General features: G+C 35.0%; 2 pseudogenes; both read right to left on the reverse strand.

The window, feature by feature from the left end:
* Positions 1 to 8,500: 8,500 nt before the first annotated feature.
* LOC144366472 (calcium-binding protein 39-like) lies at positions 8,501 to 48,885 on the reverse strand (annotated as a pseudogene).
* A 6,317-nt stretch (positions 48,886 to 55,202) lies between these two features.
* LOC144366473 (high mobility group protein B1 pseudogene) lies at positions 55,203 to 55,873 on the reverse strand (annotated as a pseudogene).
* Positions 55,874 to 72,089: the final 16,216 nt, after the last annotated feature.

Genomic DNA, 72,089 nt, shown 5'->3' on the forward strand with positions numbered 1-72,089 from the left:
TTTCTCATTTGAATGGTTTTCCTAATTATTGCTACAACAAGTGATTTTTAATTATACCATCTACATTTTGGTTATTGTGTTAAGAGACTTTTGATTCTATTTGATTCTAGAATGTGGTTTCTGGCCTCTTTTATTTCTTTTTGGGATTTACTTCTAATGCTACTCTGGGTATTTTCTTCTTTGACTTTTCTTGGCCATTTGCAGGGGCAGAGTCACATTCCTGGACCCCTTTGTTGCTGGGCAACTTTCTTAGAAGGGAAAAGAAATTGGGTTTGAGTTTCTGCAAGTTCATGGGTAGAAGGGAAGGAGACACTGGCTTTCTTGGCCTCACCCCCACTGTCACCTTACTGGAACACCCATTGATGCTACAGTATGTAGACTAACAGGGAATGGATTGACCTGTGACTTTATTACAGTGCTCTAGAGGACTGGACTTCCCAATAGCCTTCTAGAGTAGAGGATGGGACCTGAATAAATCTCTGTTGAACTACCCTTTCTTTGGATATAGAGAGCAGGTTTTCTTGTTTTGGTTTCTTTGGTTTTGTTGGTTCATGGGCATTTTTTTTATTTGTCTATGCTTATTGGTTCCAAGTTGCAGTTCTCTCCAGTGCTTTATAGGAGAGAAAGGGAGAGACAGAGAGAGAGAGAGAGAGAGAGAGAGAGAGAGAGAGAGAGAGAGAGAGAGAGAGATTACCTCGTTGTTATGCCTCAATTTATGAGGTATCAAGGAAGTCCTGTTCTTCTTTCAAGCTTTGATCATCCTTCTATCACTGTTGGATGATCTTCAGCATGTTTAGTTGTACTTTGAAGAAATGGAGAAAGATGATTCTGTGGCATCTTGTTTCAGAACTGGAAGTCAGTATTTAGAAATTGCATTCAAAGAAAAACCATTCCCAGAAGCTAATGAAATGACTAGCTTAAGATTACATTCCAAGCCACTTACTCCCCGAGTTAAGACTCTTTGATTTAGAATCTTCTACCATTTTGTTCTACATATTTATTTTAAAACATTTAATAGACTGTATTTCATCATTAAATCATAACATGATTAATTATATAGATATATAATTATAGATAGCTGGGATAGCTCTACTAACAAAAGTTTGTCTCTCTTAAGGCCTCTTGTACTCTGTAGTAGTTACAGAGGTCATCAAAGAGGTGAGCAGGAATGTGAGTAGGTGCAAGTGACTTGTATGTTTGCTAACATTTGATACCTTCATCCAAAATAAAATAGAAAAAAAACAGTATAAATAGAAGAGTTACCATGGTAGACTGATTTGCCTTCATATGATAAAACACATCCAGAACATAAGACTCTTTTTTAAAAAAATATTGTTTTAGATGTTGATGGGCATTTATTTTATTCATTTATTTATATGAGGTGCTGAGAATTGAACCCAGGGCTTTACACATGCTAGGCAAGTACTCTACCACTGAGCCACAACTCCATAATAATCTTTTTTTTTTTCATGAGTCACAACTTTTATTTATTACCACCTGCTATCCTTTGCAGGACCTCACTTCTTCATGAAAAATAGATTCAATTTTACTATTTTTTGGAATTCAAAAAATCTACCCTTGTATATAGATTTCAAATATTTGTAAGAACATAACCTTGCTAGGACATTGCCCCAAATTTCATAGAAATGTTTTGCAGGTGGTTTGCGGCATTTATTACTAGAAGAAGAAATTTTCTTCTTTTTATCTTTTAAGATAATTTTAAAGTCATGTGTTTTATAATTAATAGAATTCTGGACTTTTGCTTTTACTTAGCAAAATAAAATTTGTAATTACTAATGCCACAGACTTGTGTGTAGTTGACTTGTGTGTAGTTGCATAGCTCCCTGACAAAACAGTGTGTAATTATTCATTTTAAAAATGTTTAAAACTTAAGCAGTCACCACCATACAGAGGTACCAGTGCAGAACTAAGAAATATTTATTTTCATGTCTCAAGAATGACTTTATTTCATATATGTATAGCTGCTTGCTTTTATTACAAAAAAATTATCTTTACTTTTTATTAACTTAAATTTTACTTAATTAAAAAAAATTATCTTTACTTTTTATTAACATTCATATTTTAACTCTTCTTTATTATTTTGTGAAGGTCTATTTTGAAGAGACTGTTTCATAACAGTAATATTACCAGTTTCTTTTAATGTGCTTTTTACACTTATAAGCAATTGGAAACATAAGTAAGGTATGTAATCAAACATACATTTAAATTTTAAAAATGGACACTGTATGTCTCTTAACTTTTTAGTGACCATTTATTTACATTTCCAAGAAGAAAGCCAAGACTTATAGTAAAAGGGCTTAACTAAATTATTCTTCCAGCTTTGAAATCCACCCTGAAATAACATTAAGTAGCTTTATTGGTTCAGGTAATGAGGCATTAAGCAACCTGAATTCATGTAAAATGAAATCTAAGGTTTGAAATGGAGGCATTTCAAACTAGAGATTAAGATGAAATGCAATTTTTAAATTTCCCTTCTTTTTTTTTGAGAGAGAGAGAGAGAGAGAGAGAGAGAGAGAGAAAATATTTTAATATTTATTTTTTAGTTTTCGGTAGACACAACATCTTTATTTTATTTTTATGTGGTGCTGAGGATCGAACCCAGTGTCCCGAGTATGCCAGGCGAGCACACTACCGCTTGAGCCACATCCACAGCCCCCTTTCTTTTAAAAAATGTAGTAATTGTTTTAATGCATAATTGACACAGAATTAACTGCACATATTTCACTTGTCTGGTCTGATATATTTGCACACCCAGACATCCATGAAACCATCACCATCATAATTAAATATATCTTTGTCTGTATCACATACATATGTTCATCCCTTAAATCTCTTAATCAGGATCATGAATATATTAACCCCCAAAATTTCATTATGCCCTTTAATAATACTATATATTCACTTATCTGACACTCATCCACAACAAGTGTTTTCTTTATGTCATAAATTTTTCTAGGATTTTTGTATGGATTCATATATAAATAGTCTTTCTTGTCTAGCTTCTTTCATTTAGCATAATTGAGTTCATTCATATTGCTGTGTGTTTCAAGGGATGATTTTTTAAATTTTGAGTAGAGTTCCATTATACTGCACTAACACAGCTTTTTATTCATTCACCTATTATAGACTTATAGATTGTTTGCAATTTGGAGATATTATTAATTAAGCTATTGTAAACATTCTATTATATACCTTTGTAGGACTATAGGATTTAATTTCTTTTAGGTACATATTTAAGACTGGAATATTTAGATTATTTGGTAGGCATAGGTTTAACTTTAAAAAAATGCAAACTGATTTTCTAAAGTGGTGTTAAGAGAGCTCTATTTCTTCCACATTCTCACCAACACTTGGTATAGTCATACATTTTAATTTTAGCTATATTGTAATAGATGTTGGTTACATTTCAACGTAGTTTTATTTTGCATTTCCCTAATGACTATTTATACAGAATTTTTCATGTCCTAATTTTCATCTGTATCTTTTATGATGAAGTTTTTTTTAGATATTTTGTTCATTTTTTAAAAATTTTATTTATTTGTTTATTTGTTTATTTTGCTGTTTGCTTTTGAGAATTTTATCTTTCAGTGCTGAGAGTTGATATCAGGACCTTGCACTTTTTTTTTTTAAGAGAGAGTGAGAGAGGAGAGAGAGAGAATTTTTAATATTTATTTTTTAGTTCTCGGCAGACACAACATCTTTGTTGGTATGTGGTGCTGAGGATCGAACCCGGGTCGCATGGACGCCAGACGAGCGCGCTACCGCTTGAGCCACATCCCCAGCCCGACCTTGCACTTTTTATGAGAATTATTTGTATAATCTGGATACAAATCCTTTATCAGATATATTATTTGCAAACACTCTTGCAGTCTTTTCATTCTCTGAGACTTTCTTCTAAGGAGTAGAAAATTTTAAAATAACTATGGGAAATGAAACTAAATAATGAATATCAATGACTAATTTTTAGTTTATCAGTCTCAAATGAGTTACCTCTTGAATAACTTCCAGAATTTTGGAGCTTTACTCACTTACAAAATGTTTATTCAAATGATACTGGAAGTTCTAATCAAGGTAATCAGGCAAGAGAAAGAAGCAAAGAGTTTCCAAATTGGAAAAGAGGAAGTCAATTTTTCATTGTTTGTAGATGATATAATCTTACATGTAAAAAAAAAAAACCCGAAGACTCCCCAAGAAACTATTTATACTAATAAGTGAATTCAGCAATGTTGCAGTATACAAAATCCACATATGAAAATCAGTAGCATTGTTATAAACCAATAGTAAATCATTAATAGTAAAGTCAAGAAAGCTATCCCATGTATCAAAAAAAGACATAAAATATCAATAAATGTAATAGAAAGTATAAGATTGTTATAATAAAATTATAAAACATTGGTGAAAGAAATTGAAGATAAAAAAATTGAAATGCATCCTATGTTCATAGATTGGAAGAATTGGCATTGTTAAGATGTCCATAAGACCTACAATGATCTATAGATTCAATGCAATCCTTATCAAGATACTAGTGACATTCTTCACAGAACTGGAAACAATCCTAAAATTTGCACAGAACCATAAAAAGAAAACCTTGAAAAACCAAAGTAAAGCTGAGCAAAAAACAGAACGCATTTTAGTACATGACTTGAAATACACTGTAGCGCTGTAGTAATCAAAGCAGCATAGTGTTGCCATTAAAACAAACACAGAAACCAATGGGATAGAAGAGACCCTAGAACTAAAACTACACATCTGTAGTCAACTAATTTTTGTCAGAGGCGTTAAGAACATGAATTGGAAAAAGAAGATTATTTTCAACAAATGGTGCAGGGAAAGTTGGGTATCCACATGTAGAAGAATGAAACTAGATCCCTATCTCACAGCAGGTAGAAAAAAAGTCAACTGAAAATACATTACATACTTAAATGTAACCCTAAAAACACAAATTAAAAAAGCAAAACTAGACTAATAGGATTATATCATACTAAAATGCTTCTGTACAACAAAGAAATAATCCTCAGTGAAGAGACAACCTATACAATGAGCAAAAACATTGGCAAACTATACATCTGACAAGGCGCTAATAATCAGATTGTGTAAGGAAATAAGACAATAACATTTTTTTTAATTCTCTTCATAAAGTTAACCTAAATAGACATTTTTCAAAGCAAGATGTACAAATGGCTAACAGGTATATAAAAATTGGTCAATTTTACTGACCACCAAGGAAGTGCAAGTTAAAACAACACTGAGACATCACTTCACTTCAGTAAGAATGTTTATTATCAAAAAGACAAAAAATAAATGAGGACAGAGAAAGGGGAACCATTGTACATTATTGGTGGAAACATAAATTAGCATAACTATTATGAAGAAAGTATAGAAGTTCCTTAAAAATTAAAAATAGAACTACTGTAAACTCTAGCAGTCCCACTCATGGGTATACATCCAAATAAATGGAAATCAGCATGTTGAAGAGACAACTGCACTCCTAAATTTATTATAGCATTATTCACAATGTCTAAGATACCAAATAAACTTAGATATCCATCAATGAATGAATTTTAAAAGTTTATGATCTGTATGAGTACTATTTGGCCATAAAAAGTATTAAATCCTGTCATTTGCAACAACTTTAATAGACCTGGAATATATTGTTAAAGTGAGTTAGGTCAGGCAAAGATCTCACTCACACATGGAATCTCACTACACATGGAATCTAAAAAAGTTAGTCTTATTGTAGTAGAGAATAACATGGTGGGTACCAGAAGCTAAGGAGGGTAGGAGGAGAAGAGGAAGAGTTTGATTAATGGAGAGTTACAGTTAGGTAGGAGAAATAAACTCTGGTGTTCTATTATACAGTAGAGTGAATATACTTCACAATAATTCGCTGCATACTTCAGAATAGCTAGAATAGGGATTTAGAATGTACTCACCATAAAGAAATGACAAAACTTTAAGGATATTAATATACTAATCACCCTGATTTGATAATTACATAGTGTATACTATAATGGTACATAGTGTATACCATAATGGAAACCTAACTATATACTCCATAAATGTGCACAATTATGTATCAATCAAAAAATAATAAAGACAAAAGTCACAGAAGACTCACTTTATAGATATTTGACTTGAAAATCAGGGTAATATCAAAGATATTAGAAAGACGTTAGCAAGGCAATTAACAAAAAAGTGTCAATTGCCTTTTTGAAATAATTGAAAAATGTATTTTTTTGAAAAATATAAATTTGATGATAATACCACAAAGTATATTAACAGCTGCCTAAACAGCTGCATGAACAGCTGTATTCTAAACCACTGTAAAACACAAAGAGGCAGATGTTGTGCATTACAGGAAAGGAAATGTATTTGAATCATGAAGCCTGGTGATAAGAAGATTGAATTCCAGCTCACATTCTTCTCATAAAGCAAACTCACATTCTTCCCACTGAGTCTGGGGTGGTACTACACCCACCTGCAGGAAGCTCATCCACAGAAGCACATTTCTGCTCTCAGTGTTGTTCATTTTGGAGATGGCACCATTTTTAAATATGCACCAAACTCTGTGAGGTGACCTCATTGATTAGTCTCAGTTTGATCCCTATGAGCAAAATTTATGAACGTATAGGAGGCAGAGTTTTCTATAACCCAAGAGAAGTATGTATCTGTACATGCCAGAGTGGTACCAAAGTAAGGATAACCTTAGCCAGGCCTAGATTACTAAGGGTCCATCAAGTACGAAAAGGGCAGAAAAGTAGACCAAAATTTGACGAGGTCTAAAGGTTGGGACAAAGAATGACTCAGCAGCATCCTACAGAGACTAATGGCTAAAAACCAGATGGGAATAAGGATACCACAGCAGTGCCATCTGTATCAAAGGAGCCACTGAGAAGCAGATGCCCTCCCCTCCCACTACTTGGCACTCTGTAAGCAACAAGCAACTGAATAGGAACCCAGGCCAGGGAGTTGGTGAACCCTGAACTGACAGATTCAATTTCTTTTAGCTATCAAGATGGGAGAAAAAAATTAAAATTAAGAAATATAGGAAGTGAAACACTTCATAGATTTGCACCTGTTGTGCAAATGCAGACTGAAATTAAATAACTACCTCAAAGTTGGGATGAATTAAACTGCATTTACATAATCATTGTACTTAATATTGTTAAAGGGGAAAAAAGACAATTCAGGGGAAATGGCTTAAGGTTGTCTTGATTTAGCATTTCAGCTGCTATTGGAACACATAGAAATTTCTAAGAAATGCCCTCATCAACATTACTTCTTGAACTTTTTCTGTTGGCTCTCCCATATTGATTTTTATGCACCTGTAGTACACCTTTAAAAGTATCTATGCCATAGCACAACTGTTTTATGTTAGTGGTTTTTATTGCATATGAATGGAAAATTAGGAGAAATGTATATAATGCAAAAATCTAAAGAAAATTAGTCTTCCAATCAAAATTTTAATATCACACTTTCTACTGTTACCAAGATTGTACAACTAAATCTTCATCTTTTAGTTAGGAATGTCATTCCAAGAACTGACATATGCTACTGATTAAATCCTAAATCATCTAGAAAGAAGGAAAGAAAGAAGGAAAGACTCCAAAGTCTGGTAAGTCTCACTCTTGCTTTTCTTTAGCCTACCTATGATTAAGTCAGTTTTGTATCTGGCCTCTGTACCTAGCTCAGGAAGTGAATGGAGTGTTTATGTTTCCTGCTTTAAATGGCTGAGAAACCCAAAATTAATCTGTCTACTCACTGCTGTATTAGAATTATGTAATTTGGTTTTCTTTCTCTATATAAGATTTTCTGTCTTATTATGGAATCATTCTAAAAGCTACTTAAATTTTAATGGAATAATAATAATAATGTACTTAAAATAATCTTTAAGCATCAGAAACTGTATGAATGCAGATGATCAAAACACTAGTATAGAAAGGCAAAATTAAAGTTCTATAAATTAGAATAATTTATTTTATAAAGTAAAATACAATGTATTTTTAGAAGATCTGCTATCTTTTAATATAACACTGTTAATTATATAAATATTGAAAATTCAGCAGATAAAATACATCAAGAAAGTTAAAATTCCACCTGTGAGACATAAACCTAACATTTTGATGAGTTTTTTCCCATCCCATTTCCATTTTAGAGGAAAAAGAGTACACGAAAACATGCATATTTTAAAAACAGCTTATATACTTTGAGAATTTTTTTCCTTAATAATAAATTCTGAACATCTTTCAATGTCATGAAATATTCAACCACAGGATTTCTAAAGGCTACACAAGAGTCCATTGTAAAATCTTAACACAAACTGATTTACCCATCTCTTGTTGGGATTAACTATTACATTTTTTGAGCTCTAAAAATCATCTTTAATAAATAATCAATATAGTAAAATATTTATGACTATCTACAATTAATTTTTAAGAATAAATTCCTGGCACACTGGCTACTCCCCACTTGAAATAGATCAACAATTGTGGAGCCACTGGAAGACGAGCAGAATTCCCAAATCAGAGAAGCAGTGATCAGTAGAAGCACAGGCATAGTGGCTTTTGTTGTTGCTGCTGTTGTTTAAAAGTTTTGCCGGGGAAGTTGTATTCTGCACAATGGCAGGAGCATGAGTGTTCTGTGGGAGAGGGGAAATCCTCTGGGGGAAAAGAAAGGAGGAATTCTAAAGGTCTTAAGATCTTCCAACTTCACCATCATTCTTGGGAGCAGAAAGGAGATTTAAATACAGTACAGAAGCCAGTGTAACTGGCTGATGCACTACCAGCTGGAGAGGGTGAGCACTGGAACCAGAATCCATCTTTAAAAGGGTGCCTTTTGTGCATGGGGAGCAGGGATCTCCATTTTCTTTCTGTCTTATAACTTTTTTTTTAATATCCTGTTTTCAACATCCAAAAGATACTACAGACTCCAGTCTCCATCTCTTCTTCTTCTTCCCCTTCTCTGCCCCTTCCCCTCACACTCCTCCTCCTCCTCCTCCTCCCCTACTCCTCCTCATCCTCCTCCTTCTTCTTCCCTTTCCCTTTCCCCTTCTGTCTAAATGGATTAGTGGGTCCCAGCTCAAAAGTCAGCCCCACTAGGGCTGTAATAGGCTAAAAGTCTAAAGGCCCTACCCTAAAATCTGGTGCTTTAGTGCCACACAATTCCCCAGGGCAGCACCCCACAGTCTGGCACAATTTGTCAGGTCCTCTCCTGAGTTGAGTGGTAAAAATTCCTGAAGGACTCTCAAAGTCATATTGCCCATCAGGAGAGGGGTGGAAAGAGTAAGAATTGCTATCAAGTGGGGGGCATGCATCTGCCATACAGTGATACATAATGCAGGATTTTCAGAACTGCCTATCATGGACATCGATTGAAGCAGTGGAGTTTAATAGTCCCACCCAAACAAGACACCTGCCACCACCTGCCAGAGATTAAGTATCAGAGACTCTCAGACCCATTCTGATACTGAAATGCAGTGCAGAGCAGCCAGCCACAGCTGTGAAGAATTAGCATGTGGGCAAACAGGGTCATACCAGCAGACTACTTGTCCTGGGAAATGGGCAAGTGAGCACACCCGCTACACCTTCTGGGATTTACTGTGTCTTTCAAAAAGAGTCTCCCATAGAAGGGTAGGGCACCCTCCTCAGTTGAGGAGATTCAGCTGGGCAGGTGTCTCAGACCTAGCAGAACTGCCCTCAAGAAGGGAGGAGGGTTTTATTTGAAGTTAGCCCCTGGGATGAGCTCTTTCAGTCAGAACACAAAGATGCTTTTCCACAGGAAACCGCAGACAACAAAGTTGAAGACACTTGGGAGGTTCCATCAAACCATCCTCAGAACTTTTAGAACACCATAAAAACTCTGCAACCAATAAGCTCACTTTTGAGGAAGACAATGAGAGGCCAGAATGAAGTAGAAGGACTTGAGTGTAGGGAAGCCTTTGAAACAACAGTCTGATCTAGAAAGTTCTAATAATAGACATACTGTGGAGTGGCCCAGTGCAGTTGCTGCCAAACCCAGTTATACTGTGGATGCTTTAATATCTACTACAAAGCCCAATATCATATTAATCCAAAACAGGAAATCTCACTAAGAACTCCCTCCTTCTTAGAGATGTCAGCAAAGATTAATTTTTGACCTTTTAATGTTAGAATTTTCTATTTCACTGGTATAACTTTATGTACTGATTTGACAGCTTTCCCCAATCTATTGAAAATTGCATCCCCTAAACCATCTTTATGCATTTTTTATCAGTAATGTTATTATGTGTTAACTGGAGATATTTATGCTATGTTCTTCTCATTTATTCATTGCCCTTCGTATCTCTCTCCTTGCTATTATCTCTTCTATCTACTCTCTTTCCCAACTCCCTATTTTTTCCTCCATATTTGCCTTATGATTTTATGATAATTGACTGTGTTTGTTTCATTTTGATGGTTGTGAAGCTGCGGATTGAACCCACAGGTACTCAGCTACCGAACCACATCCTTAGCCCCTTCTGCTTTTAGTGTTGGGACAGGATCCTCCTAGCTAGCCAGAAAGATCCTCTGAATTGCTGGGGTTCCAAATCAGTGCCTTTACGCCTGGATTTTTAAAAAATATTTTAAATTCATGAAAGAATTTAATCAGACCTATGCATTCTGTTTCTCTTCAACCCTGTCTTTTACTCTCACCCTCTTTTTTCTCACACATTGCTTTTCCATCTTTTGCCTCTATTCCTGCTTCAGACTTATTTTTTATTTTGCAGGTTATTTTTTAAATATGTATGTGTGTATGAGTATACATGTTTTTAGTTTGTGGGTGTGTGTAGATGGGTTCTGCTTTTTTGGTTCAGTTTTTCTTTTACTGATATATTTAGTTCCTTAGATTTTTTTTTTAAATTTTGTCTTTCATTTAGGTTTATTCTTTGTATTTTTTATTTATATATGGCTGCTTTGTTCTTTTCTTTTTCATCTTAAAGTTTATTTTTATAATCATAATTATTGTTATTGCAAAACCAAAAACAGTTTTAGTTAAGTTCACTGCTACTTGCCTTATAGCTAACCTGGATAGCTTGTTTCTTATCTGCTCTCAAAGGATGAAGATTTTCCACTATAGCAGAAGGAACTTGCCACACCCACTGATACCAAAATATATTAAGTAATGACAAGATTATAAGCATTAAAAATGGGTTTCTAAAGTAGAAGACTTAAAGTTTCTACTTTAAATATGTTAAGTTATGGGTTTTTTTTTCCACAAACTAGCTACACTTTTTTTCCTGACAGTCTTTCTGGTCTTATTTTTGAAGATAAAACACACCAGAAACAAACAGTGAAATAGTTTCTAGGGGTTGTGGGGTGGGGGTAATGGGGAGTTGTTTAACAGGTGAAGAGATAGAGTTTTCATTTTGTAAGATGAAAATATTCTGGAGATTGGATGCTCAACAATATAAATACACTGTACCCTTTCTAAAATTTTCAGTAAAATATGGTTAAAATGGTAAATGTAATGTGTTTTGTACCATAATTATGTTTTTTAAGTTAAAAAAATTAAGTTAGATGAAATATATTTCCCACATAATGACAAAATAGATAACAGATGATACAATTAAAGGTGATTATAATTATGCTATCAAAATACAAATATATACATGTGACCAACGGTATTTTCAAAATGCTAATATAATTTACCCTGTAGAAATTCAAAAATTACACTAATAAAATAATAAAATGTCCTTCTTATTCCAAGATGTAATTTTCCGTTTCCTTTCACCACCCACTTCCTCTCCCTGAAGGTAGCTTCTGTTGCTGTCTCCTACATACCTTTCCAGAGTTATTTTGTGTGTGTGCACCTCAAGAGGAAGCTTAGATCCTTTAATCTGCTTCTAATATATATGACAACATGCTTTACAGAGTGATACATTTTCCTTTTGTCACTTAATTATATGTGTTAGAGTACATTCCACATGAGCTTGTAACAAGTACTTTGTTTTTTCCACAATGTGCAGACTGGCCTCATAGACTGCATTTTATTTATTGATGCCTCTTGTGATCCACATTATATATGGTTGGCTACAATCAGGTATAAAGAATATAACTTTTTGTTTTTTAAAGTTAAATTGCCTCAGGTGGGCACGGCGGCCCACCCCTGTCATCCCAGCTACTCAGGAGGCTGAGGCTAGAGGAGCACAAGAGTGGGCCCAGCCTCAGTCACTTAGCAAGACCCTGCCTCAAAATAGAAGAAGAATGAGAAGGAGGAGGAGGAGGAGGAGGAGGAGGAGGAGGAGGAGGAGGAGGAGGAGGAGGAGGAAGGGAAGGAGGAGAAGAAGGAAAGAAAGAAGAAAGAAGGGAGGAGGAGGAGAGGTGGAAGAAGAAGAGGAGGAGGAGGAGGAGAAAGAGGAGGAGGAGGAGGAGGAGAGCTGGGAATGTAGCTCAGTGGTAGAGAATTCCTGGGTTCCATCCCCCCCTACCTCAAAAAAATAGTTTCTTTAGAGACCAACTGAATTTAAATGACCTAGATGATAATTCAGAAAATCCTCAAGTACCTTAAAAATATCAAAGGCATCTAAAGCAATATCAAATGTTGATAAATCCACATACTTGAAGAAATCTCTGAATTGGTTAGAAAAAATAGGATGGTTTTGACAAGTGCTTCATGTTGAATACATTCTCTCAGCATAATCCCACAATGTAAGGCAATCCATGGGGCTTCAGGTCCCTTGAGGAACGTATACAGAATATGAGGAAGTGCACTAATATACCCCACAGCAGGATTCTGAGTGTCTATCTGTCTTCTCAGGATGTTGTTCAATATTTAGGTCACATTTTTTTTTCCCTCCAAGTCTATCATCTGTAGGTCAGCTATCATCACCAGCAGCCCCCTGCTGTAGAGTTCAGCTGAGCCACTGCTTCTCTTGGGATTCCTTCTTATTTGTACCACACAGAATTCCTTTCATTGCTTTCAAGATTTTGACACTTCTTCTGGAGCCTTTTCAGTCTATTGTCTTGCTTTTCCAAAATGGAAATATTGTTTTTTCAGAATTTTCACAATTTCTGCTGGATTTTTGCGTGATTTACTAAAGAAAGACTTTTTCCCCCCACATATAATATCCTCTTCTTCCAATATGGAATGTGAAGGAAACAGCTGCACCACCACCACCACTCTAATGGTCTCTAGACCACAGTAACTCCATTCTGCTTTGTTCTCTATGTTATTGTCTTTTTTCGTTTTGTTTTACTTGGATTATTTTGTTTTTTACTTCCTAATTGGGGATTGCCATTTCTATCTTCTTTAGCATAACACATTAATTTGATTTATATATTACATCCTTTTGTCTTACCATGTTCTATATTTCCATCTTCTGTTTTTCGTCTATTCACTTTTTCATTATCTATCTCTCTTCCTTCCAACTCCCTATTATTTTTCTCTTTCTCCTTTCTTTCTTCTTTTATCCAGCCTCTTCTTTCTCTTTGATTTTCATAACGTATATTGTAGCATTCTTTGACGCATTGAAGTACTATTCCCCTGTTCCACTAGGATGTATTAGAGTTGAAGAAAATGTTTTACTCAGTTTGAAGACTTAGTAGTATATAATTTGGACTTCAGTATTTGCAGTTATAGGTAATCACTAGTTCCCTTTAAAGAGGTAATTTATCAATTACCAAAACACAATAACTGGATCCTTTGACACACTTATACTCTCCTTGCTTGGATCACATAGTAAAGAGAAAGCAGTCTACTAAAGAGTACTCCAGCTAACAGTGGGGAAAATATCCACTTTATCAGATTGGCAAATCTCAACACATAACTACAGAAAACAGGAGAAAACTGGGAAACAAAATACCTCCAAAAATCTATGTCCCTTCCCCAACAACTGAATTCTTAGACAGTGAAGTGGGTAAAATTTCAGACAAATAATTCAGAAAGTTGATGATTAAATGTTCAAGAAACTAAAAGAAGATTTAAGAAATGAACTGAGAAAAAGCACAGTTGGTAAAAATCATTAAAATAAAGTGATAGATAGTCACAAGTCATCCATGGGCTGTGTGTGGACTATGTTGCACATAGTAGCCTAATGAGGGGATAAGTCTGGCATTGGGAACCTCCCGTGGCACTCCTAAAGGAGTTGATTACCTGATTCAGGTGAACTTCCCCCTCAAGCTCTGCCAGAGATCCCACACAGCAAGTGAGATGGGAGTGACCTGCCAAGATATCAATCAACCTGCTGACTGCAAGACACCAGGAAGCAAGACACTGCCCTTAGAACCTTATCCCTGCCTTTGATGTACCCCAATATAAATAAAGCAAGCACTGGCTCCATTTTGCCAGAGTACAGAAGCTCTATTGTCTGATTGGCTTGCCCATCCCACTCCCACTTTTGAAACTATTTTCTGTAGTCTGTGTTTTTTTTTCATCATTCCATTGTTCTTAGCTTTTATTTCTCAGCCAGTCCACTGCATCAAGGGGAACGTCATTTCCATCGCCTGCGCAAGACACAGGCGAGAATAGGTATTCTGAAAAACAACCAAATAAATATCCTAGAAATAAAATAATCAATAAATAAAATTAAAATTATAGGGACTGGGGTTTTGGCTGAACGGTTAGAGCACTCGCCTAGCAAGTTCCAGGTGCTAGGTTCCATCCTTTATTTTATTATTTATTTTTATAAATAAACAAAATAATACCTTTATTTTATTTATTTATAATAAAGGTACTGTATCCAACTACAATAAATTTATATATATATATTTATATATATATATATTATTTTATTTTAATTTTTACAAATATATATGTAAAATATATATATTTATTTTTTACAAATATATATGTAAAAAATTTATATATATATAAAACTATATTTTATATATAAATAAATTTATATGTATATAAATTTATATATATATATAAATTTACAAATATATATGTAAAAAATTAAAATTATAATAGAAAATATCACTAATAGATAAGACCATGCAGAAGACAGATTTTTAGGTCCAAAAGACAAGGTATATAATCTTGAAAACAGCCAGAAATAAAGTAAACATGATAAGAGAGCAAGACCAAAATGTTCAGGAAATGTGGAATAATACAAAAAGGCTAAAATATAAACATTGAGAAAGAAAGTGAGATACAAACTAAGGGATGCATATACTTTTTAATGAAGTAATAAAATTCCCAGACCTTGGGAATGAGATGGATAGCCAAATAAGGGAATTCAAAACTCCAAATAGACAAGATGAAAAAAAAAGACACATTATAATTAAAATGCCTAATATACAGAACAAGGATAGAATTGAAAAAGCTTCAAGAAAAACATAGTAGGTCACATTTAGAGGTAAACCAATATGCATCACCATTGATCTCTCACCCCAGACTTTAAAAGCTAGGAGGGCTTGCAATAATGTTTACTAAGCTCTGAAAGATAACAATGGCCATCCAAGAATACATTATACAGTAAGGCTATCTTTCATAATTGAAGAAGAAATAAAACCCTTCCATGATAAACATAAACTAAAAAATTCATGACCACTAAACCAGCACTACAGAAATACTTCATGCAGAGGAAATACAAAACCAACTTGAAAACCAGCAAACAAATGAATCTCACTAGAAGATTAGCTTCATACAGGAGAACTAAGTCCAAATAAAACATTAGAAATAAATCAAAATGATAAGAAATAAGAATCATCTCTCTACAACAATTTTTTAAAGACAGAGAGCGAGAGAGAGAATTTTTTAATATTTATTGTTTTTAGTTTTCAGTGGACACAACATCTTTTTTTGTATGTGGTGCTGAGGATCGAACCCGGGCCACACACTTGCCAGGCGAGCACGCTACGGCTTGAGCCACATCCCCAGTCCTCTCTGTAACAATTTTGAATGTAAATGGTCTCAATTCTCCAATTAAAAGACATAGACTGGTAGTGTGGACTAAGAAAGAAGATTCAACCATATATTTTTTACAAGAGACTCACTGAACAAGGTAATGCATGCATAGGCTAAAGGTGAAAGGTTGACAAAAAGGTATTCCATGTAATTGTAGACCAAAAGCAAAGAAGAATAGCTACTCGTATCTGACAAAGCGAACTTCAAGACAAAATTAATCAAATAGACAAGGAAGGTCACTTCACACTGGCTAGGGGATTATACAACAAGAAGATATAGTTATTGTGAATATTTATGTCCCAAAATGTCAGTGCACCTACTTGCAAAAAATAAATACTACTCAGGAAGAAAACAAAGATGTCCACTTTCAACACTCCTATTCAATATAGTTCCTGAAAATCTAGCCAGAGCAATCAGGCAAAAGAAGGAAATTAAAGAAATACAAATAGGAAAAGATGAAGTCAAATTATCTCTGCTAATGACATGCTCTTATATCTAGAAGATCCAAAAAACTTCACCAAAAGTCTTCTGAAGCTAATAAACAAATTAAGTAAAGTAGCAGGCTCAAAGATCAATAATATGCTATTGGTATCAAAACAGACATAAAGACCAATGGAATAGACAAGAAGGCACAGTGACAAACCTACACAGTTAAAGTCATCTGATCCTTGACAAAGGTGCCAAAAGCATACATTGGAGAAAAAATGCATTCTTAACAAATGATGTTAGGAAAACTATATATTCATATGTAGAAGAGTGAAACTAGATCTCTCTTACTCTGCATAAAAATCAACTCAAAGTGGACTAAAGAACTAGGAATTAACCAGAAACTTTGCAACTGCTAGAAGAAAACGAGGTCAACACTCAAACAAATTGGTGGTGCAGGCACCAACTTCATTAATAAGACTACTAAAGCACAAGACACGAAACTGGAAATCAATAAGTGGGATAACTTCAAATTAAAAAGCTTTGGCACAAGAAATGAAACATTTAAGAGCATGAAGAGAGAACGTATAGAATGGGAAAAAAATTCTGTCAGTTTTCCAATAGATTAATATCCAGAATATATTAAAAAAAAAAAAAAGGACTGGAGATGTAGCTCACTGGTAGGGTGCTTGCTTACAAGTATGAGGCTCTCTGTTTGATCTCCAACAATGTAAAAACAAAACAAAAAACAAGAACTCAAAAATTCAACACCAAAAAAAAAAAAAACCCGAAAACAAAAAGCCCAGTTGATAAGTGAACAAAAAAACTAAACAGACATTTCTCAAAAGAAGAAATACAAATTACCAACAAATGTATAAGAAACAGTTCAGTATACTTAGGAATTATGAAAATGCAAATAAAAATTACACTAAGTTTTTATCTCACTTCAATTAGAATGGCAAACATCAAGAATACAAATAATGAGCCAGATGTGGTGGCACATGCCTGTAAATCCCAACAACATCAGAGACTGAGTCAGGAGGATTGAGCTTGAGGCTAGCCTCAGCAACACAGTGAGATTCTTGGTAACTTAGGGAGACTTTGTCTCAACACACACAAAAAAAATTATAAAAGGGTCTGGATGTAACTAAATGGTAAAGCACACCTGGGTTCAATCCCCAGTATGCCCCCCCAAGAAAGAATATGAATAATAATAAATTATAGAGAGGATATGGGGGGAAGGGTATACTAATACATTGTTGGTGGGCCTGAAAATTTGTACAACCACTTTAGAAAGCAGAATGGAGATTCCTCAAAAGACAAGGAATAGAACCCCATGTGTCTCTGATATCCCATTCTTTGGTGTTTATCCAAAGAGCTAAAATCAGAATTCTGTAGTGATACACACAAACCAGTGTTTATATGAACACCTGGTCAACACTCAAACAAATTAGTGCAGGCACCAACTTCATTCACAATAGTCATTCACAATAGTCAAGTTATGGAATGGGCTTAGGTATCCCTTAATGGACAGATGGATAAAGAAAATGTGGTGTATATATACACAATGGAGTTTTATACAGACATAAAGAATAAAATTATGTCTTTTTCTAGTAAATGGATGAAACTGGAAACATGCTGAGTGAAATAAGCCAGACCTAGAAAGTCAAGGGTTGAATGGTCTCTGTCATAGGTGAAACTACAGATAATTATAGTAAGAAGAGAGAGAAGCAGAAGGGGGAGAGAAAGGAGGAAAGGAAGGAAGGAAGACTCATGAAAATAGAAGTAGAACAGTGGTGTAGAGAAAGGGGATGGGGGAACAGAAATGAGAAAGAGGATGAACAAGAGGAGTGGAATGAACCAAACTATGTTATGTGCATGTATGAATATGTCCCAATAAAGTCCATTTTTATGTATGACTGTAATACAACAATTAAGAAATATGTTTTTAAAAGAATTAACCCCTAAAGTTTGATAGTAGTCCCCACAGAATCCCCTTTTTTGTGATTTTCATTGTCAGAGTCAATACATCCCCTGAATGCCTCTACAGCATCCATCCCCTCTGCAACATTTCAAAGTGCTCATCTTCCCCCAAACTTCACAAAATGCATGGCATTTCCCAAATCACTCTTATCAACTTAACATATATATTATGTCTGTTTTACTTTGCATTTGTTGGCCAGTGAGTTTTTTCCTATTAAATGTTTATTAGTCACTTGAATATATATTCACTTGTGATTTTTAAAAAATCATCTTGTTCTTTATGCATTTTAAAGGGTATTTTTTCTTTTTTCACTTTAAGAGCTCTCTTTGTTAAGGAATTAATATTTTGTGTTAAATACACCACAAATATTATTTTACCAGTATGCTATTATGCTCTTAAACTCTTAATTCAAATAAAATATAAATCACACACTTATAATCTTTATACACTGAACACACCCAAGTAATTAGCACCCACATATGGAAACAGAACAATAGGCCACACAGAAACTTCTCCATTCCTTCTAGTCGTCATTGCTCCAAGAAGATAATATATATTTTAGCTTATAACAACAGAGGCCATTGTGTTTGTTTGTTAAACCTCATATAGTTAGAATTATTCTGCAGGTGCTCTTTCATGCTTGCCTTCTGTCACTCAACATATTTCTGAAATTTATTCATGTTGCACTCATTCTATTGACTTCCACTGTTCTCCACAGATTCTATTGGTGACAGTACTTAGACAGTCTCCACTTTTGGAGAATCTGGGTGTCCCAACAACAGAAGAAAAACCAAGAAATCGAGAAAATGAAATATTTTAAAATTAATCAAATTTCTCCTAGCTGAAAACAAAACAAGCCTTCAGATTAAAAAGAACTACCAAGAAATAGAAGGACAAATGAAATAGACCCCAAATTGGATAAATCTATTTGGAACTTAAGAACATCAACAATAAAATCATCCAGAAACAGGGAGAGAACAGGTTATATCCAGATCAACAAGAATCACAATGGCATCTCACTTTCCATCTAATACAGTATAGATAAGACATAATGAATCAATGCCTAAGAAAATGTGGAAAAATTACTCTATCCTAGAAATTTATATTCATATGCATTATTAATAAACCTGCAGGTAAATATTATGCCATTCAGCAATACAGAGATAATGTAATTATTTGTTTCTAAAATTGATCTAACCTTTCCTACAAAATTCCTATTAAATCCATTGTTTCCAGTTCTGTTTCTTTCCAATATCTCAATTTATCCCACATAACACAGTTTCTTTAAGATTTCTTCTGGCCAGGCATGATGGCACAGGCCTGTAATCCCAGCAGCTTGAGAGGCTGAGGCAGGAGGATCGCAAGTTCAAACCCAGCCTCAGCAACTTAGTGAGGCCCTTAGCAATTTAGAGGACCCTGTCTCTAAATAAAATATAAAAAGGTCTTGGGATGTGGCTCAGTGGTCAAGCATCTCTGGGTTCAATCCCTGGTACAAAAATAAGAAGAAAACAATAATTTCCTCTACCTCAAAACACGTTTCTCCCCTCCAACCCTAATAACATAAAAGAACCTCAGTAGAGGAATTCACATCAGTTCCTCTAACCCATCCTCGGGTCCTCTGGGATCCTCAGGGTTGATTCTTATGTGCCTGGTGATCCTCCTGGTTTCCTTAGCTAATGGCTGTGTTGAAGAATTGTATTTTATTCTCTGGGTTCTGGCAGACCTGGGTAAACTCTCCTTTCTGATGTAAACCCACATTGGTTCCATCCAAGCCCATCCTTCCAGGTCTCATCAAAATCTTTCTCTGACTCTTGCTCAATTCACATGTCCGCACACACCAAGCCACCCCATAGTAACCCCCATGGCAATCCATCTGGTTTTCAAATTAGCTACTTCTCTGTTCCCACCAGACAATAAGGAACTTGTGGATCGACTTTATTTCACACAGGGGTCTAGGGAGCCACTGAAGTCACCCATTCCACCCTTTCTCTCCTAACCACACTTTGCCTCCAGAGTCACCCTGCCCTGCTTGTGCCAGAATGTATTCCTGTAGATTTCACCTGTTTAGGGCTTTCCCTTAACCACAAAATACTATAACTTTCACCCAACTCATGAGAAGCTAGGGAACATTGTGAAATGGATGTTTCTGAAGCTTCTCTTTCTCTTTTCTGCCCACAATCCACTGGCCGAAAATGGCTTTCATTTATCCTACTTCTTTCCAGGCAAAGATCACTCTCCATCATATTCTCCACATTCCACTGGACTTCTCTCTTTTGACTTATGGTGATCAAATTACTATGAAAGAAAAAAGAGGAAGCACAAAATATATTAGTTTAATGACCTCAAAATATCTAACTACCCTCTATAAGTTAAACTTAACTGAAATAGATATCAAAAAGAATAGTAGTTTTTTTATTATAATCATGTGAATATGTAGACAGTTTTTGACTTAAAATTGTTTGACTTGGAATTTATCAACTTTACAGTGACACAAAGGTTATGCATATTCAGCAGAAACCATACTCCAGGTTTTGAATTTTGATATTTTCCTCAGCTAGCAGCATGTGATATGATACTCTCTCCACATACTTGAGCAGAGGTAGTGAGAGGCAGCTCCCAGTTACAAGATCATAAAGGTAAACAACTGGGATTCTGCAGCACACTGTGTTGCAGAACTATGATGCTTAGTAGGCTAGATGTAATTAATGCATGTTTTAATTAGTATATTTTCAACTTACAATAGGTTTATTGTGCTGTAACCTTATCATAAGTCTAGGAGCACCTGATTGGGGGTGAAAGGTCACGTGATTAAATAAGTGAAATAAAAATGCTAAAAAGTATTGCCTACTGTAAAAGAATTGGTCATTAGGAGGACAAAAGCATGGAACTATTGCTTTCTCTTTTAAATCATCGTGTACTACTTAATGTACAGTTTCACCAACTATGGCTTTTATTTCTTCATGTTTATTTTGCCATTAATTGCTGATGAATAATTCCCAGGACCTTGCCTTCCCTTCCACTGATTCTCAAGTAACCTTCTTTCGTTGGAGCAGTCTGGCATTCTTATTGAACCCAGACACCTACCTTTGTGTTCCTTTCATGGTCACTTTCCTTCACACACTTCTGGACAGTATCTCAGCTCCTAGATACTGTGGGTCTAATAATAATAATAATTTTGTGGGTCTAATAATACACACATTATTCCCATGGCAAGAATCCTTCCTCAACTTGTTTGACATTATAGATCCTTCCCACCAGTTTTACCAAACTAACATTTGTGCAGTGTATGTGGCATGAGAAAGTCATTTAAATGTTTTGAATCTCAGTGTTTCCATCTATATAATGGAGATAAGATGATAGGTGACAGACACTGGTGATACAAGTCTAAAATTTTGTACCTAAACGTCTTGGTGCTTGGCTAATTTTTTAATATCCTTGAAATAAATAATAAAAATAAAATGTATGATATGCCTGTTTTAGTTTGGATCTGAAATGTTCACCAAAGGCCCATATGTTAAAGAATTTGTCTCTAGTCCCTAGCACTATTGGAAGGCGGAACTTTAAGAGGTGAGGCCCAGTTAGAGGAAGTTAGGTCACTGGGGACATGGCCTTGAAGGGGATATTGGGACCCTGGCCTGCTTCCTGTCTTTCCCTCTTTGCTTCTTTTCATGACCCTCTTGAGGTGGGTAGCCTCTTCTGCCAAACCCTCTTGCCAGAATATACTGTCCTGCCACAGGCCCTAAGCAATGTGTCCAAACCATGGACTAAATCCTCTGAAAGGACAAGCCAAAAAAAATCTTTCTTCTTGAATATTGATTTTCTCAGGTATTTTATCAGATTGATGGAACACTAACACAATTCCTAAGGTTTATTTTATTATTATTAATTTTTCTGACAAATGGGGAATTTTTTTAAAAAATCACGTCTAGTTTTCCTTTATCTCAGAATATATACCCTTTATTATATTTTGGTTGTTGATTTTTTTCCTTTCTTTTTTTCTCATTTAGAAATACAAAAAGCTTTCTTATATTACATCACTAAGTTAAATCCTCTCTATCCATAATAATATCTCTTATAATTGTCCTTCTATCTGGTCAAGGAATTAATTTTGTCTTATTACTATTTAATTTCCTGTGATATTTATTCTATTTTTTTATGACTTGTGCAAATTTCAATTCTGCTACTAAAATTCTGGTTTCTTACTAAAAATGACATTATTTTTTTTATTTCCCAAAGCTTCTTTTTAATTTCTATCTTTAATATTAAGTCAATACTCCCTCACTGTTTTCCTTACATTCATGAGTTCTTGAATTTTTTTTTACTAGCTCAATGTAAAAAGTTTTGAAAAGTTCAATTTTTATGTCATAAAAACCTTTTCAAGTTCATATTTTTTCACACTTTGACTTCTATATTATATTCCTTTTAATGTTTAACTGTATTTCTATAGACCTAGGTTTGTTGGGGCTTTTTTTTTTTCCTTTGGTGACTCATTTGACTCATTCTAGAGAGATTTATCCAGACCAGATGTTGGCCATAAACAGGACAGAGGATGCTTTGGAACCATCCACTGACCACCTGGATGTTATTACAACACTATTCTCACATGTAAAGCTTAGATTGGAGGCTGGTTGAGAAAGTTTCTCTTCCCCAGTTCAGTAAGCCTGGAAGCCTCAACAAGAAGCCAGAGCTTGAAAGGGGAGCTCCCTCTCTATAGGCATGTTCCTCTTTTTAATGAAGCTGTAGCACTAATTTCTAAGTTACTTTCCAACATTTTTTGCTGTGCATGCCTCTCTGTCAAGTAAAAAAGTGTGATTCTATCTGCCCTACTTTCCAGTTAGAATACCAGCCAGATCAAAGAGAAACTGAATCACCCTGCTGGGTTTCCTTACTGGAACCGCGACCTTCCCTTACAGCTTCTTTTTTAATAGAACAGCAGAAATATGTCTATGTTTAGGCTGAGGTCTTCCTTGTCCTTACATTCAGAAGATGGTTCTCTTTTCAACCAAAGAGAAATAAATCACATTGTCAGTAAAAAGTGTAGAGAGCATTATAAAAATTTAAAGAAGAAATTTACGATTTTTTCCTCTCCATATTTTGTAAAATCAATATTTACTCCTTTTTAAATTTAAGTAATCTTTAGGGGAAAGTTAGATTTCTTTGATACTCTCTTCTCATATTCTGAGTGTTCAGGTACTAATGAATAAATGTGAGGAATGCATGAAACATTTGCCTTTGGCACATAAGTGATATGGTTTACTTAATCATCATGATTTTTTTTCCCTGGATCCATTTGCATTAATTGCCTATCCCTGTGATTTTTCCTTGCTTATCTCTGTATCACAGGAGAAGGGGGCTGTCAGGAGGGAAGTACCGAGACCTATTTAATCCCGGATTCCGTGTCTCTTGGCTTCTGGTTGGCTCTGACACAGGAAGGCACTGGTGGGACATTGCAAAGTGGGAGAAAGGAATAGACAGTCAGCATCTTCCCTTCTCTGGGCCTTCTCTGGGTGGCATTTTCAATACATTTTGGCTCTCTCCAACTCCCTCCTGGTTGGCCTGTGATAACTGCATCTCACCACGGCTGACCCTGCACGCTGGGATTTGATAAAACTGCCTCTTCTCTTTGTTCCCTCCAGCCTAGGGTTGGTGGTTTCTGACAGTTGTTAAGTTCTAAATTTTCACAGCATCCAAGGGCTTCTTCTTTCATCACCTTCCTACATTAAATTCCTTCTGTTTAAAATTCCTAGCATTTTTCTTAGTTATACCCTGAATGATACCCAAGTCATTAAATTAGTAGATAGAGCTATCGCCAACTAAAGAGGATACTCTTTAGAGTTCCGTCTTCCAGTGGGCATTTAATACTATTAATGGTTAAGATAATAAAATGCCAAATAAATGCACGTTTTCACCTTCTTTCTCAGATTCCTCCTCTAATAAATAATTAAATTAGATATTGTTTTTCCTATGAAGGAGTCTTCCTACTTTCCCTGGTGCTGAGGGTTAAATCCAGGGCTTCCTTCTTGCTGAACATGTGCTCTGCCACTGAATTCAACCCCCCAGTCCCTAAATTTTAAAGAGCTGTAGAAGGCCAAGAAATAATTTTGAAATTTTCATCTAAATAAAATAGTTTTCACAAAAATTAATTTTCTATCCATTACCTTACATAAATACTAAACAACTAAGTATCTATACATGATTAAGTTACAGACTCTCAAGTCACCGATTATATGTCAATAAATCCACAGTTGAATGCTTTTTAGAAACACTAATTTTAAAATATTAAATCATATGGTGTTGCTTATTTTCTGAACAACAAAATGTTTACATATAATCTTTACACTTTCTATTTTTCATAAAATGAAACGTCTTCTTTTTTATTAGAGTTTTATAATTATACATCATAGTTGGAGTCATCTCAACAAACTCATACATGCATGAAAATCCATCTCAGTTAATGATCCCCCTTTTTTCCTCCCACTGTCCCTCCCCTTTATCTTTCTCCTTCTAAACATTTTCTTAATTGTGAAAGCGTCTGATTTTATCCCTATGTTAACCAAAGGTATTGATCCCAATTTTTAAGTTGAATAATGAATGATAAGCTATATACTTCAACTATATCTTACAAAAATTAATTTAAACAGGAATATAATTCATAGTCAATAAAAACCAGTCAGAAATTTCTCTTACAGTCACTTAAAGACTGAAGCAATGCCAATAGGTCTTGCCTTGTAAGTACAGAGTGGTCCATTTGCACAGCTTCTGCTAATGCAGTCAGGTTTCAGTGGGCCAAAATATTTCAAGTTTTTGCCAACAGACTTGCAAATTTCCTGTAATTATGACATCTGGGTATTTTGCTAGAATAATGTATATGAAAAGATTTGAAAAGTTTATGGATAAATTGATATGATAATTGCTATGGCTTTGTTACATTTTATAATTTTATTACAGTTCATGGGCTTTGGTTATGTTCTTTGTACAGGGCTTGGATTCATTTTTTCTTTGAAAGTCTCTGCTTCTACTTACACATTATGTTTTTCTGACTAAATTATTTCATTTTCTCCTTGGCTCTTTATCTCTAGCAAGAATTTCATAGGTAAAATAAATTGACATCCCAACATAGAGGGAAAATTTTGCACATACTTTACATGATCCATGTTTTTAATCTATACAGAAAAAAATTTGTTCAGTAAACTAATACAAGGAGTTTCTTGATAGTTGCATATTCTTTCTGCCCCAAATCATTACTCAAAACTTTATTCTGTGATAACATCAATGGTGTTTTCCTGGTAATGCAAAGAATTTTGGAAATTGGGAACCAGTCAACCCTATGTTAGCCCAATTTTAATCCCATAATGGGGATACAGTTGACTTTCTTTTATTATAAGACAGATGGTTATCAAATACATTAACAAAATATCATTAGAAAGTAAATAAAATTAACAAGCAAACCACTCTAATCATGATTCCTGCAAAACAGGATGGAAGTGGTCTTTCTGCGTGGATAGGAATGTTAGAAGTCAGTTATAAGGACTTTAAAAGAATAAAAAAGTTAATAAAGAAATATGGAGTGGCAGAAGGGATATTTGCCTGTGAACTCTGTTGTGGTGTAAATAATTTAGTATCTGCAAAATTCCTATGTTAAAATATAATATCCAGTGTGTTGGTATTGAAAGGAGAGACCTATGGGAAGTGTCTAGGTCAAGAGGGTTTGAGCCTCATGAATGAAATTAGTGCTTTTATAAAAGAGGCCTGACAGAGATTTTTTTTTAATCTCCCTTCCATCATGTGCCAACACATAGAAGTGACCACCTATGAAAAACCAACCCTCACCAGACACCAAATCTGCTGGTGTCTGAACTTAAACTTCCCAGACTCCAGAACCGTGAGCATTAAGTTTCTGTTGCTAATGAATTGCCCATTCTAATGAATTTTGCCATAGCAACTCAAGTAGCCTAAGACAATTTCCAACCCTGACTTTTTTCCCCTCTGCATTCTGATACTGAAGTTCGAGCTCCAACATTATTTCTGCATTGCCAGAAGGATCTACCTTAGACTGCTAGTAGGAGGAGCTAGAGGAAACTGGAAGCCAGGAAAATGGGAAAAGAATCTTGTGCCTTACCATTTGCTCCCTGGCTTCCTCTTCCTTCCATGAGTACCACCCTCGAAAGGCATTTGTTTCACCTGAACAAGAGAAGCTCCTTCCCTTGGAAAATATTGATTTCAGGTTTCAGTTTTATTCAGCACTTATAGGACCAACTTCATCAGGCACTGCCCCTCAGAGGCACAAACAACCAGTAGCTGATGTTTCTGCTGCTTCCAAAGTCTCGTTCTTAGGCCCCATGTAGTGCCCCTTTATGTTTCTAAGTTTTAATGATTCCTGTCTCTTCCCTAAGGGTAGTAGCTGTGTCTTACAGTTGCTACTTTCATGAGCACTTATAAAGTAGTTTTCTTTTTTACCATTTCAATAGCTTAGCTACTAGCTTTATGCCTCATTAAGAATTCATCTTATTAAATTCTCTCTGCTTAAATCCATAAAGTCATTTCTGTTTCCTAACTGGACCATGACTGATATACTTTCAAAAGATGAAAGGAGATTATGAATTCTTCTTTACACAATTGTAAAATTGATCCTACCAAGGCAAAAAAAAAAAAAAAAAAGGTACAAAGAAGGAACCCAGGATGGTAGGAATAGAAAATCATGGAAGATAATAGTGGCCATAAAAACTTAAAGCAATTTTATTTTTTAGATTTGCATTGCAATTAGGAGGCAAGACAATGAATGTGAAAGAATTAAAATGAACATGACCTTGAGGGAAGTTCATAGCAGGATGGTTATGAACTAGTGCATCATCCAATTCCCACTTTACCTCTGCTCCAAAGTTCTCAGTGTGAATTTCATAAAGATGTATAGACAACCTAAGAATAAGGACTTCATGAGATATTTAGTGTTAATAATACAGCACAGTAAAACTAATATTTGTATCTTTTTATTAAGTTTATTTCAATAATTCAGTTAAATTTTTTTTCTGGTGTTATGGTTTGGATATATGGTGTCCCTCAAAAGCTTATGTTTGAGACAATACAAGAATGCTCAGAGGGAAATGATTAGATTGTGACAGTTGTAACCTAATTAGTAAATTAATCCACTGATATGAAATAACTGGATGCAAATAGCTATAGGCAGGTAGGGTGTGGCTGGAGGTGGTAGGACAATGGGAACATGCCCTTGGGGTTTATATTTTGTCCCTGGTCAGCAGAACTACCTCTAGCTTTCTGGTGCCATGTCCTGAGTTGCTTTCCTTTGCAACACTCTTTAGTCATAACATTCTGCCCAGAGATATGGAGTCAGCCATTTATGGAGTGAGACCTCTAAAACTGTGATCCAAAATACAGTTTTCCTCTTTTACATTGTTTTGTCAGGTCTCTTGGTCACAGCGACAATATAGCTGACTAAAACATCTGGGAAGTGGCTAAAACTGCCTTGTTTATCTATCAACATTTCTGGTAATTTAGGAGGGTATAAACCATATGAAATTAGTCTTCAAAGTAGTCATCGTGACATATAATTAAAATGTGCAGTTGATTCAGAATCTAAAGGACAGAGACTTATAATTAGTCCGTTTCTTGTTTTCAGTAAAACGTGTGTGGTATAAAAGGAATGCAATGGTTTGCACAATCAATGCCACAATGGTAGGAAACAGGATCTACAGGAAGTATTTAGATCTTGAGGGATCTGCCTTCATTAATGGACTAATGCCAACTATAATAAGGGGCTGGGGCTGCAAGTTGGCTCTCTCACTCTCCCTTGCACTTCCATCTTCTGCCATTTTGCCCTGCCATCTTCCCATGAGATGATTCATAAGAAATCCCTCATCAAATGCCATCTCCTTAGTTTTGGAATTTCTAGCCTCAGAGTTATGAAGCAATTATTTGTTTATTATGAATTTTCCAGACTTGGGTGTTCTTATATAGTAACAAAACTAGAATAAGAATTGAAGAAATCATTAAAATATAAAAATATAAGTGCCCATTTATATAAATTTGAAGTGAAAAAGAATTTTTGAAACAAAATGATAAAGTTAGAAGGTATTTTTTAAAATGCAATGGATTTAATAATATTAAATTTGAAACACTGACACCTCAAAAATGACCACAAATAAAAAATAAAAGACAAACTGAAAATATTAGTCACAGAGTCCTAAGACTATTTCATAAATAAGCCATTGTAAATCTATATGAATTGATGAATGCAATAAGAAAATTCATATAATTAATAAAAATTAAAAGTTAGTAATTATACATAACATTAAACTTATTTGATAAAATAATGCATAAATAAAGTAATATTTTCTGTCTACTAATCTAGCAAAGGGTTTAAATAAATGGATAACTTTACACTGTTTCTTTAAATAACAATTTTAAACAAATGATAACATGTCATACTTTTTTAAATATTTAAAAGTATTCAAATTTTTAACTTTGTCCTAAAATTAAACCAACAAAAATGATGAGAGAAGGAAGCAAAATGTATATTCTGCATTGTTTATAATTCTAAAACAAACTAAATGTCTACACTAAAGGATTAACTAAATGTTACAATAAAATGGTATGAAAATATTAGAATAATGTAATATTTTCTGATGTAAGAAAACATCAAATTTTATTTAGTCAAAAAATAAATGATAGGTGAAAATATGTCTTATGATACTATTATTATACTTTCTTTATCAAATGTATGTTCTACTAAAAGGATATATATTAAAATGATGGATTTGATGTTGCAGTAATGGTAATTTTAAAAATTTCTATTATTTTATTTTTTAATTAGGCATGAACTTCCAACTATTTGAAATTAAATTTGTATACAAAATCTCTACATTTTTTCCCATTGCAAAGAATATACTGCTATTTGCAGAAGTTATGTGAGCATGAAATTATCTTTTTGATGCATATTAAAAGAATGTTCAATATTAATGAAATGTAGCTACATAAATTAACATGGATTATAAATATATAACATTGGATGTTCAGAATTCAGGAAAGAGACCTGGACTAAAGTTATATCTACCTTATTCATGAATACTCCTTAATATAAAATCTTATAAACCCAAAGGATTTTTTAATATTATCATGTATCATTTAATACATTGGCTAGAACAGGCTTTAGAAACAAGCAGAAATGAGTTCTATATTTCTTACTAGTATTATTTTAAAATTAATTGAACTCTAATAGTTTGGTTTTCATATCTTTAAAATAGTTATACTAATTCCTAATCCCAGAGACTGTTAACAGGAGATAAGACTAAAAAACATCTACCATAATTCTAGAACATAATAAAAAAGGATTAATGTAACTAATGTAATGATTAATCTTAAAAACTCACAATGTCACTCTTTAAAGTTTATAGCTTGTGGTTCACTATTAGTATATTGAAAAACTACTAATTTTTGTATGGTGATTTTACATTCTTCATATTTCTGAATTCATTTATTATGTTCAATTTGTTGAGAGCTTTTATCATAAAGCGATGTTGACTTTTGCTGAATGGATCTATTGAAATGATCAGTGTGTTTTGTCTTTTCTGTTACTGTAATGTATCACAGTTATTAATTTCTGCAACTTTAACCATTCTTTCATCTCTAAGATGAATCCTCCTTGACCATAGAGAATGATCTTTTTAACGTACTTTTAAATTATGTTTACTAGTATTTTTTGAGAATTTTTTGCATTTATGTTTATCAGGAATATTGACCTGTAGATTTCTTCCATCCTTTCTTCCTTCTTTTTGTTGTTGTTGTTGTATCTTTATCTGGTTTTGATATGAGGCCTCATAGAATAAGATATATGTTCCACATATACCAATGCTGGCCTCATAGAACAAGACTGGAAGTATTCTCTCCTCTTTAATTTTCTTGAATAGTCTGCAAAGAATTAACAATATTCTTTAAATGTTTGGTAGAATGGTAGAATTCATCAATGAAGCTATCAGATTCTGGAATTTTCTAGAATAGGAACTTTTTTTTTTTTTTTTTTTTTTACTGATTCAACCTTCTTACTCATTACTAGTCTGTTCAGATTTTCTATGTCTTCATTTTTCTATGTCTGTATGTTGAATGAGTTTAAGAATTTATTCATTTATTTTAACTTGCCAAGTTTGTTCATGTATAATTATTTGTTAGTATCAGATGATCCCTTATATTTGTAAAAAGAATCCCTTTGTAATAGCTACAAAAATAAATAGAACATCTGAATGTAAATTTACTCAAGGAGATGAAAGATACTACATTAAAAACTATAAAACAATAATGAAACAAATTATTGAGGACCCCCCAAAATGGAAAAATGTCCTGTGTGAATGGATTGGAAAAAAATAATATTATTAAAATATCCACACAACCCAAAGCCATATACAGACTGAATGAAATTTCTATCAAAATATCAATGGTATTCTTTGCAGAAATGAAAAAAGAATCCTAAAATTTGTACACAACCATAGAACATCCCAAAAGCTAAAACAATATTGAGCAGAAAGAACATAGTTTGAGGCATCACATTTCCTGATTTTAGGAGGTATTATAAAGATATAGTAACCCAAACAAAATGATACTGACATAAAAGCAGACACATATACAAATGGAAGAGAAAAGAAGGTCAGAATCCATGTATCTACAACAAACTTATCTTTAATAAAGTTGCCAACTACACATAGTAGAGGAAGGAAAGTTCTCAAATAAATGATTCTGGGAAAACTGAACATCCACATGTAGAAGAATTAAGTTAGATCTCTCTCACCATATACAAAAATCAATTCAAAGTGGAATAAAAACATAAATGTAAGATCTGAAACTGAACCTACTGGAAGAAAACATACAAAAATTCTTTGTAACATTTGAGTGGGCAAAAACAAACAAACATATTTAAGTAAAGAGCTTCTAGTCAGCAAAGGAACTAATTGAAAGAATAAAAAGAATCTACAGAATGGGAGAAAATATTTTAAAACTATACATCTGACAAAGGATTGATATTCAGAATATGTAGGAACTGAAACAATTGCAATATGAATAGTAATCCACTTTAAAATGAGCAAAAGACCTTAATGAGTATCTCTCTAAAGATGATCTATAAGTGATTAATAGTTGCATGAAAAATGCTCGGTGTAATTAATTATTAGAAACATATAAACCAAAACCACCATAAAATATCACCTCACTACAGTTAGAATTGCTATTATCAAAAAAAAAAAAGGATAACATGTTAATAAGGATGTAGCAAAAAAGGAAATCTTTATAGAGTGTTGTTGACAATATAAATTAGTACACCAACTACGGAAAAAAATACGGAGTTTTCTCAAAAATTAAAAATAGAACTACTATATGTTCTGACAATCTCAACACTGGATATATATCCAAAGGGAATTAAATCAGTGTGTCACAAAACTCAACTCAAAATGGATCAATGACCTAGGCATTAAACAAGATTATCTGGTAAACATTTGAGATTCTGCAAATTACAGTGGTTTGATCACTACACAATGTATATATGTATCCAAACAGCACACTGCAGCCCATAAATACGCACCAATATTTTGTATCAAAATTTTTAATTAACTTTAAAGATATCTATAACTTATGAGGTCAGAGTTGGAGTGTCTGATTGATCAAAGATATTTGGTAGGGATTGAGTATTGTTTCTGGTGAACTTGAACTGGAGAAGACAATTGGACACAAACATCTTACTCCTTCCCTGTAAGCATTGAACATATCCACTTGAAGAAGCTGGAGAACTATTTCTAAGGGGCTGATAGATCCTGCCTTGGTGAGCTTAACATATTGCATGAAATAAAGACAGAATGCTCTTTTGAAGGCCAATACAGCCTAAAAACTGAAAAATTGGGTCATATGTAACCCCTAATAATGTACTTGTTTCCTACTTTCTTTACAAGAATTTGTCCAATTGGAATAGCCAGTCTTCACTCCACTGGGAAGAATAAATAAGGGTTGAAGAAAAGAGCAAAGGTATTATCTGCAGTTTGTCCCATGCAGGGCAGAAGAAGTGGCAAAGAATTAAAACGGAGACAGGAAGAAAGAGGAACAAGGAAACCTCACATTTTTTTCTTTTTTTAAAATTTAATTAATTGGTTTTAATGATGACAGATAGTATAATTTAGAGGGAAAATGGGAACTTTCCAAACCTCTGCTTGAATACCTCTGGGAATCAAGAGCTATCTACTTCAAATCACAGTCTGTTCCATTGTTGGGATAAGCCCCAAATGCAAGAATATTTTTATAGCAAGCTGGAATCCACTTGCCTCTATTTTCTTTTTTTTTAAATTTTTATTGTTGGTTGTTCAAAACGTTACATAGTTCTTGATATATCATATTTCACATTTTGATTCAAGTGGGTTATGAACTCCCATTTTTACCCCGTATACAGATTGCAGAATCACATCCATTACACATCCACTGATTTACATATTGCCATACTAGTGTCTGTTGTATTCTGCTGCCTTTCCTATCCTCTACTATTCCCCCTCCCCTCCCCTCCCCTCCCATCTTCTCTCTCTACCCCATCTACTGTAATTCATTTCTCCCCCTTGTTTTTTTTCCCCTTACCCTTCACTTCCTCTTGTATGTAATTTTGTATAACCCTGAGGGTCTCCTTCCATTTACATGCAATTTCTCTTCTCTCTCCTTTCCCTCCTACCTCTCATCCCTGTTTAATGTTAATCTTCTTCTCATGCTCTTGCTCCCTACTCTGTTCTTAGTTACTCCCCTTATATCAAAGAAGACATTTGGCATTTGTTTTTTAGGGATTGGCTAGCTTCACTTAGCATAATCTACTCTAATGCCATCCATTTCCCTCCAAATTCTATGATTTTATCATTTTTTAATGCAGAGTAATACTCCATTGTGTATAAATGCCACATTTTTTTTTTATCCATTTGTCTATTTAAGGGCATCTAGGTTGGTTCCACAGTCTTGCTATTGTGAATTGTGCTGCTATGAACATCGATGTAGCAGTGTCCCTGTAGTATGCTCTTTTTAGGACTTTAGGGAATAGACCAAGAAGGGGTACAGCTGGGTCAAATGGTAATTCTATTCCCAGCTTTCCAAGAAATCTCTATACTGCTTTCCAAATTGGCTGCACCAATTTGCAGTCCCACCAGCAATGTACAAGTGTACCCATTTCCCCACATCCTTGCCAGCACTTGTTGTTTGACCTCATAATGGCTGCCAGTCTTACTGGAGTGAGATGGTATCTTAGGGTGGTTTTGATTTGTATTTCTCTGACTGCTAGAGATGGTGAGCATTTTTTCATGTACTTGTTGATTGATTATATGTCCTCCTCTGAGAAGTGTCTATTCAGGTCTTTGGCCCATTTGTTGATTGGGTTATTTGTTTTCTTATTGTCTAATTTTTTGAGTTCTTTGTATACTCTGGATATTAGGGCTCTATCTGAAGTGTAAGGAGTAAAGATTTGTTCCCAGGATGTAGGATCCCTATTTACCTCTCTTATTGTTTCTTTTGCTGAGAAAAAAACTTTTTAGTTTGAGTAAGTCCCATTTGTTGATTCTTGTTATTAACACTTGTGCTATGGGTGTCCTATTGAGGAATTTGGAGCCCGACCCCACAGTATGTAGATCGAAGCCAACTTTTTGTTCTATCAGACGCAGAGTCTCTGATTTGATATCAAGCTCCTTGATCCATTTTGAGTTAACTTTTGTGCATGGTGAGAGAAAGGGATTCAGTTTCATTTTGTTGCATATGGATTTCCAGTTTTCCCAGCACCATTTGTTGAAGATGCTATCCTTCCTCCATTGCATGCTTTTAGCCCCTTTATCAAATATAAGATAGTTGTAATTTTGTGGATTGGTCTCTGTGTCCTCTATTCTGTACCATTGGTCCACCCACCTGTTTTGGTACCAGTACCATGCTGTTTTTGTTACTATTGCTCTGTAGTATAGTTTGAAGTCTGGTATCTTTATACCGCCTGATTCACACTTCCTGCTTAGAGTTGGTTTTTTCTATTCTGGGTCTTTTATTTTTCCATATGAATTTCATGATTGCTTTATCTATTTCTAAAAGAAATGCCGTTGGGATTTTGACTGGCATTGCATTAAAATTATAGAGAACTTTTGATAATATAACCATTTTGATGATCTTAGTTCTGCCTATCCATGAACAGGGTATATTTTTCCATCTTCTAAGATCTTCTTCTATTTCTCTCTTTAGGGTTCTGTAGTTTTCATTGTATAAGTCTTTCACCTCTTTTGTTAGGTTGATTCCCAAGTTTTTTTTTTAAGGATATTGTGAATGGAGTGGTTGTTCTCATTTCCATTTTAGAGGATTTATCCCTGATATACAGGAATGCCTTTGATTTATGCATGTTTATTTTATATCCTGCCACTTTGCTGAATTCATTTATTAGCTCTAATAGTTTCTTTGTAGATCCTTTTGGGTCTGCTAGGTATAGAATCATGTCATCTGCAAATAGTGATAATTTAAGTTCTTCTTTTCCTATTTTTATGCCTTTAATTTATTTCGTCTGTCTAATAGCTCTGGCGAGTGTTTTGAGAACTATGTTGAACAGAAGTGGTGAGAGAGGGCGTCCCTATCTTGTTCCAGATTTGAGAGGGAATCCCTTCAATTTTTCTCCATTCAGAATGATGCTAGCCTGAGGCTTAGCATAGATAGCTTTTACAATATTGAGGTATGTTCCTGTTATCCCTAGTTTTTCTAGAGTTTTAAACATAAATGGATGCTGTACTTTGTCGAATGCTTTTTCCACATCTATTGAGATGATCATATGGTTCTTATCTTTAAGTCTATTGATGTGGTGAATAACATTTATTGATTTCCTTATATTGAACCAGCCTTGCATCTCAGGGATGAATACTACTTGATCATGGTGCACAATTTTTTTGATATGTTTTTGTATCCGATTTGCCAGAATTTTATTGAGGATTTTTGCATCTAGATTCATTAGTGATATTGCTCTGTAGTTTTCTTTCTTTGAATTGTCTTTGGCTGGTTTAGGAATCAGGGTGATGTTGGCCTCGTAGAATGAATTTGGAAGTTCTCCCTCTTTTTTTATTTCCTGGAATAGCTTGAAAAGTATTGGTATTAGTTCTTCTTTAAAGATTTTGTAAAACTCTGCTGTATACCCATCCGGTCCTGGGCTTTTCTGAGTTGGTAGTCTTTTAATGGCTTCTTCTATTTCCTCAATTGATATTGGTCTGTTTAGGTTGTCTATATCCTCCTGACTCAATCTGGGTAGATCATATGACTAAAGAAATTTATCGATGCCTTCACTATCTTCTATTTTATTGGAGTATAAGGATTCAAAATAATTTCTAATTATCTTTTGTATTTCTGAAGTGTCTGTTGTGATATTGCCTTTTTCATCCCATATGCTAGTAATTTGAGTTCTCTCTCTTCTTCTCTTCGTTAGCATGGCTAAGGGTCTGTCGATCTTATTTATTTTTTCAACGAACCAACTTTTAGTTTTGTCAATTTTTTCAATTGTTTATTTTGTTTCTATTTCATTAATTTCAGCTCTGATTTTAATTATTTCTTGCCTTCTAATTCTTTTGCTGTTGTTTTGCTCTTCTTTTTCTAGAATTTTGAGATGAAGTGTGAGTTCATTTATTTGTTGGTTTTTCCTTTTTTTTAAGGAATGAACTCCAGGCAATGAATTTTCCTCTTAGAACTGCTTTCATTGTGTCCCATAGATTCCGATATGTTGTGTCTGTGTTTTCATTTATCACTAAGAATTTTTTAATTTCCTCCTTGATGTCTTCTATAACCCACTGATCATTCAGTAACCTATTGTTCATTCTCCAAGTGATGCATGATTTTTCCTTCCTTCTTTTATCGTTTATTTCCAGTTTCATTCCATTATGATCAGATAAGATGCATGGTATTATCTCTACTCCTTTATAATGTCTAAGAGCTGCCCTGTGACATATATATGGTCTATTTTTGAAAGATCCATGTGCTGCTGAGAAAAAAGTGTAACTGCTTGATGTTGGGTGGTATATTCTATATATGTCAATTAAGTCTAGGTTATTAATTGTATTATTGAGTTCTATAGTTTCTTTATTCAACTTTTGTTTGGAAGATCTATCCAGTGGTGAAAGAGGTGTGTTGAAGTCTCCAATAATTATTGTATGGTGGTCTATAAGACTCTTGAACTTGAGAAGAGTTTGTTTGATGAACATAGCTGCACCATTGTTTGGAGCATATATATTTATGATTGTTTTGTCTTGTTGGTGTATGGTTCCCTTGAGCAGTATGTAGTGTCCCTCTTTATCCCTTTTGATTAACTTTGGCTTGAAATCTATTTTATTTGATATGAGTATGGATACTCCTGCTTGAGTGATATGATTTTTCCCAACCTTTCACCTTCAGTCTATGTATGTCTTTTTCTATCAAATGCATCTCCTGTAGGTAGCATATTGTTGGATCTTTTTTTTTTTTTTTGATCCATTTTACTAGCCTGTGTCTTAATTGGTGAGTTTAAGCCATTAACATTTAGGGTTATTATTGAGATATGGATTGTTCTTCCAGCTGTATTTGTTTATTTATGTTACTTAACATGGTTTGTTTTTCCTCTTTGATTATTTTTCCCCTTTACTGTACTACCTCCCACTGTTGGTTTTCATTGTTATTTTCCATTTCCACTTCCTGTAGTGTTTTGCCGAGGATGTTTTGAAGAGATGGTTTTCTAGCTGCAAATTCTTTTAACTTTTGTTTATCGTGGAAGGTTTTAATTTCATCTCCCATCCTGAATCTTAATTTCGCTGGATACACAATTCTTGGTTCGAACCCATTTTCTTTCAGCATTTGAAATATGTTGTTCCAGGATCTTCTAGCTTTCAGAGTCTGTGTTGAAAGATCAGCTGTTATCCTGATTGGTTTACCCCTAAATGTAATCTGCTTCCTTTCTCTTGAAGCTTTTAAAATTCTCTCCTTATTCTGTATGCTGGGCATCTTCATTATAATGTGTCTAGGTGTGGATTTCTTATGATTTTGCACATTCGGCGTCCTGTAGGCTTCTAGGATTTGGGATTCTGTCTCGTTCTTCAAGTCTGGAAAGTTTTCTCGTATTATTTCGTTGAACAGTTTGCTTATTCCTTTGGTTTGGACCACTATACCTTCCTGTATCCCAATGACTCTTAAGTTTGGTCTCTTTATGTTATACCATATTTCTTGGATGTTCTGCTCATGGTTTCTTAAGAGTCTCGCTGAGCTGTCTATGTTCTTCTCAAGTTGAAATACTTTGTCTTCATTGTCTGATGTTCTATCTTTTAAGTGTTCTACTCTGCTGGTAGTATTCTCATTTGAGTTTTTAAGTTGGTTTATTGCTTCCTGCATTTCTAGGATTTCTGTTTGTTTGTTTTTTATAACCTCTATCTCCCTGTATAGTTGATCTTTTGCTTCTTGGATTTGTTTATGTAATTCATTGTCGAAGTGATCTTTCATTGTCTGATTTTGCTGTCTCATGTCTTCCTTGAGACTCCAGATCATCTGAAGCATGTATATCCTGAACTCTTTATCTGACATTCCATCTGCTGCAGCTATTACCTCTTCTAAAGTTGAGTTGACCTGCATTGCTTGTGGTCCTTTCTTTCCTTGTCTCTTCATACTGCTCGCGTTTCTTTCTGCTTGGTGAAACTGTTGTGTTATTGAATTTTCCCCCTATATATTTATACTACTCTTGTATAGTTGCAAAGTCTCCCTTGCAGGGGTGGGTGGCAGCTCTGCTCCTCCAATTTGGGTGATCTATGTATCACGCCCGCGGGCCGCTAGGCCCCTTCTCCAGGTCTCGTGGTCTGCCTACCTTGCGGGCAACAGCTGGGCCCCTCCTCAAATAGGGGTTATCTGTCTACCACACTGGTGGGTTGCTGGGCCTGTTCTCCAGGTTGCAGGTCTGCGTACCTTGCAGGCACGGGCGGTGGCTGTGCCCCTCCTCCAGTTGGGGTGATCTTTCAACTAGGCCGGCTGGCCGCTGGGTCCCTTCTCCAGGACGCACGGTTTGCCTACCTTGCGGGCGGCAGTTGGGCCTTTCCTCCAATTGGGGTGATGTGTCTACCACGTCGTAGGGCCGCTGGGCCTGTTCTGCTGGTCGGTCGCAGGTCTGCCTACATTGCAGGCGCGGGTGGTGGCTCTGCTCTGCCCCTCCTTCAATTGGGAGTGACGTGTCTACCTCACCGGTGGGCCGCTGGGCCTGTTCTGAAACCTCACATTTTGCTGGCAAAAAATTAAGTGTCCACAAAGAGCTTTTGATTTCAAACTTCATGACCTTTACCAAGTCATACCATTTGGATATGACACAAATAAGACCTTCAGCATTCCTACAAAGCACAAGTTTCTATCACAACTTAAAGGCCAGGTAACAATCTGAGAAAACCTGTTCCTAAAAATATACGTAATAAAGTACTTCACAAAATAAGTTTTAATGGAGCATTTAGTTTCCTAAGGTGTAAACATATTTTTGAAAGAATCATATTAGTAATTTGAAGTTAATGCAAAGTCAGCTGACAATTTCCTGTATAAACCCCTCTGTAGGCCCATCTGCATAAAAGGGGAAAGGACTCATTTGAATTATCCCCAAATGACAATCCCTTGTGAATAAACTACTGATAGATAAATTTATATTTTTTGACTAATTTTTAAAATTTTACTTGTGTTCCCAAATTTGTTCAAATATAGTACTAAAATTGCTTTGTCCTTTTTTTTCCAATTTCATTTCAGGTTACAATATTTTTGTAGTGATTAATCATTTCATGTTGTTTGTCTTTGGTTTTGCTTTGCAGAGTAAGGGAGGAGGTAGCAATAAAGAAGACATAAATACCAAATATTTCACAAGATTAAATAATACATTCATGTTTTATGTTTATTCTGTAGCATTACGGGAGTGTTCTCAATTTCTTCACCACTGAAAATCTTCTGTATCTTCTCTCTGAATTAAATCCTGACTGAACTCTAGCTCCTTTTGTGAAGAAAATGATTAAAGAAACAGAAAAAATGTGCATTTTTTAGTCCTTTCTTTAAGTTACATATGCCATGTTTACTACTTCCCAAATACATGGATGTCTACATTAAGAATAAAATTGTATCATTTTTATGATAGACTTTTCTAAAAATTAGAATTAAATACCCTAACATTTTTCAGAGAAGGAAAATTCTTAAAGATATTTCTCCCTCATCTCAGCAGTCATTTTTAAAGAAAAAAATACAAAAAAATTAGCTTCCACTTTAGGAAACTTGAAAAGTTAGCAATAAAAGGAAAGCATTTTTCCTACTATATTTCCCAAATACATGAAACAGAGGTAAGCACAGACATATAAGTTTACTTCAAAGAATATAAAATACTGGGACATTGTTTAACCAGAGTTAAAAAAGCATTTTTATTTTACACTATTGAAATAAGTCATCAATGTTAAAATGAGAGTGTCCATACATGCACACAAAAACATGATGAAGATTAATGGAAATTCTTCCCAAGTCAATTTCATGTTATTTTACCACAAATTTCTCATCTGGGATATCATTGATGCTGTTAAATGTACATATTAGAAAATGGTCACATCATTAGTCATTGAGGGCCATATTAAATGTAGTAGACAGTAATAGAATGTTTTGCCAATGTAAATGCCATTTTAAACTATAAGGGAAGCATGTGTTAGTTGGTTATGCTTGAGGTTGTTTAAATCTAACAAAGGAATGAATGCAAGAAATAACTAATTGTTTTGAAAAGGTCACAAGGAACCTGTATGGGCAAAGCTCTCTTTCATTTTATGGTAGAATGAAAAAGAGTGGTTAGAGAATGTCAATATAATGAGTAGAAATACTGACAATTGCCTTTCATTGTATGTAAGTAGTGAAATGTTCATGTCAAGATAAGTACATCATTTAATCTGCATCTTATCAATTACAAATCCACCTATTTTGTTTTCCTTTCAGCTGATTCTATAAGGTAAAAATCATATTTGCAGAGAGAAATATTTTAAGATAAAACATTGTATTTGTTATGGTTTGGATCTGGATTTGTCACAGGAGAGTGAGGAGCTGAAGCTCTAAAGCTCTAAAACCTTCTAGTTTTCTTTCTGGGATTTTTTTTTTTTAACTGAGGATTGAATTCAGGGACACTCAACCACTGAGCTACATCCCCAGCCTATTTTGTATTTTATTTAGAGATAGGGTCTCACTGAGTTGCTTAGTGCTTTGCTTTTGCTGAGGCTGGCTTTTAACTCTTGATCTTCCTGCTTCAGCCTCCCTAGCTGCTGGGATTACAGGCATGCACCACCACACCCTGTTCAGTTCTTGTTTTCTGAAGAAAATTTAAAGTCAAGCAGGAGAATATGATTATGAGTTGAAGTAAAGTAAAAAGTAAGGCTCAAACAAATAACATTCTCAAGAGAGTGGGTCATCTCCGAGAAGAAAGGAACAAATAAAACAATCCTACTTCTAAATTTATTTCTGTTTTATGTTTGCCCTGAGAACTGGGTTCCACCTTCTGCAGTCTTCACCAACCAAATGTTTAACTCTACTTCACATTGAGAGGGGGAGTTTTTGACCCTAGATAAGGTCAACCACCCCATTCAGGGGAGCTCTATCTACAAGTCAATTCCATGTTAATGAGGGGAGGGGGGTCAATGATCAAACAGACTTCATCTTAGTGCAACTACACTATGGATGAAATTTCCCTTCTGAAATACATTGAGAAACCTATGGCCATAAATCCTGACTGTACAATGAATGACCTTTAGACCCTGCCAGGAGCCATTGATCTTTCCTTTTTGATGCATTTCTTAATTGGCTCCCTTAGTCTACACTATCTATTCTCAGGGTTAGGACACCTGTTGTTGTTCTATATGTTACTTGATTATTCATTAGCCTTAAAAGTAATTTAAAGAAAACCCATGACCCTGCCATGTTAATGGTTGAATTTCACTGCTTATTGCTAACAGATCGCCCCCGAGAAGGCTCACGTATTGAAGGCACAGTCCTTGAGGCCAGCAATGTTCAAAGTTGGGGGTCTTGAGAAGTGACTGGATCATGCAGGTTCTGACTTCATCAATGGATTAATCCACTGATGGATTAATCATCTGGTGATATTAGTGGGACATAGTGGAAACTTTAGGAAGCAGGGCCTAGTTGGAGGAAGGAGATCACTGAGGGTGTGGCCTAGGAGGGTGTTTCTGATCTTTTTCTCATGCTGTTTCCTGTCTGCCGTGAGCTGACATCTTTCCTTCACTCTGCCCTCCTGCCGTGATGCCCTGACTCACTTCAGGCCCAAAGCAATGGAGCCAGTCAACCATTAACTGAAACCTCTGAAGCCATAAGCCCAAATAAGACTTTCCTCCTCTCAGACTCTTGTCACAGTGATGAAACGCTAACTCAGTATTGATAATTCCTACTTCACATACTCTCATATAGAGCCAAATATTTGATATGAAACTAAATTGAACCTTATGTCTAGTATAGTCACACATTTTCTGTCATTTCTTTATTATCACACAGTATGTATTCCATATGCATACTATTTGGTATCTGTGGTATCATATAAATTTATCTGGTCTAGCAAGAAAATAGAATTTTTCAGACTGGAGAACATTTTTTTTTCTTTCAACTTCCCTGCATTTCTTTTATGGGAATAATTAAACCTTTTGCAAGTGAAGAAAATTACATCACTTAAATGCTATAAACTTGACATTTTGCAAGGGGATGACTGTAAACTACATAAGACATACTTTTTCTATGCTAGTTCATAGCAAATAAACCACTTACTTTAGCGGTTCCTAAAATTACTCTGAAATCGGTTTTCTCTTTACAGTGTGAGAAATATTAAACTCAGACTTTGAAAGTTCATTGTGACTTCTTTTTCTGTTTCTATTGAAAGCCTTAGAGAATACATCTTTCTAGAATGTTCTTAATGTGACCACTCGATGTCAGACAAGATGGATGAATTGTGGTTTCATAGCCTGAAAATAATGACTACACTTACTTTAATGCAAGACTCCACAAGCAACCAGGTATTCCATTCAAGAAGAGAATGTGGTTCCTCCACAAACATTGTAATCTGAACAGTTCTTAAATAGAAAATAAGTCTTGGAACTCCCTTCTTCATCTTTGCTTTTAAATTGAGGCAGAAAAATGACAATCTTAGCAAAAAGTTTCATTAAGTCTATTTCTTAACAGAGATTATCTTCACTCTTGTTGCTTTATCAAGTTAGGGAGGGTTCTCTCTGTTCATCTCCCCACTTAAAAACAAATATTTTAATTCTGGGTTGGCCTACATTCTAATTAAGAATTATATATAATTTATTCCATGGTTATACACAAATCAACTGTAAAGAATATACAAGATTTAGTTTTTTTTAAAAAAAATATTTTTTAGCTGTACATGGACTCAGTGTTTTTATTTTGTTTATTTACTTTTAAAGTGGTGCTGAGGATCCAACCCAGTGCCTCACACGTGGGAGGCAAGTGCTCTACCATCAGAGCCACATCCCAACCACCAAGATTTGGTTCTGATGCTAGAATATAACGTCTCCTCTCTTAGGACCCAGGGTCAGTGCTACACTTTTGACTCTTCTGAACAGATCTGGTGCTTTGCCTCCTGTTTAACCACTCTTTATCCCATTCACCTAGCACTAGCAAGTCTATCCCTGTTCTAGTTTTCTTAATTGAATAATTTAACCTAATTCATATATACTTATGGCCTGGCATGTATTGATAATTTTACAGTATAACAATATTCAACAAGCAAAGAGATTGAGAGAGGACTGGTAGACTATATATCTTTTAATTCCATCCCCAATTGGAATGGGAGCTGAAAATAGATGAAATATTAGATTTTTTTTAAAGGAATATGATGATATTTCTTTTGCTATAATAAATACTGTTTATGTAATCCACTCATCATCCAGAACACAAACCAGAAGTTTTATAGACATGAATTACTTTATGTCCAATACCACATGCTTTTCATTATATCTTGCTCCACTACAAATGACAACCATGCACCTTTGCAACTTGAAAATACATTTGTTTTTATATATTCTTTATCCTATCTTACATAATGATTACTAGTAAACCTTCTAACCTTACACATATTTAAAAATAGCTTTAGGTGATCCATGTAAAAGTCTTGGATAAGCATCGAAACCCAGATAAAATTCTGAATAATAATGTTAAAAGTTATCTAGAGGTCCAAAAGATAAGCTATAGAGCATGTGTTGTGGGAAAATATTGCAAAATAATTGGAGACTGGTAGTTAAGAAGGACCTTAGGGGAAAATATTTTAACATTAAATTTTTTTGTAGGATTATTCAAATTATTTATATCATTTTTATCTATTTTATCTGAAAAAGACAGATGAAAAATCTCTGTATATAATGTATTCTTCTCTCTTAATTTTTTGTATTGTTAACTTTTTTTCCTTGAATCTTTATATCATCTGTTATCTAACACTTCTGCTTTTGGATTCTTTGTGGTTTGAAATCCTGAAAAATACTGGCAATATTTACTTTAACTGTCTTTTGCTTTAAAATTGTATGTGTCTCATAAATAGATCATCATAGATTTGTAAACTGAGTCTTTTTAATAGATTGAATTCAGTTCCATTTGTTGTAAAATATCAATTTTGCTTATTTGTCATTTTCTTAATTTCCTCAGCATATTCTTTAACTTTTGTTTTTATCATCATATATTAAACATGACTCTGTAGACCTTGTTTTTTCTCAAACAATTCAGATGTTCTATATCTTCTTTTTAACTCTACTAATAATTACTTGTGCATCTTTTATTTAAAATATGGACATGTAGTTCTCTAACTTTATTAATGAAGAATTAATAACTACTTATCCTCCCATTTTTTTAAAAAAATCTTTTTTTTTCTTCCCTACCCCCTCCTTAATTAGACTTCAACATGTATTATGTAAACAGAATCCAATTGAATAAGACAAATCTTTTAGGAGACAAATACATAATAATTTGTGTTTATGAGTATGTAATAGATTTAAAGGGATTTTAAAAACAGGGAATTATTTTGATTATATAGGTCATATGGTGTTGCCCTTGGGGCACAAATTACATATTTATGTTATAGAATTTCTTACAAGAACTTTAAATTTTTAATTTACTTAGTTATAACTTTTTTGACTTTTAGGAATTTAAAAAAAATCTCTTCTAGTTAAGAGATTTTGCCTGGATAATTTATTTATTACAAACAACACAAGTGTAGCACAAAGCATGAAGACTTCCAAAAAGACATTTTAAATATTAATTGTAAAACCTCATGTATTTTATGCTATTTAATATATTTTACAATTACAATAATTTTCTAGTTTGATTGATGTGGCACTGACAGATGGAATTGTCAAAAATAATGTACTGAACACTTAAGAGTTTCTTTTTTTTTTTTTGCTTTTGTGACAAGTATTTAATTTGTAATAAAAAATGTTCATTTAGTTCTAGATCTGTGGGTTTAGTGGTAAGTCTGTGCTGTCATATTTCTTTTTGTTTTTAATTTTTTTTTAATTTTTTTTGTTGGTGGTCGTTCAAAACCTTACACAGTTCTTAATACATCATATTTCACAGTTTGATTCAAGCGGGTTATGAACTCCCAACTTTACCCCGTAAACAGATTGCTGTATCACATCAGTTACCCTTCCATTGATTGACATATTGCCTTTCTAGTGTCTGATGTATTCTGCTGTCAGTCCTATTCTCTACTATCCCCCCTCTCCTTCCCTCCCCTCCCCTTTTCTCTCTCTACCCCTTCTACTGTAAATCATTTCTTCCATTTGTATTATCTTGTCTTGCCCCTCCATTACATAGTTCTTGATATATCATATTTCACATTTTGATTCAAGTGGGTTATGCACTCCCATTTTACCCCGTATACAGCTTGCAGAATCACCTCAGTTACACTTCCATTGATTTACATATTGCCATCCTAGTGTCTGTTGTATTCTGCTGCCTTTCCTATCCTCTACTATCCCCCCTCCCCTCCCCTCCCCTCCCTAAAAAAATCTTTACCTTCAATTGTCTCCTCATACTTTCTCTTTGTTGTTGTTGTTGTTGTTAGAATAATCCAAGAATTTAATTCAATATTTTGTTATTGCTTTGTATTATGTATCTTTACTTTTTGAACTATTGGACATCTGAATGATTTTTTAATAGTAGTCATCACTTTTAGACATAAAGTTTCACTGGTTTCTTTGTCCATTTTCTTTTATTTAGTTCCTTCCTCATCTTGAGTCCTTTATTTTGATTTATTTTTCAACTGGCATGGTTTTGAAGTCTTTTCTTTTTCTTTGTTTCCAGGGGACAAAAGGAGTGTTATTCTATCTTATTTTTAATATTCCTGAGAATTTCTTTCAATTGCTTTCATACATGAATGGTAGTTTGGTCATCTTTTCCAGGTGAAAATATCTGATCCTCAAAATTCTAGAGATATTTTTCCAAGGATAGACTTGACAGCTTGATATTAATTTATTTTTTTTCTTGCATGTAAACCTTTTTGTTTTTTTGAGTGATATAGGATTTTTCTCTGTATTGTTTTCAATGTATCTCTCCTCGGTACCCACACACATTTGTTTTCCCCAAGTCTTCACTCCTGGTGTACCACTTTGGTCACTGTGCTTTCCCCATATATCAGAGATGCATTCTGCCCATCAAATCATGACTAGTTTTCAAAACATAGTTTATGTGCCATTTTCTTTTCTTTTTTTTGACTTTCCATATTGCTTTATTTATTCTCTATATTCTCCCCAGCTTAGAATGGAGGAGAGGGGAGGGAGAAACCCCCCACAGAATTTCATTTGCAAGTTTTTGCTTTAAACTTATCTTTTTTTTTTTGCAAGACCTGGACACTTTATCACCCAGGAAACAATGCAACCATTGTGTTCTTTACAAAATGATTTGAGGACATAATCTTATTTTAATCCCTAGGCAAATGTCTTTCATCACCAAAACATGAAAAGGAGGTAATTTTCATTTTATTTGTTTAGCTCCTGATTGTTCCTTCCTTTCTCTTTTGGGATCAAAGAAAAAAGTATTGCATACTACATTTATGTGCCATTTTCTTCAACAAGGCTTTATATCTTTAACCTATTTACAGTTGACCTGAGTTTGAAGCATAACCCTGCTAATTGTTAGCTGTGTGATTTTGGGTACATTGCTTAACTTCTTTATGCTTCATTTTCCTTATGTGTAAGATAGTATGATGTATACATTACAGGACTATCTTAAAGATTAAATGAGATCATAGAAGCAAAGTGCTTTACTTTATAATAGAAATTGAACAGTAAGGCTATCTTTTTTAACAATAAGACTATCTCCCATTATATGATCATGGTAATTACTAATGTTATCCATTGTAATAACAATGTCTGGCTATTAAAAGAACAGAGAATTAGGTCATTGCAACCAAGTCTTGTTTGTTTAATAAGATTTAACCTGTTCAATATTACCAAGGCACTATTAATGGGAGATTTGGGCTGATTTGATGTAGTAGCTAAATTACTTAGTGCTAGGCAATGTAATGGCATTTTTGTTTTATTTTGTTCAAAATAGGGTTCTAAAAACTGTACCTAACAATGTACAGTGACGAGACATTTTAACTGCTGTGAACACGTAGGCAGTGATATAAACAGTATGATATTTCATCTTAAGAATGGGAGGTAAAAGGGTGCCTCATCTTCCTGTTCATGAATCATTAGCAGAGAGGGATGTTTCATGTTTCCACAATAAAGCATAACATGTCTACATTACTTCTCTGCTGGCAAAATTCCACCAGACAAATCTGTTTGCTATTTCAAAATGATATGGATATCTTCCCAGAATTAATTTCAGAGAATAGAATTGAGCATATTCTCAGGTTTTAGAGGATCATTTTCTCCAGTTTGTCATGACCAGATTTTTAAGGATACTATTATAAAAGTCTTCAGGGAAGGAAAAAAAAAAAAAAAAAACCTCTTCTCTGAGAAATCTCAGTTCAAAATTACCTCATCTAAAAGAAATCCCACTGCCATATGTTTGCTCGGCCTAGATTTCCTTCAATGAGGTTTCCTCCTTGTACATTCTTCAGAGAGAAGTGAAATTAAGAGTAGTGTGAGTGCCAGCCATCCAATGCCTATGGCCTGTGTCAATTTTTAATCAGCTCTCGAAAGTAACATGTAATGAGCTCTTGCTTTATAGCTTTAAAATCATAGGGATAGCACTGTGATTAGAATTTGTAACTCCTTATTCCCTGCTTTTGTTCTGTAAAAATGTTGCCTTCTTTTTTTTCTTATAGAAACTCAAAGTTCCCTTCATATTCACAATTCAAGTTTATTTATTTAAAATGCATATGATGGTTTCCTCTTTCTTGTTTTCATGTTAACTTCTGTGACTTGTTTACTTCTTATATACCCTTGTAAGGATCAGGCATTGTTGTGAAAACTGAAGATATTTAATAAAATAATATATATGACACTGTAGTTCTGGACCCTTAGAGTACCTTCAGTGTTAAATGAGCACAAAAGAGAGAGAAGGTAGGGGGAGTTATGAAACTAAAGCATTAAATGAATGAATTAGTGCAAAATTATCACCTCTACTTGAAAGTAAATGATGATGGAGAGATTTTAAGGGTAAAGATTTAATAGCTGAGTTGTCACAGTTTGATTAAATAGAATTAAGATATATTTATTATAAAATTGTTATTTAAAGAATTTCAAAGACTTGTTCAGTGTCAGCATTGAAAAATCATATTTTTGAAAATATTGGATCGATGTCATAGAATGAGAGGCTATGTAGATTGTTATGGCCACAATGATCACTTAGTAAAATTAAGTACCATAATTTATTTCAAGCTAAATAGGTAGTCACTGGCAGAGTTAGAACTAGAACTGAAGTCTTTTGTTTCCTGATTCAGTGTGCTACTCCATAGCTTTGGTAATACAACCAACAAGAGATCCTGTCAATATCTCCAGGGAAAATTAAGCTTCCTGGATGATGTCAATGTCCGTTCCACCCTCCCTCTTCTCATACTGAGGTTGAAATGTCTGAGAAATCTTTGTGAAACGTATGTTGACTAATTGTTTCCAGTCAACTCAGAAATGTGCTCAAAAAAAAAAAAAAAGAAAGAAAGAAAGAAATTGCAGTAAGAATCATATTTTGGATCTGTATATTTCAATTAATAGTCAAGGATAAAAATTAATAATTAATTACTTTCTTCCAAACTATTTTAAGTGTCTGTGCACTCTGGTACTGCTCACAACAAAATATAAAAGTAGATGATCTTGTGACTTCACTTTACAGATATAAAAAAACTGAAGGAGATGATATGATTAATTTGTTCAAGATCACTTAGCTATAAATTAGCAGAGTTAAGGTTTGACTATAAGCAAATCTGGTACTCTTAATTACTCTTACCAATTTCTGGTACTTGCTCCATAATGGTGAATCGTGTTGAATTTATATTGGAATTGGTGGTGATAACCTGGTGACCCAATCTCTAACTCTGTTGTCACTGCTAGAGCAGTTATCCTACCTGCTACTGCCAAATGACTAGGACTTCTCTTGGACTCCTCCATTCTTTCACAATATCATGTCATAAATATGGTAAACTTTTCAACTTAAAATTATTGGTTAATGGACTGTCCACCTTCTTCCCATAAGATCTGATCAGCTTTAAGAGTCAGAACCTGTCTGGTTTTAAGTCTCCCTTTTATTATTGATAAGGCCATCAGCAGCTTCCCTGGGATGCTCTTTTACTTGCTCATAAAGATCGCCATGCCTTTTAAATTTTCTACTTCATTTCTCACCAGGATAATTTGTCCTTATGAAATTGAAATGTTGGTGATTAGAGGCTGCCAGAACTTTATACCCTGGGATATCCCACAGGCATTTTGAAGTGGCCTCTAAGTGATTCTAATTCGTAATTTTTTTTAGTACTTTGAGGAATCTTCCTGCATTTTGTAATCAATCTATCCTGAATTCTTTGGTGTACAAGGAAGTTGGTCTAAAGAGCCATGTTTCATGTACTCTACTCAACGCTGACATTTAAACAGACATTAAAATAATCTGGCACTTCTTTAACTGAGAGAGCCTGACACATAATATGTATTTTTATTCATAAAAACTCAGGGATCAAAAACTTGTCTTTCAACTGAATTAATTTTTATTCGTAAAACACAACTGCAGGGACATATTTTTTTGATGATCTATTCACAGGCTATAATTAATTAATGCCAAAATAGCCTGTAACTTATCTAGAAATTCTCTCTTTATCCTCTGTCTTAAATATATTGCTTAAAAGCATCATCCCATGCTCTTAATTTAATTCTAGTAAGAATTAAACAGAAAGAAGTCACTTATCAACTTTTATTCTCAATGGATTTCCTTCTAATTGCATTTTGAAATTACCTACTAATGAAAGGTGAAAATGAATACAGAACCCTGGAGACAGACAAAAAAACTAGAGGTATTCACCTAAAGAAAGATAGAAGATGCAAAAAATAAGTACACGCTCATGGATTATATGAATAACATTATATATTGCCATGTAAAACAAGTGATTTATGACAAAATTGAACAATATTTAATGTACTTTAGATATGCGCAGAAAAGGAAATGTGTTTTTTAAGAATTGTTTTTCTTTTCCTTTTTTATTCACTTATTTATAAAAAATATAAAAAAGAAATCCTTGCAGGAACTGCTTAATGATGAAAGATGACCTCAGAGGACTGTGAACTTGCTGTGAGCTCTGGGAAAATAGACAAATGCTAGGGAATAGCCATGAGAGAAGGTTTCAGGGAAGAGAGCAAAATCAGATGCTTGAAAGCAGTAAGACACCATGACTATTAGCAGCAAACTGCAGCTCTCTGAAGTCAAGTATGAAAAAATTGGATTATCTCTGAGGGACATTGCAGAACATTCCTCCAAAAGCATTTAGTTCAAAGAAATTATTTAGTAAGGGAGTTATGAGACTCTCCATTTGTTCTAATGGCCTTCTCATATCAATCCTAAAATGTTATTTTACATTTTAAAACTCCCTTTTGATTATGTCATTAACTAAGGTTTCTGTTCTTTGTTCAGTATGTTTTACAAGAGAATATTGAAAAATTATCATTCCCTTCAAATCTTTGCAAAAACATTGAATAGTAACTTAGCAGTAGTGAATAAAAATAAACAGCTGGTTTACTATAATTCTTATACATGGCTTTAATATTGACCAGTATTTCTGAAAATAACAAAGCAGCATAAGAATTCATAAGCAAAGGATCTTTTTTTGGGGGGCGGGGTAAGGGTATCTGGGATTAAACTCAGGGGTACTGGACCACTGAGCCACATCCCTAGTCCTATATTGTATTTTATTTAGAGACAGGGTCTCAGTGAGTTGCTTAGTGCCTTGCTTTTGCTGAGGCTGGCTTGAACTTGAGATCCTCCTGCCTCAGCCTCCTGAGCCACTGGTATTACAGGCAAGCACTACCGTGCCTGGGATAATTTATTAAGCATACTTTTTATCAGCAAATTTGAAATATATAATGCATCAGTCGCCATATTATGCAATAAATTTCAAAAAAATATATTTCTCCCTTCTAACTAAAACTTTATTCCCTGTTATAAGGAGCCACTATCATAGACATTCAAGGACTCTTGAAGTTGCTAGGCATAAGGAACAGCAGCCATAGGCATGCTTAGTCATGTCTGGTTGCAATTGATAAGGAGGTATAAGGGATACTGGCCATAGGCATGCTTTGCAATAACTGGTTGCAATTGATAAGGAGCACAGTTCCATGGACATGTGCAAAGAACATGCCCTGTTGCAGTTACATTATCTCACTGGACATAACCAATGGACATTGACTTTCAATGGGTGTAACCAATCACTAAGGAACACCACCAACTTGGAACTATGTTTAAACCACTTGTCCTGCCACATCAAAGAGCTTCATTCTGAGGACAAGAGTGAGACTGGCTGCCTTGATGTCCATCCCCAGATCAACTCCACCATTCCCTGACCTCCAACTGTGGGCTGGAGAGTACCACCGGACATCTACAACATCTTCTCTTTGGCTAAAACAAGTTACATGGCATCGGAGATACTTTGGGGTTCGTAGTTGCCCTAGGATTGTGTGATTTTCTTATAGTGTTTAATTACTCTAGGATTATATGATTTGTTTGTAGTGTTTAATTAGTGTGCATAGAATGCTAGTTGGGGTGCTCCAGCACACTCAACACTTTTTGCATTAATTGTTTGTGTTTATTGATTGGTGTGATAGAATATACGCTTGCATTTAAAGACAATCCACCTCTAAGTATTAATGGTGCCACTTGTGACACATTTACAATTATTTTTCTAACATGAGACCCCAAATAAAAGTGATACTTGCTTATTGTTTCATTGTAGAAAAATTAAGTTTTTCTCTTCTAGCTTTGTGACCCTGTGTAATGCAGTTAATCCAATTAGCATCAATTTCTTTATCTATAAAATATAGATGTTCATATTTTATTTTCTCTTGCTTTTATAAGCACTAAGTGTGGGAACCTGTGTCAAGTGCCTCATACATATTAACATACAATAAGATTATGTCTCCTTGCCTGTCATTTCTGAGCAAGGTAACTTCAACTCTCCTAAATAATATTTATTGTTTTAAAAGGTTATATGAAGTTTTAAAATTAGCAACCATAAAAAAGAAAAAGTGTTTATAAATTCTCAGAGTGATGTCTGTGCCATTAATTACATATTCTTATTGAATATGGTATGAATGAATTTGTCTCAAATTTAAGATCAACCATACTAACTTTTGCAACTTTGTTGAGTTGACATAGAATATGAGATTTTTTAACAATTCTACAAATGGGTAAGTATCTGAGCAGGAATATTTCAGTGTGTTCAGGGAAGGCAACATAGTTGTAACAGTAGGAGAGAGAATGTATGGGTTTGCTAGAGCGGCCATAATGTAGTGTCACAGATCGGTTGGCTTCAACAGTAAAAGAAATTTATTTTCTCATAATTCTGTGGGTGATCAAAGTGTCAACAGGATGAGTTTCTTCCAAGGGCTTTTCTTCTTTGTTTGTAGCTAGTCCCCTCCTATAATGTTTACTCTGTTCATGGTCTGTGTCCTAATCTCCTCTTTTTATAAGAAAACTAGTCAGACTAGAGCCCATCCTAAATTAATTACTTCTTTAAAGACCTTCCTTTAATCTAATTACATTTTTGAAGACTACAGTGGTCGCCAAACTCGGTTATAATTCTGAGGTACTGGGATTTAGGATTTTGACATGATTTGGGGGGACAGGACCCATAACAAAGAGGAATATGGCAGAAAAAAAAGTGCTGCCTTCAATCTTTTGTGGTTTTCTTTCTTTCTTTCTTTCTTTCTTTCTTTCTTTTTAATGTGACTGTGCTGGTTTTGCTTTGTTTTTGTGAGACAGTGGAAGAAGTGGGGGAGTGAGTTCTGAGGACTCTTTTATGTAAAGAGAAACAATAAAAAGGGTCAGTAACTTGAAACCACATGGGAAAGGGAGGGTCTTTTTTAAGTTGAGAGAATGCCTACTCTGTCTCTCCTCTCATGGAGAACAGAGAAGAGATAATTGTAGGGACAAAGTCCTTTGTGCACAAGATGGGGATGGGATTTGCTGTATTCAGAGGTTGGATTTAAATAGGAACATGCAGAAGCAATTTATCACTGTTACTTCATTCTTGGGCTTCTCCATCTGTTTAAATGCATCTCTACTTCCTCCTTTCTCACTTTAAAAAATCAAGGAATAAAAAAATCTAACATAAACCTAAGGAAGAAAGGGAAAAGGGGAGGAGGAAAAAAGGAGAAAGGCAGGGAAGATGTTGGTTAGGAATTTACAAAGTGGAATTTTTTAACATTTTGCCAAAATTAATTTTTAGGAAAACAACTTTGCTTAGACTCTACTTATTGGTGGGAGTATGGCTGCAATTCTGAGGACCAGTTAAAATCAAGGATTTTGAGAAAAGGAGAAACCGTGCCAGAACTAAGGGAAGGAACTTTAATAAAAAAGAGATAAGAACAAAACTGGCTACGCTGAGGTAGGAGCCATAAGAAGAAATTCCAGTGGCAAGGAAGCCAGAAAGCAGCTTTCGAAGAACAGAAAATGTGAGATTTTTAAATTGCTTTGTTGCTTCTTCTAGCCAAGATAGATTAACAGGGACCAGATTTGGCCTCCCTTCGAAAGAAGTAAAAATCTGGGGAAAAAAAAATACCAGAAACAAGGACTCTCAGGAAGGACAGGACAGTGAAAGAGAGAAAGAGAAAGAAAGAAGGATTTGATCAATTATTATAGAACCCTAGAATTATCCCAGCTATTCATTGCAGAGAGTTTCAATATGGCAGGCCAGGCAGGAGGAATTCACGTAGATGCCCCCAAAGGTATCCCTGGGAGGAAGAGACCAACCTGGGAGTCCAGAAAGTCCAATCCAGTATTTTCAAGAGTACAAAGATGAGGTCTGCAACAGAGAGCTCCAAGGACTTTGATGAGCACAAATGAGGGAATCAGCAAGGTCCAGGAAAGAGCCAATCACCAAAACCAACCCCTGCATTCATACAGATGAAGGGATGACTTATATTCTCACTAGTCACATTGGAAAATCTTCATAGTTCACAAGGTAGAGCACCTAAATTGTCTAGCAAAATCACCTGTAGACAAAAGGTTCTCTTTGTCTCACCTGAAAAAAAGGACAGAAAGAGAAGAAGAAGAAGATGGAGGAGAACAAAAAGAAAGAATAAAAATAAATCAAACTGCTTCCATTAAAAATAACAATAGAAATATTCCTCAAAAAGCTGAAAATAGAATTACTATATGATTTATCTATCCCACTTCTGAGTATACATCCAAAGAAAGTGACATTACTGTGTCAAAGACATCCCTACACTCCTATGTTTATTGCAACACAATTCACATTTGCTAAGATATAGAATCAATCTAGTTGCCCACAGACAGATGATTGGTTAAAAAAAAATTATTCACAGTGGAATATAATTCAGCCATAAAGAAGAATTCAATTCTATCATTTGCAGCAAAATAGATAGAACTAGAAATATTGTGTTAAGTAAAATAAGAAAAAGAAAGGCAAATACATTTTTAAAGGCAATCATCCTTTCTTATATGTGAAAGCTGAAATAGTCTCAAAGTAGAAGAAAGAGAAATAGTGACTATTAGAGTCTAGGAAGTATAGAAGGCATGGGATAGAATAAAGTTGGATGATGGGTACCAAAACACAGTTAGGCAAAAAGAATGAGTTCTAGTGCTCTAAAACACAGTGAGATGACTACAGCTCACAATAACCTGTTAAATACTTTTTTACTAATAAAAAATCATATTTACCTAGAAGCATTCAGAATGTCAACAAAACAGATGCAACTTTGGTTTTTCAATTACAGAGTGGTATTATTCAGTTAACAGAACAATTATTTGTTATAAGTTGCATCTGAGACGGAAGATGAAAAAACTACCATCCCCATTTATAACTAATCTGTGCTGTGCACCAATGAGAACCTGCTTTAAATTTCCATGGCAATTTACAACCCCATACTGCACCAGGCAAAGTAAGTGGCTATTGAAAATATCACCAGGTCAGAGCTATCTAAAGACACATTTGGTAGTGGGTTGACTATACAAAAAAAAAGAAAAGAAAAGAAAAGAAAAGAAAAGAAAGAAAGAAAGAAAAAAGAAAAGAACAGAAAAGAAAGAAAAGAAGAAACTGTATGGTTTAAAAAACAAATCTTACACAGACTTACATTTCAACTTTTTTTTCTTTGTTTTATATCTGAGGCTAAAGCAGAGCACTTGCCTAGCACATGTGATGCACTGGGTTCAATTCTCAGCACCGCATAAAAATAAACAAATAAAATAAAGGCATGCTGTCCATCTAGAACTAAAAAAAAAAGTGTGAGTTGTATACAGCGGGGTTAAATGTTTTATAGACAAGAAAAAACTGTGCTAGATCCAACTTATTCATCATGCCGTCTTCTTCATCTTCATCTTCCTCTTCTTCCTTTTTTTTCTTTCTTTTTTTAGCCTTGACAACTCCCTTTACTTGCCGCAACAGGTTTTCCTTCAGCTCCGTAGGCAACAACATCTTTTTCGTATTTTTCCTTCAGCTCAACAGCTTGCTTTTCATAAGGCTGCTTGTCGTCTGCAGCAGTGTTGCTGCACATCTCTCCCAGACTCTTTGCAACATCACCAGTCTATAGACCAGAATGTTCTCCCTTGAATTGGGGGTGATATTCAGAATAGAACAAGAAGAAGGTCGACGAAGGCCTCTTGCTGTATTGGGATCCTTGAGCTTCTTTTTTGTTTCCCTTCTAGAGGGATGTAGGTTTCCATTTCTCTTTCATACCAGGACTTGTCCACTTTCACCATATCTTCAAATTTTCCTTTCTCTTTAGTAGACATGGTCTTCCACCTCTCAGCACTTCTTAGAAAACTCTGACAAGTTGACTGAAGCATATGGGTGCTTCTTCTTGTGCTCTTCCCCGCAAGTATGCACAAAGAATGTAGTGATAACATTTTGCCTCCCGGCTTCTTAGGATCTCCTTTGCCCATGTTTAATTTTTTTCCTCAGTGAGGTACAGAGTCGCCCAGTGCCCATCTGACTCTCACTTGCCCTGGCGCTGTCTCTATGGAGCTCAATGTACTGCAATGACCTATTAAATATTTTATGATGAACTAAAAGAGAAGAGCTTGAAAATTTCAAAGAAATGAAAAGGAGATACAATGGCTAATTACTCTGATTTGATCAATACACATTGTATATATGTGTTGAAATACCACACTGTGTCCTATTATTAAGTATAATTATTATGTTAAAAAAACAAAATACACATTTTCCAAAAACAGTTATTGTAAATTTTTCAAAGCAAAAAAAAAAAAAAGAGTGTAGCAAAAGCATGTTAAGTACAGCAATAGTAAATACAGAGCCAAATCAAACTGTACACAAAAGATAGCATCTGAGGAGAGAGAGGGAAAATTTTTTTAAATATCACTGCATTGACAGTAGATGAGAATGTACAGAAGAAATGAATAGGAAACTTTAAGACATACCAATAGCAACTATCAGAAACGAAAAACAGGGGAAAAAAAGCATTGGATAACTTCAAATGGCCTAATTTATGTGTAACTTGAGTCCCCAAGGAAGTGGGTGATAGAACAAAAAATATGGTTGGCCTAAAATTTAGGAAATTAAATAGAAACAATAGATCCATAGATCTTGAAAATCCCAATAAATCTCAAGCACAAAAACAAAGAAAACTATACCAAGGCACATCAAAATCAGCTTTAAAAACACATACAAAGAGAAATCTTAAATTCAGCTACAGGAAAAAACATCACGTCACTTCTAATAGAGAAACAAATGACTGAAGATTTTTATACCAGAATAGAATAAGCCAGAAAATAGTACAGCAATATCTTTAAAATACTGAAAGAAAATATATCTCCACCAAATTTGATCCTCGGTGTTTTAGTCAGATTTTTCATTGCTGTGACCAAAAGACCTGAGAAGAATAATTACAGGAGAAGAAGTTTACTTTAGGACTCATGGTTTCAGAAGTCCATGATTTCAACTGTCCACAGACAGTCGGCTCCGTTCCTCAGGGCTCACAGTGAGGTAGAAAGTCATGGTGGAAAAGGAAGAACATACAGTGGAGGGAAGCAGCTCAGGACATCACACCTAGAAGGAGAGGGAAAGGGAGAGAGAGAGAGCATTCCACTCCACAAGGGCAAAATATGTAGTCCAAAGGCATGCTCCCAATGACCCACCTCCTCCATCCACACCCTACCTACCTCCAGGGACCACCCAGTTCATCCCTCGCAGGAGACCAATGCACTGATTATGTTAAGATTCTCATAACTCAATCATTTCACCTCTAAGCTTTCTTACATTGTCTCACACATGAGCTTTAGGGAAAACCTCGTATCTAAACTATAACACTCAAAGAAAATACTTTTCCAAAAAAAGAAAATGAAATAGACTTTTCTGGATTTACAAAAGCTTAGTGGTAGAACTTGATTGCAAAAGAAAGATGACAACAGATGAAAATCTCGATCAATGGAGAGGAGTGAAGAAGAATGGTTAAAATCAGATGGTATAGAAGTTCTTATGAAGTATTTTTGAAAAGGTAATGAGTATCAAAAGCCAAAATATTAGCAGTGTATTTAGGGATTTCTCGATATGTGTCCGTTGTGATGTTTGTCGTGCTTCACAAATTGAAGAAAAAAAAACATTGCCACCTCTGATGTCCTGCCTAACCTGATTCACCTTCTGAATTTTTGTTGTGTTCTTCTGTAAGTCATATTTATCCCACCTTTTAGTCAGAAAATTAAATAAAAAAGAAGAATGTGTGTTCATACAAAATTGCTTTTACATATCTTTCTTTTAATTGAAGGTGTAGACATAGATGAGTAGGTTTTGTGACATATGGCCCAATGAGAAAACCTCAAACAGCACAACAGATCTTGTTTTTTTTTCTTTTATAGTTTTATTGAGGTATAATGAACTTACAAAAACTGCATATTTTAAAGTGTACAATTTACAAGATTTGACATGTTTATGTACCCACCAAACAATCCCCGCAGTTAATAAAAGGAACATTCAGAGCTTGAATCTGGATATTTAGTAGTCCAGGAGGCATCCATTTCAATGGACTAGACATGTGCAGAAAATGGAAGGTAGAATTGCCTTTTGCAAACTTTCCAGATACTAGGGGGCCATTGCAACTCCCCACTGGCCAAGGGATTATTTCAAATAGACTTTAGTTACTTCCTATGTTTTTTCTTTACAATAATAAAGAGAATGTTTTTTTTTCCAATTTTTACATGTAGTGGAGAGTGTGATATTTCACCCCGCATGTACAGTTGGCCTGCTGCAGTTACATAGATGTTGGCATAATGCATGAGCCTCCTTTGTCAGTGACAAAGACTTGACAACTCAAGGCATCATGAGCAGCAGGAGCATCTACACATTTTGCCTCAGTTCCTGAAGCTCCATGTCAACATGGTTACACAGATACTGAATAACACCTGCACACAGTGTGGATTACAGTGCAGGAGAAAAACCTGAGCTAAGGGACCCCCTGTCTTTTATTTTGAGCAGTAAGCATGCCTACCTTTTACCATAGAGAGATTTTGTCTGTACTTCAAGGCTATTCTTACACTAACAACTTTGTGAGGACAGTCCAGAACAATGGTCAGTCAGTGCTTCTGCTCACAAGATGTTAAGAAACATGAAGTGACCCTATTGTGTCCCCAAACAGTAGCGTCTGCTCACTTCTGTATTATCCTGACTTCTGGCGAATTTTTTTCATGAGTACATCATTTCACCCTTCTGATTAATCTGACCAACAAAGGCTCCAGCCTAAACTTTTCAATTTTTCCCATACGACATTAAATTCATGCTGTTATTACAGAATTAGAGCAACCAACAGTATTGACCTCAACCAGGCCTCTAAGGTCTTGGATGGAAACAGCTTGATAAATGCCATAAACTTTTAGGATTTATTTTCTAAAGTATATTTAAAAATAGAAAAATAGAAAAACATAGTCTAAAGCTGACATAACAAAGTATAGGAAAGAACGTGAATGAATCTGACATAACTTTCCCATGTACACATATGAATGCACCACAGTGAATCTCAACATTGTGTACATCCACAAGGTTAGATCCTAATTAGAGTAAGATGTATTCTGCATTTGTATAAAGATGTCAAAATAGACTCTACTATCATGCGTAACTAAAAAGAACAAATAATTTTTTTAAAAAAGAAAAGCAAAGTGTCACAGATGGTGTGGCTTAAATAACAGAAAAATTATTTTCTATAGTTCTAGAGGTTAGAAGTTCAAAATAAAGATACCAGCAGGTGTGGTTTCTCTTGACACTGCTCCTTGTCTCAGAGATGCCCATCTTCTTGATGTATCCTCACATGGACTTTCCTCTGTGCTTATGCTTCCTTGGTGTCATTATCTTCTTCTTTTCCTTCCCCTTCCTCCTTATCCTCCTCCTCCCCCTTCTCTTCCTTCTTCTTCCTCTTCTTCTTCCTCCGGCCATTTGGGATTAGAGCCTCACCACCAGTGTCTTTTATCTTAAGTCTGAGATGAAGATGTCAATGGAGTTGTCTTCTTCTGAGAGCCCTAGATGCTGGTGTTCACGTGGGGTGTCTTCTGTATGTATTCATTGTCCTTGTTCTAAAAGGACAGTAGCCATATTGAATTATGGTTCACCCTATGGTTTCATTTTCACTTAATCACTTCTTTAAAGAATATATTTTCTAAGACAGTCACAATCTGAGGTGTTAAGGGTTAGGCTTCAACACATGGATTTGGTGGTAACACAATTAGTCTCTAACAGAAAGTGAGGTAGGTTTCTCCTTAACTTTCTGTATAGATCTTTTGACTTGGTCTGAGGCATTAATCCAGCTAAAGCAGGATGTATTAAGAATTATAGATTCCACGCTGGCCCATAAGGATAATCTCATCATCTATACCAAACCCAGTTAGGCTAAACCTAATACCTTCCAGGCCTTTGGCTAAAGACAGGGATCAATTTCTCACCATTTTTCCCCCCAAATGAGTGACTCACATTCCAGGAAATACTGCCAACAGGAAGACATGAAAATGAGTCAGTGATCCCTCCCAGGAGCTCCCCGGAGTAAGCAATGATAGTCTGATTTTGGAGAAAACTCCACAGTCATCTGAGGACACAGTCAACTGATGTATTTTCTTACATACTTAGATGGTCTCACACAAAAACCTGGAGCATCCAAATAGCTGTGTTTTCAGGAGAGATAAAAATGAATGTCCGTCCTCACACAAGAAGTTCTGTCCTAGAGACACATATACTGACCCTGGAAAAAAATATGTTTTTTTTACAGTTGTTGAACCTCATATCATTTGGGAAGCACAGGTTTATAGTGTTTCCAGTGTGGCTTCAAACCCAGCTGATAGACCTTGGGGTTCCCAGTTTGGTTTGAATAACTGAGTTCTACCTTTGGTTTATGAAGGGCTTCAGTGAGGACAGTGAGTCCATGCAGTCATTTTCCCTTCCACTATCTAACGAGAAGAGCTTGTGTTCCCCACAGATGGCTGAGCCACAGCTGTAGGAGTGGAGCTGAGGCAAACATCTAGAGGCAGTGGGAGATATTTTATGTGGAAAGTGCAGGAGCTGGGGCCTTTCCTTGCTCTTTCCAATAAGCTTCTGATAAGATTTAGGGGAATGATCAAATTGTAATCAAAGCTATCTGGCTTTGACTACAGTAGTATCATAAATTTAATTGTAAAATTTGGAAAAGCCACACCAAATTGTTTCTCCTTCATGAAAAAAGCTTCAGGGTCAATACTGTAAGAAAAGAGATCATTAATCTCCTTTCCTACTCTGCAAATTCCAAGGTCTGAGGAATTTCTTTTCCAGGTGCCGAAGTTATTATTCTCCCTCCACTGCCACAAAATCAATATGTCCCATTCCATTAGCTATAACTTTACCTTTTGGAATCATTCCCTAATTATACCTAGCCCTTTTATCTAGTAAAGTCTGGTTCAAGAGGGGCAAGAGTATTTTTACAAAATTTATAGAGACTTATGTTCCCTGCTTTGACCCTTAGGGCTATCTATAGAAGTCATCCAGCAGATATCTTCAGTCAAGTGGTCATTATTTTCTGGATACAGAATCATGCCAATCCAACATCAGAATCCAGATGGAAGAACCAGCAATCACCTTGAGTGTACTAGACCTCATTTTGGCCTAGATGTATTGGAAGTTATACCAACCAAGCCAACCTGGGGTTACAATTAAGAAAAAAAAAATCAAACCCAGGAAGATCAAGTTGCAATTCAAAACTTAGACTCTGTTTAATAGAACCCTCTTCTCCTTCATCCTGCTCACTACCCAATGTGCTAATTTTCAAGCAGTGTTATAACAAATTATTACAAACTTGAGGGTTTAAGACAGCAGGAATTTATTCTGTCATGATTCTGAAGGCTAAAATGTACAAAATCAGAGTGTTGGCAGGGCCTTGTCCTCTCTTAAGTCTAAGGAAGAATGTCTCTGTGTTTTCCAGTTTCTGGTGACTCCTGGCATTCCTTGGCTTGTGGAAATGTAAACCTAATCTCGGCCTCCATCTTCATATGGCCTTATTTCCCATGTGTCTATGTCTACATCACCCTCTCCTTTCTTTTATAAAGACACTGGTTATTGAATTTACTGTCTATCCTAAATTCAGGATAATTTCATCTCAATATCCATAATGAATAATATCTGCAAAAAATCTTTTCTTTCCTAATAAAGTCTCATTCTGAGTTTCCGGGTAGATGTGAATTTGCAGGGAACAAAATTCAACCTACTGAACCCAGGAAGAAGGCAAGAAAAGAACATCTATTAAGGGACAGCTGCACTCAGTGACCAAACTCCTTACTAATATGGAGATCTTCAAAACTCTAGGAATGGAACCACAACTTGACCCAGCTATCTCAGTCCTCAGTATATATCCAAAGGATTTAAAATCAGTGTACTATAGTGACATGGCCACATCAATGTTTATAGCAGCTCAATTCACAATAGCTAAAATATGGAGCCAACCTAGGTGCCCTTCAGAAAATGAATGGATGAAGAAAATATGGCATATATACACAATGGAGTATGACTCATCCATAAAGAAGAGTGACTTTATGATATTTGCCAGAAAATGGATGGATCTGCAGATTATCATGCTAAATGAAATAAGCCAGTCCCCAAAAACTTAAGGTTAAATATTTTTACTGATGTGTAGAAGCTAACCCACAATAAGAAGAGGGAGGAGAAAAATAGAAATTCAGTAGATTAGACAAAGGGAAATGAAGGGAAGGGAGAGGGGATTTGAAAAGGAAATATAATGGAATAAGTCTGATATAATTTTCCTGTGTTCATATATGAATACACCACAATGAATCCCACCATTGTGCACATCACAAGAATGGGGTCCTAATTAAAATGATATCTCTTCTTTGTTTGTATAATTATATCAAATTGGATTCTACTATCATGTATAACTAAAAAAAAAAAGCAATAATTTTTTTAAAAAAAAATATGTGAACCAGGAGGGGTGACAGAGGTAAAATCAGAAATTTCAAGTTGATTTTTGAGAAAAAACTATTAAACATTCAATAATAGCAATCACCTTAACCATCAGTGAATGAGACTCAAGCATTCAGAGCAATCTCTGTGAATTCAGGAGTAAGAGATAACATCTCCCTCAAAAGAGCAATCATCACTCTTTTATGTGAACATGAGAAGATGTTCAAGTTACTGTGAGCTGTGTTCAATTCCATTTCCATCTAACAAAAGAGTTGTTATCCAGAGACCAAGGGATCCATCACAAAGTGAGAATCAGACCACAGAGTCCCAAGGCCTCCTCAGGTCAGCCATTCAATTTCAATAAGATTCTATGGTGAAATGGGTGGGGTGGTGCATGCCTGTAATTCCAGCATCTTGGGAGGTGGAGGCAGGAGGGTGGCAATTTCAAAGTCAGCTGCAGCAACTTAGCAAGGTCCTAAATAAATTGGTGAGACCCTCTCTTAAAATAAAAAGGACTGGGGTTGTGCCTCCATGGTTAATCACCCTAGGTTCAATTTCTGGTACAAAAAAATAAAATAGAAGTAAAAAGATCCTATGGTCCTATAGTGAGCTCATAGCTGCTCTTCAGAAGGGTTCACCTGACAGCCATATCATAGAGGAGACGAATGTAAACCCCAAAAGGTGTCTGTGAATGAAGGCCACCTCACTTAGCCAGAGTTTATAATCCTCAAAATAGTCACAAAAACCTGTATCTCAAAATGATCACTCGGTCTAAGTCCCAAAGGTGTTAGCATTTCTCTACCAGTGACTCTTCTTGATTGGGAGACTTCTCTCTGGCACTTATAGGACAGGGTTATGTAAGCATAAGACATACTGTTTCTACTACACATTCAGGTAGGAATCTATAGCAAGAGAACATTAAGTTGGCCCCAAAGAACAAGTTTTACAATGTCACTCTGGCTTCCTATCACTACTGTAAAACTTGTCCAGATCACATCAGGTGAACCTGATACTGGTTAGAATATAGACTTGATCATCTGTCTCCAGCAAACCCATAGTATCTGAGTCACTCCCATGTTTTGAGTTCCCTGGTATAATTGTACATGACCTTTGAAATCCTTTAGGGACAAAAAGACCTTGGAGTCACCTAATCATCTTTCTCTTACAGTAGATGAGGTCAGATTAAAGGAAAAAGCGAGGGATGAGAGATGTGGAGGAAGAAAGAGGCTCTGTATAAGTAAGCCAGTGCACTTGTATTCACTTTCTCTGTATACAATTTCAAGTAGTGCCGTTACCATTCGCAGATCAATCAAACTTGCAATATTCTCATTCTACCTAAACCCCTCGATGAGGCAGTGAGTTCATTACCAAGGCTATTTCAGCTTTGAGGAACCATTCACTAAGCAGCCCCAGCCATATTACCCTCCTGGCTGGAGCTACAAGTATGTGTCCTTTGGCTGACTTGGCCTGAACTCAAATAACATCAACTAATGCTATGGCCTTATGATAACATCTGTAATTTTCACCCATTTTAACGTAAGAGCTGCAAGAGGGCAGCAAATCTAACCCTAAAAATTTACCTAGCTCCTTCTGGTCATTATTTCATTTTCTAGTATTTCACTATCATCTGATTTATAAACTCAGTCCAGGACAGTAAGATCTCAAATACTAGTCAATGCTTTATGTATGATTTCCCAGGGACTTTAGTTATCTAATGGAAAACTCAGAATACTGAAACTCTTGTAAAGCAACCATGCAGACAGGAAAAACTTTGAGAACTTCTGCTGTCACTCCTGAATTTGCCATAATAGTCTGTAACATGACACGGCCCAGTTCTTATCACTTTTCCTTGACAAGCATTACAGGCCTGCTCCTTATCTCCCAGGTGAATCACCAAAAGTTATCATGATTCACCAGGCTTCTAACAATAGAGGTCACTGATTTCCCTCCAGTGGCATTCAGTGTAGGTGTGAATCTGCGAACTTGTCTGAAAGGGTCTGGATTCATCAGGATTCCCCAGAGAAACAGAATAATAGATAGATGTAGAAAGAGAGAGAAAAGGAGAAATTTATTTTAAGGAATTGGCTCTCACTATTGTGAAGGCTAAAGAGGGTGCAGGAACAGATTAGCCAGGTTGAAACCCAAGGAAGAGTTCATACTGCAGACTTGAATCTGAAAGCAGCCTAAAGGGGGAAATGCCTTCATTTTCAGGGAACCTGTCTTTTCTCTTATTGCCTTAAACCTATCAGATGCAGTCCATCACATTATAGAGGAATATATTTCCCTCTAATATACTTTACTCAAAGTTTACTTGTACATCATTATCTAAAATACCTTTACAGCAACATCTAGACCAGTATATAACAAAAATCTGCGTTCCATGATCCAGACAAGTTGACATGCAAAATTAACCATCATTGTTAACAGAACTTTCTGCCTATGCAGGAAGAATCTTTGAACTGGTTGTTATAATAGGAGAGAACTAAAAGTGACTGCCAATTTGGTACAGAAGTCTTCTCACCCAGTGGAGAGTTACCAACAACCAGGGGACCATCTGACTTTCAAGCATCTTCTTCAATTCCTCCTCATCAACAGCCACTAATGCAGAGGAACACTTACTTCCCAAATGACATAGAACTTGGTCAAGACATTTGTTACTGATTCCTACAGGTTTCTTTTAAATCTCTGTGGTTGGCCTATGAGGCTTCCCCTTTCAGAGAGCAATGTCTTTATCAACATTGCATCTCTATCATCAAATCTCCACGGTGTGGGATATTTTATCCCACCTGCAAGCTAACAAGGTAGCTTGGCAGCATTTGAGAGAAAAATGACATCGTTACTTATGGCACAGCAAATAGCCAGTGTATCTACTTATTTGTACAAGTTCCTTGAACCCCATTTCCCACAGAGATTAGCATAGAGCCAGGTGACACCTGAATACGCAGTGCTTTGCATTATAGAAGGGAAAACTTTAGTTCAAGGAATCTGTATCTTTTATAGTGAACAGTAAATATACCTGCCCTTTGCTCCAGAAATACTTTCTTTTCTAAGGCTCATGAGATAGTGGAAAATGTGAGAAACCCATAGAGAATTGTCTTTTAACAGTAGCAAGTAACCTATATTTTATTATTTCTTCCCAGGGGTAGATTTGTTTGGTTTTGTTTATTTTCATGACTGTTTTCCTAAGTAGATGTGTCTATTAGCCTTAGGAAACAGCATCCATCAGGAGCAAAAATGACAGATTATCTTCAAATGTATCCACACTTTAAGAAGACAGAGAGTGAGATCAGGAGCTGACTTTCCTATTAGATAATATGAATCATCAACTAGTGAGTGGGGTTCAACCACAGGGGAGGGAAGGAAGTGTGAGATTTACTAACAAGCAAATAACAGGCCTTATAACGTTGTGGGGGAGTGAAGATCTGGGCCCAAATGTGGCAAAAATTACTGAATTTTAGTATGGACACATATGGTAGGGAAAGAACTCTAGCCAACATAGAAGCACAAATAACCTGCATTTATCATTAGTCATTTGAAAGAAAGATCAACTGCTTCTATCCAAATATCCTTTCTTGTTCCACTAAGTTTTCTTTATATCATACACACACACACACACACACACATACATTTTCACCCTCTAAAATACATGTTCTTGGTATAATTAAGAATTCTGAGAATATTAATGAAAGTTAATATCTTATTAATCTAACATATAAATAGAAATAGTATAAGATATTACTGAATACTAATGGTATTTTGGAAGAAGATCTATTATTTTTTGACTTTGATCCTTCCTGCCATTTTTTTAAAGCACAGCAAATATTATTTTCCTGAGATAATGAAAGTAAGATGGAGAGATCCAGGTCTAGTTTCTCTGATATTTAATCAAATATTAAATTACCATATTATGGTCTTGGAAAGGCGGGTTTATAATCTCATCTCTTTCATTAATGTTATATAAACTCAATTTCTATATATGAATGTGAATATATGAATTTATATATATATGAATATATATTTTATATATATAATCACACATACATCAGTCTCATGGCTGCTATGCCAAATATACAAGGACTGATTAAAAATTTGTTCTATATTAGTGATTTGTGGATTTATTTTTTTGATAAAAATACAAATGTATTTTAAGGGTCGAATGCTTCATAGCAGTTTCACTAGATCACATGTGAAGTTGTTTTGTAATGAAACACTCACTTTTCCCCCTTTTTTCTGTGGAGGGAGTTAACCCAGAGCCTCATACCTTCTCGACAAACACTGTCACTGAGTGACACTAAACCCCCAGCCCGGCATTTACTTTTATATCACACAAACAAGTAACCATCTCTGCCATAAAGTACAATTTCTCACAATTTAAAAGTAAATGTTTTCTATGCATTTTAAGATTCTCCAAAAAAAAAATACAAATATAAAGTTGAGTCTTGTATGTTTTTCTTTTTAATTCCATGTTTAAAATATTTGCTTGTAATTGTTGTTTCACTATTCAAATTTCTCATGAGTATGTTTTAGCAATTCTACTCATTTGGGTAAAAATCTAAAAGAAACAATTTGAATGTTCAGGTAAGCTGAATTTGTCTTTTTCACTTTTAATTCAATACCTATTGCCTTAAAGGGACCTCTTCTAAATTCATTGCTGATTATAATGCCTCCTTAATTTCTTTACAGTATTGTTTGGATATATCAGGGTCCATTTACACACACACACACACACACACACACACTATTTTAATCATCTTTTTTTGTCACTGGGACCAAAAATCCTGACAAAGAACAATTTTAGAAGGAGGAAAAATTTATTTGGTGCTCATGATTTCAAAGGTCTCTGCTGCTCTGGGCCCGAGGTGAGGCAGAACACCATGACCAAAGGATATGGAGGAGGAGGGCAGCTTGTGACAGCAATTGAAAGCAGCCCAATCAGCAACTGAGAGGCAGAGAGAGCTTCTGTCACCAGGGATAAAACATATATCCCCAAGGAATGCCCCCCCCCACTGACCTATCTTCTCCAGCCATACCCTGTTTTCCCACAGTTAGTGCCCAGTTAATCCCTAAAGTAGATTAATGTACTGATTAGGTTTAGCTTCCCAATCTTTTCACCTCTGAACTTTCTTCCATCATCTCACACATGAACTTTTGCAGGATACCACGCAGACACACACACCCTGAGGCAGTTCATAGGAGTCTTCAGTGAGGCCAGGAATTGACGTTACTTCTTTGAAAGGGAACTATCTGTCTCCTAAACTCTTCTCGCACATTTGTCCTCTTTGCACATACCATTTGCTTCTCTTGGAATACCCTTCTTTCACGTGCTCTTTTGAACCCAGAATTTTGGCACTGTAACCAAAACTGTTGAAAGTTCAAGGTTGAGAATGACCTGCATGTTTCTATTCCAAAAGTCATTTTCCAATCCTCACCTTGTTGAAGTCATCAGAAGCACTGACAGTACTGGTCCTTCCTTCCTAGAAATGCCTCCTCTGTCTTCTGAGACAGCTCATTCTCTTGGTCTCTTCCTTTCACACGGGTGGTTCTTTCTCAATCTCCTTTGCTGTTTTTTTCTTCTCCCAACCATCACATATCACAGTATCCCAGGGCTCACTCTTTGATCTCTTCTCTATTTGCCCTCACCCAGCTTCAATAGAGTTACATACCACACACCTACAGCTGTCTCTCTGTATCTGCCAGGTGGTTCCAGAGTGCTCTACTGATGCCAAAATCTGCAGTACTCATAAAATATGATAGTATTTGCATAACCACACACATTCTTCTATATACTTCAATCATCTTTAGACCAATTATAATACTAAATCCAAAGTAAATACTATATAAGTAGTTGTTATACTGTATTGTTTAATGATAAAAACCAAGTTTGTACATGGTCACTACAAATATAATTTAAAAATATTTTCAATCCTTGGTTACTTGAATTCAAAGATAAAGAACATGTTGATATGGAGGACGAACTGTATCAATAACTTCTACATTCATATCTAAAGACTATTTCTCCCTTAATTGCCAGAATTTTACATGCAACTGCCTGATCCCTCTACTTGTTTCTTGTTTTATTTTGTTTTGTTTTGGTTTTTGGTTTTGTTTTTTAAAATCATGTTCTACTGGGATGTTAAGTGGGTTTGTCAAACTTCATATCTTGAGTTGAAAACCTGATCTTCTTATTCAAAAACATTCATCCAAAGTTTTCCTCAACTTAGTTAATGAAAATTCCACCTAACTTGTCAGATCATTATCCTTAAGGTCATCTTCTATTCCTTTCTTTCTCTAACATCTATTTCTCAGGCAATTTTTATTTATATCCCCCTCTGTTACAATAATTCCCAGGCACCACTTTCTCTGCCTTTCTCTCTCTCACTTGGAGTAGTCAACGCCCTTATAAACTGATTTCCCTGATCACTTTTCTCTCTCCCAATAGACTCCATCTCATTCATAGTAAAAGGATTCTCAAAATTGTTTCTTGGGTCTTATACAGTTTGGCCTTCCAACCTCTTTGATCACATGAACTCTGTGATCCCCAAAGTATCCCTACATCAATTAAGCTGGGTTTTTTAATAGAAAACTACCTTTTTCAGAAGCAGATGGGAGCCACCAAGGGGGTTGCCAGTTTAAATAGTTATTCTCACTCATAGGAGTGAGAATATCAAAGCAGAGACCACAAAAAGGTGGGAAAGGAAGTATTGTGCTCTGAGTCAGGGTGCTTCTACTAAGGGAACAGTGACTGTAAAGGCCCTGGAACAGTATTGTGCTTGGTAAGCTGGAGAAACAGGAGGAGGCCGAAGGCTCAAGGCTGAATGGTTAAAAAAAAAAAAAAAAAATATATATATATATATATATATATATATATGAAATCAGGGGTTGGGGATATAGCTCAGTTGGTAGGGTGCTTACCTCATAGGCACAAGGCCCTGGGTTCAAACCCCAGCACCACCAAAAAAAAAAAAAGTATAGGAAATGTTATGTTTGGGTGTATATAGGGTTTGAAAAAAGGAAAATAATGACATTAACAATTAGTGTCTGAGTAATACTTCTGGGCAAGACACTTTCCCAGACACAAGAGACAGACAAAAATATTTGCTTCCACAAACTTGTTGTCTCCTATAGAAGACAGATATTAAATAACAGGGTTTGGAAATACTTTGATTGTTGTAGGGCAACAAAGAGAGAGGATTTTAAAATGAGATTTGAACTGGGTGGTAGTTCATGAACGTAATTGTGTATGAACTGGAATTTACATAGTATTAGAAATTTCATAGTAGAGAAGCTCCTACATAACAGTTCCATCAAGACATCTTCCTAATCAGACATGTAATACACGAAAACTCTCAGTTTAAAAGAGACAATGGAACACACTGGGGACACAGGCAGCTCGCCCTGTTTCTGCTACAAGGTTGTAAAGCTCTAGGTAAAGTACTTGACGCGGTAACTTTTATAAACATTCTATATTTGTATAATAGCTAATGTGCATAGAGAAACTTAAACATCTAAAAGACCTTCTGAGAAAATACCTATTATTGAAGAGGGAGCTCTCATATCTTTTATTAAAAATTTCCATAATAAACTAATAAATCAATGTTTACATAAGGCTTTGTTTCATGGTCAACTGAATGGAATAAAAATCAAACAACGGTTGACCTTTCATTCTAGTTATCTGCAAAATTCAAAAGTCTTCTTCCATCTCAAACAACAATAGAGGGGAGAAGTCTTATTATATAGTATGGTATTTCTTTAGATAATTTAAGTGAAGAAAGTTTAGTGCTGAGGAAAGTTTTTGTGGCAGCCAGCATTAACCATCACTGAGACTCTTCCCAGTCTTCTCCAAAATGCTGATAGCACTAAGCATGTTCAGTCTTATAGAAATATTTGTAGTGATAATCTTTACTTCTTTCACATTGTGCAATTCCATGGTGAGTAGAAGAGTTTTATCAAAATCACAAGAAATACTTAATGTGTATTAAGAGAATTATCATATTCTGAGAGCAAATAATTGAAATTAGGCAGTTTAAGAGCAGTGACTTAAAAATATAAGGAATAGGTAGTCATCTGAGCCCTGACAAGAAAGCAATCACAGATATGCTTAAGTTAAATGCAGGCATTTTGATTAAAGAGTCTAAAATTTCTGAGTTTTGAGTCATGATTATGGACTTCATTTCTCTTGAAAACACATGGCTGAAAATTAAATTTTATATAGAAAATAACCCATAAAAAGAATAGAAGAGCAGTAGAGTTATCAATAGGTAATATATGCAAACAACTCTTAAAATTCCAAAAGCTCATATAAATCTGGGGAGGCAGCCAAAGTCCAAAAAATATATGTTCAGATTTCCTATAAAATTTAAAATTATGATAAAGGCATAAAAAATTAATGTCTTTTATATTTTCTTTATATATGCTATCATTTTTAATATAACAAAATGCCTCCTTTCCTTTCAAGGTTTTGCAACCTTAGTATGAAAATATCTTTATTTTGCAGTCATATTCTAATTTGTAGAAAAATACAAAGTTTCAGGCTTAAAATAATTGCCCTTCAGAACTTTCAGACCTCTTTATATGATTTCTGTATAATATTAATATAATTTATGTAGGCTACCTATCTTCCTTTCCATAATTTTAGGATTTTTCTCTTTATATTTGGAATTCTGGGGATTTAAAAAAAATTTTTATTCATTCTTTTTATTTATACATGACAGTAGAATCTATTTAGATATATTTATACAAGCCTGGAATATATCTTATTCTAATTAGAATCCCAGTCTTGCGGATGTACATGATGTGGAGATTCACTGTGGTGTATTCATATATGTACATGGGAAAGTTATGTCTGGAACTTTACCAGGATATCTTTATGTGCATTAAAGTTGCTTAGCACCTGGCGGGCACTTTCCACTTAAAAACATGCATCATTCTTCACATCTGGGATACTATTGTCCATATGGTTTTGAAAAAATTTCTTTCAGTTTATTTTTTGCTTTCTTTTGGGAGCCTCTCTCAGATAAGCGCTGGACTTCCTAAATCTGTCTTCCACATTTCTAAGGGCTTTCCCCAGACTTCTCTCCTTTATCAAGTGGGAAGGCAGATGAGGGGCTTACTCAGACTTGCTCTTCCTTGTCCTCAGTTCAGACTTTCTCTGTGTTATTCTCCAGTTATATAATGTATCTAATAATTATTTTTTGATGTTCACAATAACTTTCATAAAATTTTTTTGTTATTGTTTTTGAAAACAACTGTTTTGGCTTTTTTGTCTTCTGGATATAATATCCTGTTATGCTTCTATAGAGAGATGAATTTGGTTTACTTAATGTCTTGTTTCCTTTATTAATTCTGTTCATGAGGATTTGTTCTTTGATAATTTAACAATTCCTGTCTTTTTCTGTTCATCTTTGTAAAACAAATAAATAAGGCCTACACCTGAATACTTCTTGTAGCTGGGATTTGTTTCTTATACTCATAACCCCTGTGGGCTAACTAAGAAATAATACAGTTCTGACTACAAGAGCCCTTCAGTGATTGCATTTTAAATATTTCAGTGGATATGTCATTTCTGAGGTGGAAGAGCTCTACCACCTTCTTTATACCAAGCAGTAAATATTTAGAGCAATAATTCTTTTTTTGTGGTGCTGGGGATTGAATCCAATGTCTTATACATGTAAGCACTCTACCACCTGAGCTATCTCCCCAGCCCTAGAGCAATAATTCTTA

Source organism: Ictidomys tridecemlineatus, chromosome 9 (genome assembly GCF_052094955.1).
Source record: "Ictidomys tridecemlineatus isolate mIctTri1 chromosome 9, mIctTri1.hap1, whole genome shotgun sequence".
Taxonomy (NCBI): domain Eukaryota; kingdom Metazoa; phylum Chordata; class Mammalia; order Rodentia; family Sciuridae; genus Ictidomys; species Ictidomys tridecemlineatus.